We start from the raw sequence: 72089 nt of genomic DNA on the forward strand, positions 1-72089 counted from the left end.
ATATGGATGTGATCACGGTGTAAGCTTGACCATTGGAGGGCAGGGGCAGTCACGTCGCCAATGCCCTTTCATTTCGCTTTGATGACAATCTCGATACAATCAACCAAAAAGAGTCCACTACGATGTACTTGTGGTGACTGAATGGATATGTGTTTGTATACCACAAGAAGATTTAGAAATTTTCTCATGTAGGAAAACGGAGTCTTTCTCATTGTTTTTCATACAATGCGCAACATCATGAGCTTCTGCCCGAGAGGCACCGCATACCTAGCTAGGTACGATTGGGGGTAGGGGACCGCCGGCCCCCCCACCGGGCCAGTAGTCCCCTACCCCCAATCATACCTAGCTAGGTATGCGGCGCCTCCCTCATAGAAGCTCATGATGTTGAGGTAAGTCACAATGTGGGAAATATTGTGAGAATTTGTCCAAAACTTCTTGTGATATACAATTGTGAGTCATTGTGAGGTCAAGAAATAACTGTGTGTGTTGGTATACATGGCATGAAAGTAGTGTGGGTGGGCTGCATGATGGATGGATCGCTACTCACTAAGGGGGGCTCAAAGCATAACTATATGCTTGGGATAGTACAGCATCATAAAAACGCAAGGCACTATTAACTCCATCCTGACATCTTTTGGAGATGTTCATGTTTGGCTCTGATGTCTTTAAAAGCTTTACTCACGAGTGTCACTACAACCTGGAGCTCTCAGTCGTAAACCCACTCCAATCCCCACCACTCTTATCAAGGGTGACTCCCTGTTGTGTCATAGCACCCTGGAGCGATATCATGAGAGAAAATGAAATGAATTGTTACATTAACGTCTTCAAAAGGCCAAAATGACCTATGAGACCAAAAAGTTACAATTGGTGAATATGATATCATGTCTGAGTACGAAAATTACAAAGTTACAAGGAACTAACACCAAAACTAAAACACTAAGGAGGAAGGAAATAAATCTGAAGTTGATTCGGGATTGAGACGAGATACAGAGCGGGTTTCAGATGAAATCTCTCATCGGTCGCTGTCGGATCTCATCAACCTTCTCCATGGTCAGTACTCTGGTTGGGCGTCTTGCATGTCGAGCTAGAGTGATCTGTATCTTCTGTTGCAGCCTTCGTCGATGGTAGGAGACCCCCCGAGGTCATGGGTGTCTTGGTCTGCCTAGCTCAGTGGCTTGGTCAAGCAGCGTACCTCTAGTATGGGTGGGCTTTGAGATCTGCTGTAATGACTGCTCCTTTGGCTCTCCCCTGGCTGGTATAAAGAAATATGTGATTCTTCTCTGAGACTGTCTTTCCCTTGGTGTCCTCAACAAACTCTCCTAAAGTCTGTGCAGCTCTACCAGGAACAATCCGAGACATCTCTGATCCTTGTATCTCATGACTCTAGAAAAAGGTCCAAAACCTTCTCTGAACAAGCAGTGGCAGCGGCCGCGTATCTCATAATACGCCGGGCAATGACATGTGTAGTGTAGCTTTGTCTCTGGCTCTGCTGTCTCTGGCTCTAAGTAACATAGGTGACATATCCTGGCCGTGCCGACACCCCTCGAAAACGGCCAGTCTCGATCTGGAGTTGATGTGAGGATGTGCGTATCTGCCCAATTGTGCATCTTATCCCATGAAATAAGTGTGTATCCATGTATGCAAGCCTAGTCACAAAGCCGTCCTCCGTGAATTGGAGAAGATGCTCTCTGTAGAAGGCCATCTTCATGTCCAACTCATGTGTCGGCTGTATCCATGTGCTGCTGGTATCTAGTTAAATCAGATCTTGACGTATGAGTCTGGTTATCTCTGTCCGTGTGAGAGATGTCCGTGTGAGAGACAAAGAGGGTGCATCTAGGGAGTATTGAAACAGAGAGAGAGAGAGAGAGAGAGAGAGAGAGAGAGAGAGCAATGTCTGCAAAGCACGTCATGGATAAGTTCATATTTCCACATCCATACGTATCTACACACAAAAGACCTATGCTCTCCTTGATTCTTTCTCCTCATACTTTTCAACCTCTTATCTCTCTTCTTGACACAACTAGAGGACGCAGTAGAGACAACATCCCCTAATATCTGGTGTTACTTGTTCTTGACCCACATTTTATTTCACCAAAAAATCTCACTAATAGATTACCTCACCCTAAGCACATAAATCCATGAGACCACAAGATATCGAGGTGAAACTTCTTTTCTTAACACTAGTTTGGTACCAGAACAAGACACTTAGGACACTTAAGTGTCCTTCTTTCACAAATTTAAATTAAATGCTACTTGCATTAGATTGTTTATTTAAGAAAAAAGTCTTGATATGCTTAAATATGCTAGTCAGAGGGTTTTTTAAAAATATAACCTTGCATTTTAGAATCTACCATGATCAAAAACTATACTCATCAAGTTGACCCTCCTAAGACTGCGATTGATGGTTTGAAGAAATCGACTTTATAAGTTCAAGAAAAAATGGAACGACCTTGTACAAAAATTAGGTGTCTTTTCCATAATTTTGCTATAGATGATTGAAAGTTGTGTATAAAAAAATTGAGAGTATAAAATAATGGAAAGTTCTGTGTGTTTGATTTAGCCATTTCAAGTCTATCATTGTATACAAAGAAAAATATGTTTTTGATGTATTTGTGAGTTTTAGAAAGTGATACATTGGTCAACCTTTCCATTGAAGACTCAGAGTGACAAATAGAAGGACTTTGGTATGAAACAATTATTGAATTATTTTAAATATTCAAAATTGCATAAGAGAGAACTTTAAAATTTTCATTCTTGAAACATAAGCATTCAAAACCTCATATAATATCAAACTTTTTATGTATATCAACTAAATGTATCAAAGTACGTGGTACATACACAATTGGGGTGCTCAAAACCTTGGTTTTAATGTTATTATGAGGAATTCAAAATTTTCAAGAGTTTTGGCACAATAAAAAATTCAAGAGAGTTCGAGCAACGAGATTCAATTGAGCTAGAAAATTCAAAAAATACGTAGTTTCTTGGTTTCAATATATAAAGTCATTTGTAGTTGTCAAATTGCACTGGAATAGCCCCAATTCCACGAGGAGACTTTGGAAGACCAAAAATATGCTCTTATTCAGCACGTGCTGAAGTATGAAACCATGTGTATAACTTGCGTGTGACTTGGAAACTTATTTTTAAAGTGAATTCCATTATTTTGTAACACTTGGCTTTTATAAACATAAAAAAGGCCATCTCTACAACAATAGATATAAGAATTTTATGATTTTTTTGGCAAAACACCTTGAAATTTTACTAAAATTTATGACTTAAAAGTTACCAAAATTTGCATTATATTTTTGACATGGAGAAAAATCCAATGTTTTCTTTCCCTCATAAACAACCTATGGTAGAAGCAAGGTAAAAAAAACTTCTTTTTAGCTTGACAAACAAATTTCCATAAATTGAAAGGAAAACAGGACACTTTAAGTGTCCAATTACAGAACTAGTGTTGAGGACACCCTCAGTGATTACACCCTTTGCCAAAGTGACAATTCGGGAAGCAAATGTAGTACGCAATATGCACTAACTGCTGGAATCGTAATATTGCATACAGATGAACATGAATTTTTCCTGCAACATTGGCATGACTTAGAACTAAAAAGGCTACAGTGTATGTCACACCTTTCAGAAAAACAATCTTCATCAAAGACCAAAAAAACAATTCTTTGTGACAGCGTCTAATCATAAAGTTCAACCTTCTTTCTTATGAACAAGATTTGCATAAAAGCTGCTCTGGGGAAAAACTAAAAATGAAGGCTGCCACCCAAGTACTAGAGTTCTATTACACGCAACATATAACTTTATGTGGTAGCCCACAACTCTGACCATGTATTGTTTTTTTTTTTTTTTTTTGGGGGGGGGGGGGGGGGAGCCAATACAGATATGACTGCGGAATCAGAAATATATATGATGTTGAACACTGTTTGCATTGCACAATCAACATAGGGCCTTCTGCAAAAACAATATACTTGAGAGGTACAACCAGCAATGGACCCGATAGTGTATGCGAATCATGAATTCAACAAATGTGAGTTCTAGTGAAAATTCGTTGTATCAATGCATCGGTGACTTCTCACTCACTTGATGCATATGCAAATGCACTCCCCATCTTTTAGAAAGACAAACACATGCAGTCAAGGCAATGTTTCCTCCACCCAAAGATAACTTAGTGTTTCTTCCAATATGATAAAAAGCTATGCTTCCATGTTATATTTAGAGGGGCTGTTGTAATTACATATTATCTCGATGATAATGTGACAAGGGAGTTGATTAGTCCCCCAATTACACAATAAGAAAGTGTTAAAATGCTTCTGCTACGACCATGATGTGTGGATCATTATCGGACGGGAGTCGCAGGGGAAGAAAATATCAGTATACATACTGCAATTAGTGTAGTGTCTCTGTGCTTTTCTTGTGAGTTTATAGAAGAGAAACTTGGTTAGTATATTGGTTGTAAGCGTATACCTTGTTCCTCGAGATATGAGATGCCTAGAAAAGTTCGGTTCTGGCCTCCTTCAAAAGGCGGCCCATCACGACGATCCCCCCAGACTGCATCCTTATCCATGTTGCGTACAAAGTTTACAAATAGTCTCCAATGTTCAGCATAGAACAGAGACTCTCCCATGCGTAAAAATGTGAAGACAGCCAAGCGTGGAATAAAAGGGTAGTCGAACCGATGGATGCTGTTCTTGATCCTTGAATACGCCACATCATCAAACCGCGGTAACGAATTCTGTCCAGAGACCGGAACGCCATGCCTAGAGCAAGCCTTACGAATCTGAAGCAGTAACATCTCTGGGCTACAACTTGCTTCTGACGACTGCTCTTTGTCCGACATCTCCATACAAGGTAAGATCATCATTGCCGAGTTATCTCTGAACATCCTGGCAATTTTGTCATACCCATCTTGCCCCTCGATGTTATAATAGCCTGCTGTGACTTCCGCTGCATGAGACTTGCTTTTGTACCACCAATGCACACCAGGAACCTTGCCTACTACTACCACACGATCCTTTCGAAAGACCGAGGATACCACATTCAGCATCTTATTCCCATGTGCTAACAGTTCTCCAGAATACCAAGATAAGAAAAGCTCACCAGAGGGAGTTCTCCAAGACCCATGTGGGTCTTGAAAGAAGCCACAATCATTTGGAAGCTGGTTATATGATGGTGCATCCTCCGGGAAGACCTGTCCCCACTCTGGCTTACCATGTACTTCTGCATAACTCTTCAGACTTTCTAACATGTACTTGTCATAGCACTGAAATTCTCCTACCCCTGGAAACTTCCAAAGCCCATTTCCTTCTCGATAAGCTGGGTAGCGCAGCTCTCCTTCAGGACCCAGACCCATTATGACTTCCTTTTAGAAGAAAAAACACACAAGCAACATTGCCGGGTCAGTAATTCGCCCACACAAATAAAAGTCCAGATTTCGCTAAGCAAAATGCCACATTACAACACGCATTCAGACTCACCACAATAGTTTCTCCAAAATAAGGACCAAATGACTCTCTGAAGCTTTCTAGAAAGTCTTGATACACCTGGACAGGGGAGCGCCCGCCTATCAAAGGTAATGAGTCAACAGACAGTGAAAGACACTCTAGGAAACGGTTCCCAGATCTGTCAGTAAAGAATATGTCTGGATTGATTTTGCCTATAGACATGATCCATGGAGGAAGAGATATGTTGCAATTTTCTGATGCCTTACTGAAACCATGAAAGCACATGGATGCTTGCACCTTCAACCCGGCAGATTTGATCAGATTCACAAGTGCAAGATATGCAGACCAATCATAGCTCTTTGGGCCCTCACCTTCCACAACACCCCACCAAACATGCATCATAACGCCATCCACCCCAATGAGTTTTAGTGCTCTAAGCCCTGCTTTGAGAGCCTTCATGCGCCTCAAAGTATTCAACATCGTCACTGTATCCATCGGCAGCATCACAAAAAAGGGAATGTGCTGTACAATAGAGGAGCATTTACCATCAGTGCAAGAAATTTGATCTAAAAACTAAATGCTAAGAATAGAAAAAGGTTTATGGACCGAATGAAGTACAAGCATTGGACAATACATTATCACATATGTAAACCCCAGCTACATGTACATAACAAATCCCAACCATGTATCCTTTATGTGATTCAACTCTGGTAGACACCAAGGATGGGCGTGTATTATCTTGGTCAGCCAACTAAGAATTGGCAGCAACATTATTAAGTCCTATAAATAGCACTCACGGACTCGTTTGTAAGCTATGTTTATTATATCCACATTTCCAACCATAGAAACACGGTACAAGGAACGGGAACGGGAACGGGAACGGAGAACAGGGTGGTTGGGGTTGGGATGGCAAAAGTTAGGGAATGGGGTCGGTGCCAGAACAGCAAAAATAAAAATCTTTTTTTCTTTCATTTTTTTTGAGCTACACATATGTCCCATTAGAGCTTGAAGCCTTGAACAATGAAGGTTGAGGTGTAACAGACTTGGACACTCCAAGTCAAGAATCAATCGCGACAGCACCAAATAACCACTTCAAACAATTCACAGATCACAATAGATTTGCATTGGCCCGGCGGAGTTCCGTGCCTAGAGATATTGGCCCCAAAGACTGGCACCCCTTTCGGTATTTCTTTTGTATTAATCAGTTCAAAGTACAAGAGAGTGGTTCGGGTTTCACTCTCAGACTCTGCGTCTAGATGCTCTGAGACGTGAGGCCCTCACCACTAATTTAAAGGTTACAAGGGATGCCCAAAAGCAGAGCCCCAAAAGCAAATTCTCTCTCTCTCTCTCTCAATGAGAGTTAAAATAAAGCAATTCAACTCTCTTTCTCTCATTCAAATCCTTGCGTAGCAAAAAGCCAGCAGATTTGCGTCGCTAGATGCTTTTTCCCCAACTTCCATAATTTCCGAAAAAAGCCATACACTACTGCCACGTGGCACTGGCGCCAGATTTAGGGTTTTTCAGCCACTTAGGGTTTCAGCCAGCAGTTAGGGTTTCTGCAAAATTAATGTTTCCAGAAATTAGGGTTTCTGAAAATTAGGGTTTCTGGCAGAATTTAGGGTTTGCAGGAAATCAGGGTTTCTGCTGCCAGTAGCCACGTCATCACTTTGTGACATACCCCCCTCTTGAAAGCATTGTAATCGACCGCAATTACGCCTGCAAAACCGACAAAAGCCATAAACCGTCTTAGCAGACACTGACTGTTAGTACCTACATACTAGGAACACACATCTAGCACATGTACCAAATCGACAATCACTTCACGCGCAATCACACGACATCACATGACATTCAACATTCATTCGGATCTTAGAGCATGATTTATCGGCAATGTAGCTAGCCATCGCATCTAGGTCCAATCGGGACCTCATCGATGTCCGATTGACTAACCCCTATTGCAACCATGTCTATTCGAGATCAATCACGCCAAAATGTTGCAATCATTTCGTCTATCAGTTCCTGCACTCAAAAGAAGTCGAGAACAAATCAGTATCATTATCAGGAATTCCATTTCATAAAGTCATCCAGCAGAATACTGTCAGCTCTCAGTATCCCTGAAGCTCAAAAAGACATCAGTGACTTTAGTATCAAAATCAAGGCATCTGTTGACAAAGGAGCGGAGCGACTGCCCTCTTTGTGCATCCCAATGCACCAGATCTCCGGCCAAGCTGAATTATGGATTCCGTTTGGAATAGACTATGCTAAACCAAAAGCATCGAGGTAAAGTTTCACGATCTGAGGAGTATCTGCTAGGTCCTTCTCCTCCATCCACTTCGCATCCAATGCAGGATAGTTCTTGAACTTAACCAAGAACCGCCTTCAGACTTTACCTTTCTTCGTATCCCTATGTGCCAAAATCTGTTCAGGAACAAGGGTCTCCTCGTTTTCTTCCACTTCGGGTTGCTCATCAGGCTCCCCATCATCAGGCACATCACCCTTAACAGGGTTCAAGAGACTCACATGCAATGCATTGTGAATCCTCCAAGTATCTGGCAGTTTCAATCGGAAGGAGACATAATTTATCTTTTCAGTGATCTGGAAAGGTCCGTAGTATCACATACTAGGCTTTGGAAAAAGCCTCTCCTTTCCCTTTTTCTTTCTTAGGCGTGCCTTCTCAAAACGTAAGAGCACGCAATCATCCTCCTTCAATTTCAAGTCGCGACGATGGCGATCCGCTGCCTTTTTCTGTCGTTCTTGAGACTCTTGCAAAGTCTCGCAAACCTTGGCAAAAGCGCCGTATCCAAATCTCGCGAATATTCATCCGCTTCAAATATCTAATCTTTCGTGGTCAGGAAGGATAGAACCTTTGCAACACTTTCAACAATCTCAAATGGCGTTTGAGATTTCAAGAGGGGGGTATGTCACCAGCGTGTGACTACTATCTATCCTTTTTGTTGATTTCTTTCTTATTATCTATTTACTTTCACTTTTTGGAAACACCCCTCGGGAAATCTAACTGCCCTGCATTGCATAGCTAGTGTGGAACTGTCCAGAGGGAGTCCAGGCCTGAGGGCAAGAGAGCACTAAGGTTGGACAAGGACTATGGTTAGCCAAGTGGGGTCATTGACTAGCCAAAGTGGAATCCTTTGCTACAGAGGCTACATTTCAGTTTTGGATGTGGCCACAGTGTACAAAGAGGGTCGGATGACCTAGAAAGATATAATGGCAGCATCTCCTAAAATTTAGGGAACTGCTATTTTGGGACCTGAAAATGTCTTCGCGTCATTACGTGCAGTTTGACATGGGGATCATTTTGTTACTCTGTGGCCAAGTCAACAGAGGCTGCAGGTGAGATATTTTTAGACCCGAGGGTCTAAAGCGGGAAAATGCACAAATGAGTGACACTTGGCACTCTGAGGCCAGTTTACTACTTATAGAGAAGGCAAAAACGTGATTTATAGTTGGGAGGCTCATTTTGCAAGTCTCTGTCACAGGTTAAGAGCTATGGAGTGCTTGCTTTCCCTCTTATGCACAGTGCGGTGCCAGGAGTGATGCCCTGCACGCTACGCACTGCCCTCTCTCTCCCCTTTGGCAGTATGTTATGCCCCTCTAGTGGGCTTTTCATTTGACCAATGTACAGTTGTGTGGGTTCATGCGCGATTGCCGAGGCAAGAGCCTCTTGCACAGGTACTGGATTAGCTAGCGGCTAATCCCCCCGCAGGTACAGGTGAATTCGGAGAGGTTTCACGCCAGAAATCTCGTCCGATTCAAAGGGCAAGTAGCCCTACAGGTGCGGGAGCTCGAGGACTTGCTAGGGATGCGACCGGCACGCGAAACGGAGCCCGAAACAGTGAATTACAGCCTGCTGTGTATTTTTGCAGGTTTAGGGTTTTGGCCCTAAACGGACCCTAATACCCCCAGGAGGTTCGGGGACGCAAGGGGACCGCTGTACAGGCGATCTGGCGCATTTTCAGGGCTGAAAACAGAGAATTCAGCGTGCTGCAGATTCTCGCCAGGTTTTGCAAAGTGCCCGTATGCGTCGGGAAAGTCGGTCAATGCGTGGGAATACTGACCGTGAAGGGTTCTAGTACAGTTATGCTGCCGAAATCAGGCTGGAACAGTGGAAATTCAGCCGAGTTTGTGCGGGGCAGCTTGTAGGAACCACAGCATTTATTCCCTCTTTTGAACAATAAAGAAATACCGAAAGGGGCGCCTAAGTTAGGGGCCAATCTGGTGTCTGTCCACTCATACAGGTGCAATCTAGCAGCCTGTATCCCTCTCCCCTTTGATGTGTCTTGAAAGTACAGGTAAAATAGACGACTAATAATGGGTGAAAGCTAAATCAAGGTTTAAAGTAAAGTCTACCGCCCTTTTTGGATTGAACAGGCCGGTTTCATCTTCCCCGTCGAAGAGTGTATCTTGTTATTGTAGGCAAATTCCACCAAAGGTAAGTTCTTTTCCCATTGAGTCTTCTGATCCGAGATACAAGACTTCAATAAATCTCAAACCACTGAATTGGCAATCTCAGATTGCCCGTCAGTCTGCAAGTGGAACGATGACGAGAACTGCAACCGCGTGCCAATGTTCTCCCAAATTGCCTTCCAAAACAAACTCATAAATATGGGGTCTCTGTCGGAGACAATCGTCTCAGACGTGCCATGTAATCGGAAAATCATCGTGATCATTCTGTGTTCTCGGGAGATCAAAAATGAAATCCATTTCAATACTTTCCCAGGGGTGGGTGGGTATGGGTAAAGGCTGTAACAATCCCTGTGTCTTATGCATGTCAAACTTGACCTTCTTGCATATTGCGCACAAACTCTTCCACATCCTTTTTGAGTCTCGGCTAAAAGAAGTATCTCTCTACCCCTTTCATGGTGGTAGCAATGCTGCGGTGACCCGTAAAAGGTGGACAGTGGCATTCAGTCATAACCTTTTCCCTCAACGGTTGTGTAACGCACAACATGGTTTTGCTCATCATGTAGCCTTCTCGAAGGAAGTATCTTGCTACTGTCTCCCCATCTCGTATCCGTGTGAAAATATCTGCAAAATCTGTATCTGTGGCATACTGATAGACCATATCGTCGAAGCTCCTATAATGTATCGCGGAAATAGCCAGAACCAACGGCTTCCGAGACAAAGCATCTGCCACCACATTCTTTTGTCCCTGCACATGGACAATTTGGAAGTGAAACTGTGACAAGATGTTCGCCCACCGCATCTGCTCTTCCGAAAGCTGCTTCTGTGACAAGAAGTAGCGCAAACTCTGATGGTCTGTAAAGACAGTAAATCCGCTCCGAGTAGGTAATGCCGCCACTGAGTAAGAGCGTGGATAACCGCCAAAAGCTCTCTCTCATATATCTGTGCTGTCATCTCCGGCCTAGAGAACAATCGGCTCTCGTAAGCAATGACATGGCCTTCTTGCATCAAGACCGCACCCACACTACGACCACAAGCATCACAATATACTTCAAATGACTTCTGCAAGTCCGACAAAGTCAAATCTGGTCCTGTAGTCAAATTCTTGTTCAATGTCTGAAAGGCAGTCACCTTTGTGGATCCCCACGAGAAAGGGACTCCTTTTTGTATCAAGATATGCAAAGGGGAAGCAACCTCTGCAAACTTTCGTATGAACCGCCTGTAGTACGAACAGATTCTTCAAATCGGGCCAATCACGTATTGTCTCTATCTTGGCCGAATCCACTTGCACTCCTACTGCTGAGAAAAGTGTCCCAAAAAGTCTCTGAAGCAGATGATCTCTGTGTTCTGCCTCATTCTTGGAGAAACAATGATATCATCAAAGAAAGTGCCAACAAATAGCCTGTACTCTCGAAAAATCCCGTCCATCATCCGGTTAAATGTCACAGGAGCAAGGTAGAATCCGTACGGTACCGTACGTCCGTACAGTACGGTACGGTACCGTACGGATCCGTACTGTACCCACAAAAAAAAAATCCCCTTCGCATTTTCGGATTTAATTTTGCCTCTTTTGGGCCTGTCGTCGTCGTTATCATTTTGTTCTTTCTGTGCCTTTTTAGGGCACTTCGCGGAGATATGTCCATGTTCCCCGCATCCAAAGCACTTCCCCTCTCTGATGAAGCTAGCTCTCTCCTCAGGAGTAAGCTCAGGTCGTGCATCCTTTTTCTCTTGGTTGCTCTTTCTCTTTCTACTTTCATTCCCAGAAGTCTGTTCGGCTCGTTGTGTCATGGCCTCATCTGTGGGTAGGTCAAACTGCCAGAGTGAATGGCAAAGCCCCGCTTCGTGCGACTCATCAACTCCTGAATAGAAGCTGACTTCTGTTCCAAGCAGTGATCTCGGATCTCTGTAGGTAGACCCAAGGTGAACCGCTCAATCTGTTCTCTGAACGAGATCTTCTTGAATGAAGAGGCGGGTAGAAAAGAGCTCCAGAATCTTTCACAGTAAGCATTGATTGTATCTTTCTTGGTCATCCGAAGATGGTTCCAAGCAGCTCGTATATCTCGTTCATATTCTTGCGTCAACCAAGAAGAAATAAAAAGCTTTTTAAATTTCAACCATTTAACTGGCGCAGTCTTGTTTAAAAGAAGCGTGGACCACCAAGTACGACATTCCCTTTAAGGTAAGAGGTAGCTCTATGAATCTTGGAGTGCTATGAATAGCGTCCTCCCGCGCAAGCAATGTCAAACTGCTATATAAAAGACAAAGCCTTCGAAGCATCTGAGTATCCTGAAAAAGTATCAAACTTGATCGAGTGGTCACCCTCCTGAAACTCTCGAACTTTCTTTCTTTTATCTTCGAGAAAGTCATACTGGTTGGCTTTGTAAAAATTCTTCTTGTTCGCATAGAAGTTTCCATCATCAGAATCTGAGCTGTCTGTAGACGAGTCTTCAGTAGAACTGTCATGCTCTGGGCGAGATTTGGCCTCCTTTGCCTTTTTCTTGCCCTTTCCGAAGCTTTGTTTCTTGCTTCGCTTTTTACCTTTTCTGTCTTCTTCGCTCAAATCAGAAGAGCTAGAAGAACTGTCAGAAGAAGAAGAAGAAGAACTGGGTACTCCTTCCAATCGAACACGCTTCTTCTATTTCTTTGCCTTGTCAAATGTCAACTGACGACCCAAATATCCCGGGAAGTCAGTGCTTTTCTTTTGCTTTTTGCCGTGCTTTTTGGCTTTCTTTTGCGCGTCAAAAAGCTGAGCAATCCGTGCATCAACCACCTCTTGTAATTCCTTCTCTGAGTACTATTTGTGATCAGAAGGTTTCTTGAGAGCGGGTTTCAGGGGTGTAGTGGTTTTCTGCCACTGTGCATGCACTTCTTGAAAAGAAGTCTCGCTCATATATTTTGCCAATTTCGGATCCTTCGCAAAACTGAGCATCATCTTTGTTGCATCGCCGATCAATTGATGACACTTCATCTCTCCTTGCTCCACCTGAGTAGGCCGAGGCGGGCCATACTCTGTCAGAATCTTTGTTGTGATCCTTGCCCGCATCTGCAGATGCAGAGGGAGTCGACTGATCCTTGCGTGAAGCCATAGGTGCCGTGGAAACAAAAATTGGGGATCGGATTTCCCGTAGAAGAGAAATCGGCCGTGCTCTAATACCACTGTGACAGACTTGGACACTCCAAGTCAAGAATCAATCGTGATAGCACCAAATAACCACTTCAAACAATTCACAGATCACAATAGATTTGCATTGGCCCGGCGGAGTTCCGTGCCTAGAGATATTGGCCCCAAAGACTAGCGCCCCTTTCGGTATTTCTAATCAGTTCAAAGTACAAGAGAGTGGTTCGAGTTTCACTCTCAGACTCTGCGTCCAGATGCTCTAAGAAGTGAGGCCCTCACCACTAATTTAAAGGTTACAAGGGATGCCCAAAAGCAGAGCCCCAAAAGCTTGAAAGCAAAAGCAAATTCTCTCTCTCTCTCTCTCTCTCTCTCTCTCTCTCTCTCTCTCTCTCTCTCTCTCTCTCTCTCGCTCTCTCTCTCTCTCTCTCTCTCTCTCTCTCTCTCTCTCTCTCTCTCTCTCTCTCTCTCTCTCTCTCTCTCTCTCTCTCTCTCTCTCTCTCTCTCTCTCTCTCGGCCACCAAAGAAGGATGGGTTGAAGTGGTCAAAAAGAACATCAAGAAGGTAGCAAGAGAGGAAGCCCAAAAAGATGAGGTACTCTTCGTACACACAACCATCGAAGAGGAGAAGATGAGACAAGCTCGCCGTCTCAATGTGCGAGTGACCGGCATCAAAGAAGAAGAAGGGTCTACACCCGAAAGCGATGGGAAAGCCTTATGCAAGAAAGTGGGATACAAGGAAGAAGAGATCCCTTTCTCCAAAGTTTGGAGAGCCGGCAAAGATCCAAAGAAAAGAGCTCTCATCCTCCAATTCGCCTCCGAGGAGTCTCGAACTTCCTTCCTCCGAAAGAGGGTCATCTTGAGAGGGATAGACGGCCCCCCGATTTATCTTGATGATGACCTCACAAAGATGCAACAAGATCACCGTCGCGCGTGCATGCCTCGAGTCCACCAAGCCCGCAAAGAAGGGAAGAAGGCAGTATATCGAGATGGCAGGGTTATCATCGATGGCAAGAACATCGCATAGGGACTCGCGGCCTGTGGGACACACGAGGAGATTCATGTCACGGTTTGGAATTGCAATGGAGACCTATGGACGCACCCAGAGAGACTTGAGGAGGTGATGAGAGGTCGAGACATCATTCTACTTACAGAGACACACGAGAGCCCAGAGAGAGGGTTACCACGGATACATGGATTCCAGTGGGAGTCTCTACATCGAGGATGTATGCGCCAGCACACCACTCGCGGCTCAGGAGGAGTGGCCATACTCTTTAGACAGGGGCTTCACAGCAGACTACAGATTGTGGCCCGGGACCCACAGGCCCGCTACATGTGGATTCGCCTCGAGCTCTCACGAGACAAGATCGTCTACATTGCCCTTTGCTACTTTGCTCCCACAGGCTCCAGATTCGCCCCTACTGAGCAGGAGTCACCGTACGCATGCCTCACGGAGGAGATTATGGAGTACTCCACATTGGGTGAAGTCTTCCTTATGGGAGACTTCAATGCTCGTACACGCAGTGAGCAATGTGAGACATATGACCATGAGGACCCAGAGACACTACACACTCTAGATGAGGAGGCCACTATGAGAGACACAGCAGACAGAGCTCCAGTCACAGCTTACGGACGACATCTACTTCGACTTGGCTCCCAGCACCGTCTCGTTATTTATAACGGGATGGCCCAGTGGCCCACCTCAGGGGGCCTGACTTGTATGCCACATGGAGTTGCAGAAGGAGGGGGGAGTACAGTCGACTATATTCTGGGACCCAGGGAGGCTACACACCTTATCACATCCTTCACCATTCCACCCATACCCATCGGAACCGACCACACATACCTCTCTTTCTCCATCACCGGAGATACCATCACACACAGCTCCACCACACACACTCCACACACCACCATCCATTTCACACATGAGCTAGCCTCTATTTACTCGGCCAAGGTCGAACATGGCCTATGTCTCCTCCACCCATCCACACCACTCTCAGTTCTCACATCACATATCTCTTCCGTTCTCCACACTTCAGCTATTAGCTCTTTTCCACACACCACTCACACAGGACGCACTCCCCCCCCCGGGGCTATGCCTCAGAACCGCTGGTATGATGATGAGTGCAGAGAGCTATACCGACGCCTCCACGCACGACGAGCCTTAGGAGAGATCACAGAGAGAGAGGCCAGACGACATATGAAGACGCTGACACGCCAAAAGCGGCGAGCATTCGAAGAGGCACAGGAGCTTGAGCTATACCGCCCATTCATGAGCATGGATAGCGCGACGGCTTGGCGCACCCTGCGCGAGCCACGTCCGACTACAGCTATTGAGGATCCACAGATATGGCATGATTATGCAGAGCGACTTTATGAAGTGCCAGGGCAGCCTCCTATTCCACAACCACACGAGCCTCGCCCCACGTGCTCCTCCTTCTTTACAGCAGAGATGGTAGAGAGGGCCATACGCCGCATGCAGCACAGACGATCAGCTGACCATACTGGATTACAGAGTGAACACATCATTTATGCGGCCTCCACTATAGCCCCGTTGATTGCACATGTCTTCAACCGGGCTATAGGGGAGGGCTTCCCAGAGGAGTGGACACAGCACACCATAGTACCTATCCACAAATCTGGCGACACCCTGGACCCAGGGAACTACAGGACTATCATGATTGGCCACACGATGGCCAAGCTATATGGAGCAGTACTTGAGGCACAGCTCAGCTGCTACGCAGAGATCGAGGGTTTACGAGCTCCAGGTCAGGCAGGTTTCAGACGAGCTTTCTCCACCATTGACCACATCTTCGTTCTGCGCTGCCTCATTGATGGGGCAAAGGCGCGGAAGAAGAGGCTTTACTGCTGCTTTGTGGACTTCCGCAAGGCCTTTGACACAGTCCCACGCGAGAGACTCTTCCAGCGCCTTCACAGCATTGGGGTACCAACAGAGATGATTTGGGCCATATATGCTCTCTATGAGAGGGTGACGGGTCGGGTTCGTTGCCCAGGCGGTTTTTCAGAGACCATTGCTAGCACCATTGGTGTTAAGCAAGGATGCCCACTCTCTCCGACACTCTTTGGGCTATACATCGACGAGATCTCCGACTACATACTGCGAGCAGGGGGAGAGGGGAGCGACTTGGCAGGTACTCCGGTCCACATCATGTTATATGCTGATGATATTGTGTTGATTTCAGAGTCACCCGAGGGCTTGCAACGCCATCTCGAGGCCTTGGACGAATTCAGCACACACAGGGGGTTGACTGTGAACCTTGGCAAAACCAAGGTTATGATCTTTCACACATCCAGTGCAGTGAGGAGCGCCGCCACCTTCACAGCAGCAAGAGGACAGGTTGATGTAGTCACCTCCTATGTCTACCTTGGCATCACATTCACCAGCCTACCAGGACCCTTCACTATGAGGCAGGCTACTGTTGACAGGCTCACCCGAGGATATGTAGCTCTGGCCATGCTAGAGCGGAGGTGCCACCAGGCACACTTTCAGGAGCCCCGCACGAAGGGGTGGCTTTTCGACACCTTAGTCACCCCGGCCTTGATGTACTCGGCGGCAGTATGGGCACCAAGATTGACAGCTGACCAGTGGACACAACTTGAGAGACCACAGGTATATATGATCTCACGCTTGCTCCGCAGCAAGAAGACAGTGCCACATGACATTATTAGAGCCGAGCTCGCCACACCACCTATGGTTGTAGAGGCACTATTCCAGACAGTTTGCTTCATCCAGAGGATGAGAGAGCTACCTCCTGACAGACTTACCCGTAGAGCATTTGAGGCAGCTATACAGCTATCAGAGAGTGGGCATGAGAGAGCATGGTACTCACAGGTCAGAGCATGGTTTGAGGAACACGGTCTTGACATGGAGAGCCTACCACCATTCCAGTACGACCCCCACTCACCATATGTTCACCTCTCTCGCAGTGAGAGGAACTTGGTATTGAGACAGGATCTGTGGCAGCTATACACTAGGAGAGTCTGGGAGGCACCTAGCTTGGGGACGAGGATGTCAGATTACAGAGACCAGTTTCTCACCATACTGTCTGGGGGGTTCATACAGAGACCACGCTACATGGACACATATATGCCACATAGCTCACGAGTGGCGATTGGTCAGCTGAGAGTGGCTTCACACAGGTTAGAGATTGAGATCGGGAGACATACTGGTGTTCCCAGGGGGGAGCGGATCTGCAGAGCCTGCACAGAGGAGGTAGAGAGTGAGGAGCACTTTGTATGTAGATGCAGAGCATACACTGAGATCAGAGGCAGGTATGAGGCCCTATTTAGAGGACAGCCCACTCTCCGAGAGATCATGGAATCTCGAGATCAGAGACAGCTCGGACGTTTCTTACTAGAGATACAGAGCCATCGGGACACACTACTACAGCCACACAGCTACACAGACAGAGGGGAGACAGTCGCAGCTCACAGACTTCTTTCAGAGGACTGCCCCCCCCTCACCAGACACTCAGAGGGGAGTGACACTCCCACAGGCGGAGGTGAACCGAGCTAGACGACGACCACGAGTCACAAGCTACAGGGGCGCGAGCTCCCACCACCGACAGATCGAGGAGATCCGAGCCCGGGAGCGCCGTGCCACTGAGGAGCGAGTGGCTCAGATGAGGGCTGACCCGACAGCTTTCATCCGGGTAGCCTTGGCACCAGACCCACCCATGTACCACATCTTACATCCCCCCATTAGTACAGGATGGAGCTAGATAGCTTGATGCATTCTCATGATTGTACTACCTTGAGCATACAGACATGCATATACCCCCAGAGATAGAGCTCCATCCCTCCTCAGATACTCCACTACCTACTTTCAGTTCAGTTTTGTATCAATTTTGTTTCATTTGTCTTTCCGATAGACGGATGACATACACACAATGTACATTTGATTTGTCTCATAGGCCGATTTCGGCCTGACATAGACGTTAAAAATCTTTCTTTCTTTCTTTCTTTCTCAATGAGAGTTAAAATAAAGCAATTCAACTCTCTTTCTCTCATCCAAATCCTTGCGTAGCAAAAAGCCAGCAGATTTGCGTCGCTAGATGCTTTTTCCCCAGCTTTCGTAATTTCCGAAAAAAGCCGTACACTGCTGCCACGTGGCACTGGCGCCAGATTTAGGGTTTTTCAGCCACTTACAGTTTCAGCCAGCAGTTAGGGTTTCTGCAAAATTAGTGTTTCCAGAAATTAGGGTTTCTGGCAGATTTTAGGGTTTGCAGGAAATCAGGGTTTCTGCTGCCGGTAGCCACGTCATAACTTTGTGACATGAGGCTTGAGCAATGTGGAGTTTGAAGCCTTGAACAATGAAGGTTGAAATTTGAGCAATAAGGAGGCCTCCTTTTGTAGGCTATGGGAGCCTCCAAAAGTGGCCCTAAATGAGCCCCAAAGCTAGGGTAAGAATGGCCCTAAAAGGCCGCTAGGACATACCCTAAAATTCTGCCCTACCGTTGGCCATTCCCTGTGCCATTCTGGACAGCCGTCCCGTTCCAAACTCCAGAAAGGCATCCCTTGTGACGCTGTCAGTCAGGCTTCCGTCCATCCATCCCTTCTGTTCTGACCCATCCCTGTTATGGAAATGCGGTTCCTCAGCCATAAGCCCCCGTTCCCCATTCCCCCGTTTCTATGCTTTAAACCCTAGGCTGCTCTGGAGTCTGCACAACCCTAAGACCACAATCAGATTGGTTTCTTGTTAAGGATAATGCAATCATAAAGGGGGGAGAGTTGCCTCGCAAGACATTATATGGATAGACACCAGCAGTATTGGTCAGTATTCAGTTCCACAAATAGAATTATGCATCTCCTCACAAAATCGTAGTCCAACAATTTTGTAGACATGCCAAGCGATGAACCGCATTCAAAAATCCATGATGAGTCCTTTGAGAATTTCAAAGATACTAGTATCCTTCATCAACTTTTTTATCATTTAAGTCGGCTACATGATACATGCCTTACCCTTAAGCAAGGCAACTCAAGGAAGGAAAGAGGGAAGACTTCAAAGCCAACAGCGAAGGAAGCCAAGGACCAAGAGGTACACAGCTTTTGCCGTTGTTCCACCAAAGGTGCAATATGTCGAAGAAGCTTGGAGGAAGAATGACTTGGCCATCTTGCAAGGTCAGAAAAATCTACACTCACGAATTATAAGAGGACAAGACACAGGAGACAACAGATAAGAAGAAAAAATAAATCACTAAATACCTTATTTTTGACAAAAGAAAAACCCAGAAAAGAGCTAGGCAAAATAACTGAGAGAAACTTACCTGACTATAACTTTGAAACAACTCCTCAACTTTAAGGACAATCACAACAAGAATAATACAGCACAAAGACTTAAATTCTACACTTCAAACTCATTAGAACAACACAAACTAAAGACAAATTTCTGAAATCCTGATGTAAGCTAAAGATCAATGAGTATCTAGTGAGACCCCACTCAGAAGGAGCAAGACATAATTAGTGCAATGGTCAAAACTTAACATGCAACCTTAAACTTCACTGATTGTCTAGACAGAAAGATTAAGATCATCACTTTTATCATGCATAGCCTATCCCATATCCCACTCGTCATCAGTGCCCAAGAGTAGCTGCAGGTTAGTACAGAGTTGATTTATGATTAGAACTGGCTATAATCAATGACTATATTTGCATGCCTTGTCTCCCTCTTTTGTAAGGAGAGGAAGAGGGTAGGGAGACAAGCTCGAACAGAGACACACAGAGAGAACATGGATGGCACCAGCATAGCCCTTGCCCACCACAATGGCCTACTACAAAGATCAGTTTCTTGTGCTAGCACAAGATAGGTTTATTCAGCGCTCAACCTACATGGATCTATTCCTACCACATCGCTTACATGTGATATTAATTATTAGCTAGCTCAGAGCGACTTCTCACCTCTTAATAATAAGGCAGGTCAGCAATCGGCATCACAAGAGAGGCCAAACTTTGCAGGCTATACATAGAGGAAGTGGAGACTGAGGCACAATTTGTATGCAATTGTGCTTGTTATTGTTACAAGCTTGGACACTCCAAGCAAGAAATCGATAGCATCACACAAAGAGAAACTACAAATAACTGAACTGAACTTGAAGAGAGAGAGAGAGAGAGAGAGAGAGAGAGAGAGAGAGAGAGAGAGAGAGAGCTAGATGAATCCAAGATAAGCCCAGATTCACCCTTGAAGGAAAATGCAAGGTATAGACCCATGGTAGTCACCCACAAGACAATATAACCATCAGCTCCATCATGCATAGTATTGACTAAATACCACAACATCCCTACTAACGTCGTCAGTGCCCAATAGTGGGTGTAGAACTACTACTAACATATGCTTCCCAGCACAACACACAACACACGCACATACACACATGAGCATACATCAACAGAAAGTTCAGCGTACTAAGTTTCTATCATGACTGCGGAGATCAAGGGCAGACTCAGCCATAATGAAGACTAGCACTAAAAGAAGCATTAAATGAGGTCGTTGATAGGGCATACGCACCACAAAAGATAGAAAGAAATAGCACAATATCAACTAGCCGTAACTCGGACGAAAACTTTACAATGTGAAGTCTGCACGTCCGCTATACGACTAAAAAACATACCTAGATGAATCCAGGATAAGCCCAAATTCACCCTTGAAGGAAAGTGCAAGGTATAGACCCATGGTAGTCACCCACAAGACAATATAACCATCAGCTCCATCATGCATAGTATTGACTAAATACCACGACATCCCCACTAACGTCGTCAGTGCCCAATAGTGGGTGTCGAACTAGGTACTAACGTATGCTCCCCCAACACAACACCCACACCACACGCACACACACACATGAGCAGCAACACAAAGTTCAGCGTACTGAGTTTCTGTCATGACTCCAGAGATCAAGACAGACTCGGCCATAATGAAGCCTAGCACTAAAAGAAGCATTAAATCGGAAAAATTAGCACAAAAATGAGGTCGTTGATAGGGCATACGCACCACAAAAGATAGAAAGAAATAGCACAATATCAACTGGCCGTAACTGGGACGAAAACTTCACAATGTGAAGTCTGGCTATCCGCTATACGACTAAAAAATATACCTAGATGAATCCAGAGGACCAGATTCACCCTTGAAGGAAAGTGCAAGGTATAGACCCATGGTAGTCACCCACAAGACAATATTACCATCAGCTCCATCATGCATAGTATTGACTAAAAACCACGACATCCCCACTAACATCGTCAGTGCCCAATAGTAGGTGTAGAACTAGGTACTAACATATGCTCCCCAACACGACACACCACACACGCACGCACACACATGAGCATACATCAACACAAAGTTCTGTTAGAGCTCATATTCCTGTCCCGTGGTAGCTCTGGTATCTCCCAGGAGCAGATTAGAGAGTGAGGGTTGTTTTGTGGCTGTGCCCGGCCAGTGTGAGGTTGTTCTCTCATGTCAAGTCATGTCTAGCCATGTTTAGCTCAGGTTTTGGCTCTGTTCCATGGTCACATAGGCTCCTGGAGGCCTGGGATATTTTATCCCAGGCTCACCCTATTTTTCCCATGCATCTGGTACCCATCCCATATTTTTTCCTTCTTTTCCAAGTCGTGGGGCTGAGTATTTGGGTCGGGCAGCCAGCTTTATGGCCTATATAGGCAGGGGAGGAGGGGCAGCCTATGAGCACATGCAGTTCAGCCCCAGTTAGGGGCGCCCTCTCAAGGGCACCTCAGGGGGCAGCTTGGCGTTTTTACCTCCTAGAAGCTTGGCGTTTTTACCTCCTAGCAGCCTGGCATTTTCACCTCCTAGCAGCCCCAACGTTTTTCTCTTGGGCAGCACATCACGGGCAGTAGGTTGGTTCCCTAGCGTTTTCCCCCTCAGAGCATCTACACGGAGATGATGTGATCGCCATGTTGCAGAGCACCACAGCAGAGGTGCAGGCACATGAGAGGAGGTTCCATGCTCTCTACATGAGACATGCTCACCTCTTCTCTCCATATCAGATCTCTCTTCTCGACAGGTGTGCCTTGTTCATGTGTTTGGCATTGCAGGTGTTCTAGATTGCAGTCGAGGTACCCACCGGATCACGAGCCAGGTCTTGTCCTCGTTGCATCTTCCGCTGCCACCTTTGACATGGTATCAAAGCTCTATGGTGTTACGGCCACCTAAGTGCTCGGATATGGCTGAACCGGTGCGGTCTTGGACATGATTGAGAAAGAAGAAGCTTGCTGTTTTTTTTTTGTTTTCTCCAAGTTTGTAAGGTGCAGCGGAAGTGAATGTTGAACTTTGCTCAAGATGAGTGCTCCGAACTGTGCTCAAGGGTTCCTTTTACTTACGGAAGGGAAAGCCTTCAATTTCTTTAATGAGAGAGTGCAAATGATCACAAACAAAGTGAATAAACACTATGAATGAAGGTGCTGAGATTGAGAGATAGAGAGAGAAGAATACGACACCAGAAAAGTTGTCAAACCCTCCTCCAAGGGCCCCTCTCTCGATGGCCAGAGAAGTCTTTGCTACTGATTGCACAAATCTCTACAATGGCGTAAATGCAATGGTCTTGCCGACGATGTCGACGATGATGATGACGATGACGAAACAGCTGAAAACTGAAAACGCTAGGGACAGAATTCTGCAAATTTGCTATCTGTTGAATTTTGACTCTATGTCGATGACGACGGCGATGATGACGACGCGACGACGGTGCGCCGAAAACGCAGATGCTGAAATCTGCTGAATCTGCAAACGCTGGCTGAATTGACCGTGCGGTGAGGATCTGTTGCGGGAAGCTAACATCTGCGAGGTTTGGGGGCTGCAGTGCGGAGTCTGATCGTTGAAAACTGAAAACGCTGATGCAGTAGATGGTCTGTCGCAGGGAATCTGCAAAACGCTTATGGTAATCTGCAATTGCAAAAACGCTGGGATCATATGCTGGAAACTGCTAACGCTAGGCTGATCTGCAATCTGCAAAACGCTAGGGCTGATCTTGATGAAAAACGCTAGCTAAGTTGCTGCTGAAAACGCTAGGGCCATCTGCTGCAAAAACACTAGGTAGTCTTGTCGGGGTCTTGCTGAGAAGGTGCACTGTCAGACACTATGTCTCTGTTGGCTCTTTTGCCAGAAAGTGCTAGTGCTAGCTTTTCTTATATATCTGCTTAGCCAATTTGCCCTACCCAATTTCCCAACAAAGTCACTTAATAATAATAAGTGAAAAATGGCTAAAATAGGGAAAATGGGTTCTATGCACTGTAAAATGCTCCTGATGGGTACTGACTGTAATCTAATGATCATGTTCTGTGCAGCCAGAGGAAATGCAACTACTCTAAGTGCCTGGACATACACGGCTTGCGAACAGACTCACAAAGGTGCCAGAACACTTCCTAAGCTGAATTGAACCCTAGTCATGAAGTAGCGTGCATGTGGTACCGAACTGTATGGCGTCGAGGGAGATCGCCAATGGCGTCCGGAATCCGGGGAAGGACTCTTCGTCGGCGCACTCTGATGCGTGGAATGTGCGATACTTGAACTTCATAAAGGTCTGCAACGCTTTTTCTTTGGGCCGCGCCGAAAGCGACACAAAGTCATATGAGGCTGCTTCAATGGTCCAACTGCGTCTATGGACGTAGGTCCATCATCAAGAATCTCCGAGAAGAAAAATTCCTGAAACCACTTCCAACACAAAAACATGAACATACCCATTCCATGTAGAGTGACTGGAAAAAGACTATGCTTTCGGAAAAAACTGTGTATGCAATGCAAATGAACAAAGTGACGGAGTGTCAAACCGTTCATCAAACACACGCAAAAATTGGAATCAAAACTTGCCTTTCTGATCTAAATCTATCAACTGTGGTGAATCACAATGGAAATGCCGATGCTCAATGCTCAATCCTTCTTGTGCTCTTTCTGATAATGTGTCATGCCAAGGAAGAGACATGGAATGTGAAATCCTTGAATGCAAAAATTTCATCTTTCATGAGTAATCCGCATACATCCGTACTCATTCATGAGTGAATCGTGTTCATCGTATAATATGGCATGCCTATGAAAAGGGAACACATAAAGACGGTGACTAAAATACAGGAAACCGTCACGAATGAAACACTAACAATGCATATTGACTAATCATGCGCATACACAATACTTCTTGCAAGGGTTCCTTAGATCTTGACTCGAGAGCCAAGATCAATTCTTCGTGATTGATCGAACCTGCCATGAGGTTAGCTTCACTAGAAAAAGCATCAACTAAACCATCGTCCTTGTGAACAATCACATCTTTATCCTGCAAATCATCATGCTTGTGAATTATCACATCTATATCATGCAAATCATGTAATGTCGTGCTTTGGAGAAGACAAGACTGAGAGAGTCTCCTTCTCCTGATTCTTTTCAAGCTTCGCTTGCACATCAGAAATGAGAGATGAAGAATGAACAACTTCCTCCCCACGAATGACAATAAGAGAGTCACTTTTGGCATTGAAAGTGAAAGTCTTGGCTGCCCAATCAATGAGAGGGTTGTGCTCACGAAACCATCGAATGCCTAAAAGCATATCACATTTTGAAAGAGGAGATACTACAAATTTTCTGCGGAAGGACGCTTGTTGAACAGTGAATAACACATCAAGGCACTCTTGTGTAATGAGAGAGTCCATACCGGGAGCGAAGCCCGACACCTCAAAAGGAGATGTCTTGCTAATCTCCAAGCGGGCTCTTTCGACAAGAGAGTCAGTTATCACATCATGCATACTGCCTAGATCAAATAATATGACAAAACGCATGAGAAACTTGAGTCACACTCTGTTCTCATATATGGCATTAATAGAGGATGTGGGTTCTGTGGGTTCTTTAGATTCATTAGATTCAATCTTAGGACATGTTTTCTTTATATGACCCTTGATGTGACAATGATAACATCGACCTTCCTTAGAATAAATGCTTTGTTCTTCTGACGTGATGTATCCTCCTAAAATTCCTTGTGCTGCTTTTTCAACTACGGTGAGCTTAGGTTTAGTAATTGTGTTAGCTTTATCCTTGAATTCATTTTGTGAGTTCTTTTATGAGAGACTAGAGAAGAGTTACCATTCTTACCGTTCTTACCGTTTTGCGAGTTTTGAGGGGTACTTTGAGAAGACTTGTTCTCCTTAGGCTTTCCCTTATTGTGCTTCCATCTCCTGTGCGAGAGCAATCCCGCTACCGCCTTGTTGAGGACTACGGGATCGAAGACTTCCATATCAAATGTCACGTGACACATCCCAACCCTATGTGTCCGAGGACAAGCTATACCACAGCAGGGTTCAGTCAATCCAATCAGTTTAGATTAGCAGTGATCTGGCACTTTTGTGAGTCTATTTGTAGACCATGCATGCCCAGTCACTGAGTGTAGATGCATATCCTCCAATTGCGACACAACATGATCATCGGAATTCCCATCATAATCCATTAGCATCAGTAAGGGGAATTTTCCAGTGCATTTAGCCTATTTTCCTATTTATTGGTTATTTTCACTTATTATTTTTAAGTGACTTTCCAACAAAAGTAGGTAGGGCAATTTTGCTAAGTTAATATATAAGCAAACCCAAGTTAGCAGTAATTGGCAGAAGAGGCAGCAAGAGCTTCCCGCTCAACAGGCAGCTTCTCAGCAGTACCCCCCCTCAGAACCCCAGCAGATACCATCGCCTAACCTCTTGCAGACCTTGGAGTTTTCCCCCCCCCCCCCCCCCCCCCCCCCCCCCCCCCCCCCCCCAGTTTCCTGGTTTCCTTATCCAACCACCATCGCCAAAAAGCATCTAAGTCTAGCGTTTTTCTCTTGACCACCATCAGCGTTTTCAGCCATTGACTAACGCTAGCATCAGAAGCAGGTTCAGAGTTTTTCTTCATTAATTCAGTAGAGCAACCACAGCCGCCACAGGGATTTACTAACGCTAGAATGCTGTCAATTTTAGTAAAGAAAGACCTGCTGTCCCAGCGTTTTTCAGCCAAGGAAATCTCTCTAAAAACGCAGCCAGAAGTGCAGTGAATTCAGCGTTTTTCCTCTCCACAGGAACCCCGACAACTCCACCATTTTCAGCCCTTAAGATAGCGGTAAAACAGTCAAGTTCAGCCCCGAAACAGTCCACGAAATTCAGCCAATAGAAGATCACAGATTTCAGCCTAAGTCGTCATCGTCATCACCGTCGTCGTCATCAGCATAGTCCCATTGCATCAATCCATCGCATATGCATTGTACACCTTTGTGCAATCAAAGTACACCACTCTCGCCGACGAGAGTGGGGCCTTCGGAGGAGGGTTTTACAACCTCTCGGGTGTCGTATATCTTTCTCTCCTTCTCTGAGTCTCATTCACTTGCACGCACAATATCCACTCACTTTGTTCGTGATCATAGCACTCTCCATAAAGACGGAAGGCTCTCTCCTTCCCTAAGAATTAAAAGGAACCTTGAGCAATAAAGATCACTAATCTTGAGAAAATACAACATTCATTCCGCTACACCTAACATTGGTATCAGAGCTTTGGAAGTGTTCTGCATTACTCAAGGAAAGAACCACAAGAACCACAAGAATTTTTTTTGCTTGTTGAGGTCGCACGAACTCAAGTTTACTTGGGCGTGGCGATTCCTAATCGTGTTTTGTTGAAGAGTGACAGGAATCCCAAGAAAGAAGGGCTTGTCCAGCCTCCCCTTATGTCTCTTTTCACTCATTGAGAGCGGACCGTGCACTTAGCGGCCGGCCAATCGACGTGAGGTGGGAAAAAGAAACCTTGGTGTGAGCGCAAGGCCGCCAAGGGGTGCGCCTGCAAAAAAGGGTAGAACTCGGGTGAAGAGAAGATCCTTCTTCAACGCGATTTGCAAGCGAAAGAAAACCTCAAGACCCTCAAGAACTCAAGAACCCCAAGAACCCAAGACCCTCAAGACTCAAGAACCTCAAGAACCCAAGATTCTCACAAATCAAGGACCTCAAGAACCAAGACCCTCAAGAACCCAAGTTCCTCGCGAGCTTCAGACCCCAAGATCATAGTGCATGGTCGTCACCCGAAGCGGAATGGATACTTCGCATACAGGTGATGAGCATGAGAGAGGCGACGAAGACTCGTCCCCACCTGGAGATGATTTCTTCAACCCTCCCCCTTCGCCATCTACGCCACCAAGTGCACCAAACCCTATGGAGGAAATGGTCAAGCAGATGATGTCCATGATGGATAGACAAGAAGCAAATCGCCTTGCTCAGGAACGTGAGCGCTTTGCTCAGGACCGTGAGCGCGACGACAGAATTGCAAGAATGGCCGCAGACCACGCAGCCAAGGTCGCACAACAAGAAGAAAATCGCATTGCTTTAGAACGCGAACGCGACGCAAGAAAAGAAAGAAAAGAACTATGAAAGGAGGAAGCGGCAGCAAGAGCCGCAGCCTTGGAAGCCGAGCGTGAAGCTCGACGAGAGCTACGCACTCAAGAATTGCTTACCCAAGTCCTAGCCTCGAAGACCGAACCACCCAAAGATCGTGGGAGTTTATCAAGTGGCGCAAGCCACGATGCGGATTCCAACCATCTAGTCACAGAGAAGTTGACTTTCAGTAAGTATGACGGTAAGATGGATGCTACAGTTATTCATTCTTGGTTGCATCAATTTAATGCTTATTTTGCGACAACTAAGAAGACAGGAAATAGCAAAGTTTTGACGACAGCTATGTACCTTGCCAGTGATGCCACCAATTGGTACCACGCATGGCAAGAGGCACAGCTAGCCGTGCACCTAGAGGCAGCAGACGATTTCACACCCCCCTCTTTTAGTTGGGCTGATTTCCAAGACAAGCTCAAGGCGCGGTTTATGCCACCTCAGTACCTCGCACGATTGAAGGACGATTGGCGCGCTCTCAAGCAAAATGGTATGCCGGTTATGTCTTTTTCTAATCGTGTTTTGCAGCTAGGTACTCAATTACGCAAGTCGGATGATGAGCGCAAAGAGGCTTTTCTCTTTGGGTTAGACGAATACATCAAGTTAGACTTCCAGAAGTACCTCGCAGACTTCTCAAAACCCTCAGAACGATAAGAACGGTAAGAATGGTAAGAATGATAACTCTTCTAACCAATCTTCCAACAGTCTCTCATCAAAGAATCCTTCCAATGAATCTAAGGGTAAGACTAACACAACTACTAAACCTAAACTTACTCCAGATGAAAAGGTAGCACAAGGAATTGTAGGAGGATACATCATGTCGGAAGAACAAAGCACTTATTCTAAGGAAGGTCGTTGTTTTCATTGTCACATTAAGGGTCACATAAAACGAACATGTCCTAAGCTTGAATCGAATGAATCTAAAGAACCCACAGCACCCACTACATCTGTCAATGCAATGAATGATAACACGAGTGTGCCCCAAGTTTCTCAAGACCCTCCCATTGATGATTTTCTCATTAAATGTTATGGTCGTACGTCGGGGCACCGTTTTGTCATAGTGTTTGATCCAGGTAGTATGCATGATGTGATCAGTTCCTCTCTTGTTGAGAGAGCCCGCCTCGAAGTTAGTCTGAGATCTCCTATCGAAGTCTCTGGCTTTCGTCCTGGTATGGACGCTCTCATCACAGAGGAGTGCCTTGATGTGTTGTTTGTAATTCAAAAAGCTGCCTTCACTAGAAGATTTGTTGTTTCTCCTCTCTCAGGATGTGATATGATTTTGGGCATTCGATGGTTTCGTGATAATAACCCTCTCATTGATTGGGAGACTAACACCTTCACTCTCAATGCCAAAAGCGGTTCTCCCATTGTCATTCATGGAGAGGACATTGTTCCTTCTCCATCTCTTATTGCTAATATGCAGGACAAGATTGAAAGGATTCAGGAGAAGGAGACTCTCTCAGTCTTTTTTTCTCCAAAGCATGACACACAGGATTTGCATGATTATGAGAAGCATGATGATCTGAATGATAATGATTTGCATGATGATTTGGATGAAAAAGACAAGCATGATGAATTGCATGAAGATGATGTGATTGTTCACAAGGATGATGTGTTAGTGGATGCTTTTCCTAGCGAAACTAAACTCGTTGTAGATTCGATCAATCACGAAGATCCGATCTTGGCTTTCGAATCGAGGTCCAAAGAACCCCCACAAGACGATTCGATCATTCAGGAAGAACCGATCTTAGCTCTCGAGCCTAGGTCCACAGAACCCTCACAAGAAGTATTATGTGTTCGCATGATTGATACGCACGCATTGTTCGAGTGTTTCATTCATGAAGGTTTCCTGTATTTTAGTCAACATCGTTACGTGATTCCTTTTCCTAGGCATGACATATTGTATATTGAGCACGTTTCTCTCATGGATGAGCACAAATGTATGCGGATTTTTCATCAAAAGCTAAAAAGTTTGTATGTAAGGAAGTCACATTCCATGTCTCTTCCTTGGCATGACACAATTTCCGAAAGAGCACATGATAGTATGAGCACCACGCATGGGCATTTCTATTATGATTTGCCACAGTTGATTGATTTCGATCAAACAAAAAAGATTCGATCTCATTGTTTGCATGTGTTCGATGAACGGGTTGTCACTCAGTCTCTATGTTTATCTACATTGCATACACAGTCTTTAGAGAAGACAAGATTTTTTTCCTTCACTTTACATGGAATGGGTATGTTCATGGTTTTGTGTTGGAGATGGTTTCAGGAATTTTCAGCCATGGAGATTCTTGAAGACAAAAGAAGCAGGACTCTAGACGAAGTTGAAGCATCAAAGGAGCCACAGAAGACTTTGAGTCCCTTTCGGCGCGGCCCAAAGAAGCAAGCATTGCAGACCTTTATGAAGTTCAAGTATCGTACGATCCACACATAAGAGTGGGCCGGCGAAGAGTCCCTTCCAGGATTCCGGATGCTATTGGCGATCTCCCTCGACGCCATACAGTTTGGTATCAGTACCTCACTTTGTAAAGGAGGGGATGTCACATGACACATCCCAACCCTATGTGTCCGTGGACAAGCTATACGACAGCAGGGTTCAGTCAGTCTAGTCAGTTTAGATTAGCAGTGATCTGGCACTTTTGTGAGTCTATTCGTAGACCGTGCATGCCCAGTCACTGAGTGTAGATGCATATCCTCCGGTTGCACACAGCATGATCATCGGAATTCGCATCATAATCCATTAGCATCAGTTAGGGGAATTTTCCAGTGCATTTAGCCTATTTTCCTATTTATTGGTTATTTTCACTTATTATTTTTAAGTGACTTTCCAACAAAAGTAGGTAGGGCAATTTTGCTAAGTTAATATATAAGCAAACCCAAGTTAGCAGTAATTGGCAGAAGAGGCAGCAAGAGCTTCCCGCTCAATAGGCAACTTCTCAGCAATACACCCCAGCAGATACCATCGCCTAGCCTCTTGCAGACCTTGGCGTTTTCTTCACAGCAAGCCGCCGCCATCCCCCCCCCGTTCCCTGGCGTTTCCTTATCCAACCACCATCACCAGAAAGCATCTACGTCTAGCGTTTTTCTCCTAACCACCATCAGCGTTTTCAGCCATTGACTAACCCTAGCATCAACAGCAGGTTCAGAATTTTTCTTCATTAATTCAACAGAGCAACCACAACCGCCAAAGGGATTTACTAATACTAGAAGGCTGTCAATTTCAGCAAAGAAAGACCTGCTGTCCCAGCGTTTTTCAGCCAAGGAAATCTCTCTAAAAACGCAGCCAGAAGTGCAGTGAATTCAGCGTTTTTCCTCTCCACAGGAACCCCGACAACTCCACCATTTTCAGCCCTTAAGATAGCAGTAAAACAGTCAAGTTCAGCCCCGAAACAGTCCACGAAATTCAGCCAATAGAAGATCACAGATTTCAGCCTAAGTCGTCATCGTCATCGGCATAGTCCCATTGCATCAGTCCATCGCATACGCATTGTACACCTTTGTGCAATCAAAGTAGACCACTCTCACCGACGAGAGTGGGGCCTTCGGAGGAGGGTTTTACAACCTCTCGGGTGTCGTATATCTTTCTCTCCTTCTCTCAGTCTCATTCACTTGCACACACAATATCCACTCACTTTGTTCGTGATCATAGCACTCTCCATAAAGACGGAAGGCTCTCTCCTTCCATAAGAACTAAAAGGAACCTTGAGCAATAAAGATCACTAATCTTGAGAAAATACAACATTCATTCCGCTGCACCTAACATCAAACCTGATATAGTCGTCCAAACCCGAAAATGAAAGCCTCTTTGCGCTTCGCATCCGATTTGCGTAATTGGGTGCCAAGCTGTAAAACACAGTTAGAAAAAGACATGACTGGAGTACCATTCTGCTTAAGATTGCGCCAATCTTCTTTTAATCGCACTAGATACTGAGGCGGCAAGAACCGCACCTTGAGCTTGTCTTGAAAGTCGGCCCAACTGAAAGAAAGGGGCACGTCTACCTCGGCTTCCTCTAGGTGCGCAGCCAATTGCTCCTCTTGCCACAAAGTTACCGGGGAACGCCCCTACCAAGGCCTGGAACGCCGGAACGGCGTTCCGGCCGGCTGCAGGTGCCCGGAACGGCCAGGCGTTCCGACAGACCAGGGAATACCGGAACGGCAAGGGGAAACGGGGCCGAAACGTCTCGGAACGGCCCGGAACGCCGGAACGGCAGCAATGGTAAGAAAGCATAAAGGGGCAGATTTTGGGTGTGTGTTTTTCCTTATAAATTGCTCCCCCCTCAACCCTTTCCTTCCCAAATGCAACAAACCTCAAGGCTCTCTCTCTCTTCCTCTACCCTCGCGCTCGGGCCTCAAGCTCTCAAGCTCTCTCTCTTGGGCTTGCCCTCAATTTTCAAGGCTTCAAGCTCTCTCTCCCTTCGTCTCAAGAAGTGAAGCCTCTCTCAAGCTCTCTATCTCAAGCATGCATTGTGTCGGTTGTGAACGTACTATGACCGCGCATCACCACACGATGCAATCAAGCCATAATAAGGTGGAATGGTATGTTTTTTGTGAGTATTAGAGTCAAAGGACTCTAACACTACTTGTATCCAAAGTTTAAACACAACGCTAAAAATTGCATTATTTGGGTGTTTTTAATGCCTCCCGTTCCGTGTCGTTCCCGTTCTAGACCCCTTGTTGTTCCCCCGTTTCCGCAGGGAGGCCCGTCGCTGTTCCCGTTCCGCGTTCCAGGTAACTATGTCTTGCCATGCTTGATACCAATTAATGGCATCACCGGCAAGATACATGGCTGCTGTCAAAACTTTGCTATTTCCTGTCTTCTTATTGTCGCAAAATAAGCATTAAATTGATGCAACCAAGAATGAATAACATTAGCATCCATCTTACTGCCATACTTACTGAATGTCAACTTCTTCGTGACGGGGTTGTTGGAATCCGCTGCTACCTGATGATTTGCCCACGTCCTTGAGTGGCTTGGACTTCGAGGTGAGAACCTGTAAGACCAACTCTTGCATGCGTTGGTCTCTCTGCACCTCACGTTCTAATTCCAAGGCCCCTCGTCTTTCTTCGGCCGCCATGCGCGCTTGCTCACGCTCACGCTTTAAGGCTACTTTTCTTTCTTCGGCCGCCAAGCGCGCTTGCTCGCGCTCGCGATCAAAGGTGGCGTGTTGCGCCTCTTGTTGTAGCATCATGTCCATCATTGACTTGACCAAAGCCTCCATAGGATTTGGTGCAAACCGTGGCGTAGATGGGGAAGGGGGAGGGTCGGAAAAACCTCCTGGTGAGAAAAATTCTTCTTCACCACCTCCATGCTCATCACCTTCATCCAAAGTATCCATTCCACTTCGGGTGATGACTATACACTGAGATCTTCGTTTTTGAAGTTCACGAGGAACTTGGGTTCTTGTGGTTCTTGAGTTCTTGAGTTCTTGAGGCTCTCGAGTCCTTGAGGTTCTTCAGCTCTTGAGTTCTTGAGGTTCTCGAGGTTCTTTTTTAGCTTGCAATCTGTGTTAGAGAAGGATCTTCTCTTACCCAAGCTCTTCTCTTTCTCGTGGGTGCATCCCTTGGCGGCCTTGCGCTCACACCAAGGTTGCTTTTTCCCACCTCACGTCGATTGCTCGGCCGCTAAGTGCACGGTCCGCTCTCAATGACTGAAAAGAGAAACAAGGGGAGGCTTGTCACGTGAGACATCCAACCCTATGTGTCCGTGGACAAGCTACAACATGATCAGGGTTCAGTTCATTCAAGTCAATCTAGAATAGGAAGTGATCTGACACTTTTGTGAGTCTGTTCGCAGACCGTGCATGTCCAGGCACTTAGTGAAGATGCATATCCTCTGGTTGCAGAGACAGAATGATCATAAGCATTCCCATCAAAATCCATCAGAATCCTTCAGGGGAATTTTCCAGTGCAGTTAGTCTATTTTACCTATTTTTGACATTTTTTACTTATTATTTTTAAGTGACTTTTGTTGGAAAGTAGGTAGGGCAATTTTGCTAAGTTTGTATATAAGCAAACCAGAGCTAGCACTTTCTGGCAGAAGAGGCAACAAGAGCATCTTGCTCAACAGGCAACTTCTCAGCAAGACCGACCCCTGCAACTACTCTGGCGTTTTCTCCACAGAAGACCTAGCGTTTTTGCATCAAATTAGCCTTGGCAATTTGTGCACAGCAGATCAGCCCCGGCGTCGTCAAGACACAGCAGATCAACCTAGAGTTTTGCATTTGCAGAACATCCGGCGACAGCAGAACCATTTTCAGCCCTAGTGTTTTTGATTTGCAGAGCCGCCCCAACGTTTTGCAAATTCACTGCGACGGAACACCAAGAAGCCTCAGCGTTTTCAGTTTTCAGCCCTTAGACACCACAGATCAAGTTCCGAACCTCGTAGATCTCACCTTCCCACAGCAGTTCCTCGCCGCACGGTCAGATTCCGCAAGGTTTATAGATTCAGGCAGGAAAACGCAGATTTCAACATCTGCGTTTTCAGCGCGTCGTCGTCACATCGTCGTCATCGACATCGTCACCGACATAGAGTCAGACTTCAATAGATAAAGATTTGCAGATTTCAACCCTTAAAGTTTTCAGATTTCAGCCCGTCTCGTCGTCGTCCTCATCGTCGTCGACATCGTCGGCAAGTCCAAGCATTGTAGAGATTTGTGCAATCATAAGTAGACCGCTCTCGCCATAGAGAGTGGGGCCTTTGGAGGAGGGTTTTACGTCGTCTCTGGTGTCGTATTCTCTTCTCTCTCTATCTCTCAGTCTCATACACTTGCACGCACAGTGTCCAGTCACTTTGTTTGTGATCAGCACTCATCTTGAGCAAAGTGCAAACATTCATTCCACTGCACCTAACATTGGTATCAGAGCTTTGGCAGTGTTCTGTATCACTCAAGGAAAGAACCACAATAATTTTTTTTTGCTTGTTGCGGTCGCACGAACCCAAGTTCGCTTGGGCGTGTCGATTCCTAATCGTGTTTTTGAAGAGTGACAGGAATCCCAAGAAAGAAGGGCTTGTCCAGCCTCCCCTTGTGTCTCTTTTCACTCATTGAGAGCGGACCGTGCACTTAGCGGCAGGCCACTCGACGTGAGGTGGAAAAAGCAACCTTGGTGTGAGCGCAAGGCCGCCAAGGGGTGCGCCCGCGGAAAAGAGTAGAACTCGGGTGAAGAGAAGATCCTTCTCTAGCACAGATTGCAATCGAAAGAAGAACCTTAAGAACCTCAAGAACCAAGACCCTCAAGAACTCAAGTTCCTCGTGAACTTAAGAACCCAAGACCACAAGAACCCACGACTTCAGAATGGTCATCACTCGAAGCAGAATGGATACTTCGCTTGGAGGTGATGAGCATGAGAGAGGCGAAGAAGAATTTTCCCCACCAAAAGGTTTTCCGACCCTCTCCCTTCCCCATCTACGCCAAGGATTTCACTAACTCCTATGGAGGAGTTGGAGCAGATGTTTATGAAAGGAAGTTAGGACGCGAAGCAAGACACGCAGAAAGAAAAGTAGAAATAGAGCGTGAACACGAAGAAAGAGTGGCAGCCATACATCGCGAAGCCAAAGCAAGACAAGAATAGAGCGACCGACACATGAAAGAGTTCTTGCGACTCTTTTCTCAAGTTCAAGCACAGATGCAAGAGAATCAGGAAAAGGAGACTCTCTCAATCTCTTCTTCTCAAAAGCATGACACACATGATTGGCATGATGATTTGAAGATAATGATAAGCATGATAATCTGGATGAGACTCACAAGCATGATGATTTGCATGATCAAGATGTGATTTCTCACGAGCATGATGATTTGCATGATCAAGATGTGATTTCTCACAACCATGATGATTTGCATGAAGATGGCGTGATTGTTCACAAGGATGGTGAGCTACTTGATGCTTTTTCTAGCGAAGCTAACCTCGTTGCAGATTCGATCAATCACGAAGAATCGATCTTGGCTCTCGAGTCGAGGTCCACAGAACCCCCACAGGAAGATTCGATCAAACAGGAAGAACCGATCTTGGCTCTCGAGCCTAGGTCCAAAGAACCCTCACAGGAAGTATTATGTGTTCGCATGATTAGTACGCATGCATTGTTCGAGTGTTTCATTCGTGATCGTTTCCTGTATTTTAATCAGTTTCTTTATGTGATCCCTTTTCCTAGGCATGACATATTGAACGTTGAGCACGTTTCACTCATGAATGAGCACGGATGTATACGGATTGTTCATGAAAAGCTGAGAAGTATGCATTCAAGGAAGTCACATTCCATGTCTCTTCCTTGGCACGACACAATGGTAGAAAGAGCACATGAAAGTATGAGCACCAAGCATGGGCATTTCCGTTGTAAATTGCCACAGGTGATTGCTTTAGATCATAAGAGAAAGATTCGATCTCATTGTTTGCGTGTGTGCGGTGAACAGTTTGGCACTCCATCTCTTTGTTCATCTACATTGCATGCACAGTCTTTGAGGAAGACTGGATTTTTAACACTCACTTTACATGGAATAGGTATGTTCATGGTTTTGTGTTGAAAATGGTTTCAGGAATTTTCAGCCATGGAGATTCTTGAAGAAGGTAGAAGCATGACTCTCGACGAAGTTGAAGCATCAAAGGAGCCACAGAAGACTTTGTGTCGCTTTCGGCGCGGCCCAAAGAAGCAAGCGTTGCAGACCTTTATGAAGTTCAAGTACTAGACGACCCACACATCAGAGTGGGACGGCGAAGAATCCCTTCCAGGATTCCGGATGCTATTGGCGATCCCCCTCGACACCATACAGCTCGGTAGTTGGTACCAGTACCTCACTTTGAAAAGGAGGGGATGTCACGTGACACATCCAACCCTATGTGTCGTGGACAAGCTACAACATGATCAGGGTTCAGTTCAGTCAAGTCAATCTAGAATAGGAAGTGATCTAACACTTTTGTGAGTCTGTTCGCAGACCGTGCATGTCCAAGCACTTAGTGTAGATGCATATCCTCTGGTTGCACACAGCATGATCATAAGCATTCCCATCAGAATCCTTCAGGGGATGCATTTAGCCTATTTTACCTATTTTTGATCCGTCATGCAAAAACGCTAGGCTTTTCAGATGGGCTAAAAACGCTAGGTCTGTTGCGGGAAGGTGGTCTTGGTGAGAAGATGCCTATTGAACGCGAAGTTCCTATTGCCTCTTCTGCCAGAAATGCTAGCGCTAGGTTTGCTTATATACTTGGCTACTGAATTTGCCCTACCTAGTTCCCAACAAAAGTCACTTAAAAATAATAAGTGAAAAATGTCAAAAATAGGGAAAATAGGTCTATGCACTGTAAAAATGCTCCTGATGGGTTCTGATGGGAATCTAATGTTCATGTTGTGTGCAACCAGAGAATATGCATCTACTCTAAGTGTCTGGACATGCACAGTCTACGAACAGACTCACAAAAGTGCCAGAATACTCTTTAAGCTAGCTAAACTCAATTGAATTGAACCCATGTCATGAAGTAGCTTGTCCACGTACACATAGGGTTAGATGTGTCAAGTGACACATAAAGACGGTGACGAAAATACACGAAACCGTCACGAATGAAACACTCGAACAATGCGTGTTGACAATACTTCCGGAGTGGGTTCTTTGGACCTTGACTTGAGAGCCAAGATCGGTTCTACGTGATTGATCTTATCTGCAATGAGGTTAGCTTCACTGGAAAAACCATCATCTAAACCATCATTCTGGTGAACAATCACATATTTATCATGCAAATCATCATCCTTGTGAATAATCACATCTGTATCATGCAAAACATGTGTGTCGTGCTTTGGAGAAGAAAAGACTGTTACTTTTCAAGCTTCGCCTACACATTAGAAATGAGAGGTGAAGAATTAATAACTTCCTCCCCACAAATGACAATGGGAGAGTCACTTTTCGCATTGAAAGTGAGAGTATTGTCTGCCTAATCAAAAAGAGGGTTATGCTCACGAAACCATCGAATGCCGAGAATCATATCACATCCTGAAAGAGGAGACACTACAAATTTTCTGCGGAAGGACGCTTGTTGAACACTAAATGACACATCAAGGCACTCTCGTGTAATGAGAGAGCCATACCGGGAGCGAAGCCCGACACCTCGAGAGGAGATGTCTTGCGAACCTCAAGCGGGCTCTTTTGACAAGAGAGTCACCTTTGACATCATGCATACTACCAGAATCAAACAAGACCACCATGTGTTGACCATTCACATGATCATAACACTTCATGAGAGACTCATCAATGAGAGGATCATGAGAAACTTGGGACACACGAGTGTTCTCATTTATGGCATTAACAGAGGATGTGGGTTCTGTGGGTAGTTTAGATTCATTAGATTCAATCTCAGGACATGTTTTCTTTATATGACCCTTGACGTGACAGTGATAACATCGACCTTCCTTAGAATAAATAACTTGTTCGTCTGCCGTTATGTATCCTCCTTGTGCAACTTTTTCATCTGGGGTGAGCTTAGGTTTAGCAGGTATGTTAGCTTTACCCTTAGATTCATTTTGAGAGTTCTTTTCTGAAGGACTAGAGGAAGATTGGCTAGAAGAGTTACCATTCTTACCATTCTTACTGTTCTTACTGTGTTGTGGGTTCTGAGGAGTCTGAAGGTACTGTGAGAAAAGTTGTTCTCCTTAGGCTTTCCCTTATTGTGCTTCATCTCCTGTGCGAGAGCAATCGCGACTGCCTTGTTGAGATCGATTGGATCGAGTACTTCGACATCAAACTTGATATACTCGTCCAATCCATAAAGGAATGCCTCTTTGCGCTCATCATCCAATTTGCATAATTGGGTGCCGAACTGCAAAACACAATTAGAGAAAAACATAACTGACATATAATTTTGCTTGAGACCGCGCCAATCGTCTTTCAACCGTGCTAGGTACTGAGGTGGCATAAACCGTGCCTTGAGCTTGTCTTGGAAGTAGGCCCAATTGAAGAAAAGGGGCGCGCCTTCTTCGCATCCTCTAGGTGCGCAGTCAACTGTGACTTGTCATGCGTGGTACCAATTAATGGCATCACTGGCAAGGTACATGGCTGCCGTGAAAACCTTGCTATTTCCTGTCTTCTTAGTTGTCGCAAAGTAAGCATTAAATTGATGCCGCCAAGAATGAATAATAGTAGCATCCATCTTACCGTCATCCTTACTGAACGTCAACTTCTCAGTGACGGGGTTGTTGGAGTCCGAATCTCCGCTTGAGCTACTTAATAAACTAACAACATCTTTGACCGGCTCGGGTTTCAAGGTAAGTACCTATAGGACCAACTCTTGCATGCGTTGGTCTCTCTGTGCAAGGTGCAACGGAATGAATGTTTGAACTTTCCTCAAGATGAGTGCTCCGAACTGTGCTCAAGGTTCCTTTTGTTCTTATGGAAGGGAGAGCCTTCCGTTCTTAATGAGAGAGTGCAATGATCATAAACAAAGTGAATGGACACTGTGCGTGAAAGTGTGTGAGACTGAGAGATAGAGAGAAAAGAGAATACGACACCGGAGACGACATAAAACCCTCCTCCAAAGGCCCCACTCTCGTCGGTGAGAGTGGTCTACTATTGATTGCACAAACTGGTACAAACTGAATGCATGTGACTGATGCAAGTCTAAGCTAGATCGATGACGACGACGGGGATGGCGAGACCAATCTAAGGGCTGAAAACTGACGCTTCCTATCTGCTGTCCAAAAAACGCTGATGGCTGAATTTTGTCGCTAATTCGCTGCTGTCCCAAAATCGCTGATGGCTGAAATGTTCTGGCACCAAAAACGCTGAAATGGGCTGGTTCTTAAGGGCTGAAAACTGCTGGTCTTTAGGGCTGAAATCTGCCGGTCTTTAAGGCTGAAATCTGTCGGTGCTTCATCTGCTGAAAATCGCCATGCAAGGGGGCGACAAAGGCCTGCTGAAAGCACCCAAGGGCTAAGATCTGTTGCGGCAAATGCTGGGATCAAAAACGCTAGGGTTGGGACTGTCTGTCGATGGGTACTGAGGCGTTTTACTGAGGCTAAAAACGCCAAGTGCTGGGACTTTTGGCGATGGTTCTTGCTGATGAAAACGCTAACTGCTGAGGTTGTCTTGCAGTGATGCCTTGATGAAAAACGCTAGGGCTAGGGGAGTCTGCTTGGAGGAGAAAACGCCACCAAGGGAGGTTCTTGTTGAGAAGTTGTCTGTTGAGCACTGGTGCTCCTGCTGCCTCTTCTGCCAATTAGTGCTAGTCTAGATTTGCTTATATACAAACTTACTCAATTTGCCCTTCCTACTTTCCAACAAAAGTCACTTAAAAATAATAAGTGAAAAATGTCAAAAATAGGAAAAAATTTTGCTAAAATCACTGGAAATTTCCCTTGAAGGATTCTGATGGATTCTGATGGGAATGCTTATGATCATGCTGTGTGCAACCAGAGTGAAACGAACGAGGAGATAGGATCTCCCGGCCACACGGACCGCCTACAGATACACGCCGGACAAACCACCCGACCATAGCCACCATCCGACAGCTCCCCCGTGCTGGGGCCAGTGTCCGAGGACGTAGGCGTGCACCTGTAAGACCGGGCGTCCCATACCACCCGGCCTCACCTCCTCGAGGTGACCTCGCGCACTCCTAGCCTCGCGGGCTAACCACTGGCACTTTGTCAGTGGGGTCGATAACTGTAAATGAGGCCTTGGTCTCCCTTTTATAATAATGGCCGGCCACACTGGCCGTGTTCACACTACGTCCGGCCGGACACTGGACGCCCATCCCGACGGCATCTGGGCTAGATCCCCTCTCCTGTGAGCGGGACATAACATACTTCCCCCCTTAAGAACCACTGATGTCCTCATCAATGAAGTGGGAATACTGAGCCTTCAAAGCTCTATCAGGTTCCCAAGTAGCAAACCTTTCAGATTGACCCTTCCATTTAATTAAGTACTCGTCATAAGCCTTTTGGCGAGAATGATGGGTACGATGATCCAAAACTGCTTCTGGTTCTTGAGGAATATACTCAGTTTGCATATCTTGCCATACATTTTCCTCGATAGGCACCACAACATCAGCTTCGCCCAATTTCATTTTAAGGCGGCTAACATGAAACACTGGATGTACACTAACATCCGAAGGAAGAGCCAGTTTGTAGGCAACTTGGCCAATTTTCTTTGTGATCAAGAACGAACCACAATATCTAGCTGAAAGCTTATAATGCTTTTGTAAGGTGCAACGGAATGAATGTTGTATTTTCTCAAGATTAGTGATCTTTATTGCTCAAGGTTCCTTTTAGTTCTTAGGGAAGGAGAGAGCCTTCCGTCTTATGGAGAGTGCTATGATCACGAACAAAGTGAGTGGATATTGTGCGTGCAAGTGAATGAGACTGAGAGAAGGAGAGAGAAGAGATACGACACCCGAGAGGTTGTAAAACCCTCCTCCGAAGGCCCCACTCTTTTTTTTTTTTTTTAATGCAATGGACGATGCAAGTTGGACTGTGCCGATGACGACGGTGATGAAGACGATGACTTGATGGCTGAAATCTGTGATCTTCTAATCGCTGAAATTCGGGACTGTTCGGTGGCTGAATATGAAGGTCCTTCTACAACCAACTTGGGGCTGATCTGTTGCGGTACCATAGGCTGAAAACGCTATGTCTCTGCTGCAGATTGGGGCTGAATCTCAAAAACGCTGATGTGGTTGAGGTTTGCTGGCGTTTTTGCAAGGAAAAACGCTGGCTGATGGTGTAGCGTTTTTGCAAAGAAAACGCTTGGCTGAATGGTGCTGTGGGAAAAACGCCAGGCAATGCAACTTGATGGCAATGCTTTTGCTATGGGAGGAAACGCCCAAGGGAGGGAAAGGATGGCGATGGAAATCTGTTGGAAATGCCCGCGAAGGTGGAGGTCCAAAAACGCTGGGGGGGGGGGGGGGGGGAGGTTTACTGCTGAGAAGTTGCCTGTTGAGCGGGAAGCTCCTGCTGCCTCTTCTGCCAATTACTGCTAACTTGGGTTTGCTTATATATTAACTTAGCAAAATTGCCCTACCTACTTTTGTTGGAAAGTCACTTAAAAATAATAAGTGAAAATAACCAAAAATAGAAAAATAGGCTAAATGCACTGGAAAATTCCCCTGATTGAATCTGATGGATTCTGAAGGGAATATTGATGATCATGCTGTGTGCAACCGGAGGATATGCATCTATGCTAAGTGACTGGGCATGCACGGTCTACGAATAGACTCACAAAAGTGCCAGATCACTGCTAATCTAGACTTGACTGGACTAACTGAACCCTGCTGTGGTGTAGCTTGTCCACGGACACGTAGGGTTGGGATGTGTCACGTGACAGCTTTCCTGTTCGCATAGTCTTGGAATCCTTGGATATTTTCATATAAACCCATTGTCCCACATCTAGAGTCCTTGGAGACCTCTTTTGATTAGCATAAGTAGTGACTCGATCACAAGCCGTTCTTGTACTATCATTAGCCAATTCAAGCATTTCCTGCATGTCATATAGGAAATCACGAGCTTGGCGTTCCTTGACTAGAAGCTTGAGCGAGATTTGACAAAAACCCACCTGCGAAGAAGCTTGGAGAGAGCATATGTTGCAAAATTATTTTCTACAATGCATTCCTTTTCTCTATGATGCGCATGCATGGGGAGAGAAATTTCACAATTTTATCTTGTTTCAATAAGCGGCTATTGTCCCAATGACATATACCTTGCCACCTAGTCCAACTTGATGCAAAACAATAACTTCCAACAATAGTTAGAAGAGCACCGAGCACCTCAACATAGCAGTAGTAAATTGCTAGTGGGTAGTCAATGTCATCAACTTGGAGCAGCCAAAAGTACATATCATGTTACCATAAGCGGAGCAGCAACTTTAGAGTAATCCTTGATAAACTTGCGAAAGAATCCAGTAAAGCCCAAAAAGGACTTTACTGGGCGCACATTGTTCAGAATGGGCCAATTTCGCACTTTATCCAATTTTTCAGGGTCGACGCGAATTCCATCGCGAGTAATGATGTGACCCAAGTACAGAAGCTCTTCCTTAAAGAATTCACACTTAGAAGCTTTAGCGTAAAGCTTCTCAGTTCTCAGTACTTCGAGAACAGTGCGTATATGCACTAGATGCTCAGACAAACTTCGGCTGTAGATCAAGATATCATTAAGAAATACAACAACGAAGTTGCCTAAAAATGGTCTCAACAGATCATTCATCATCTGCTGAAACGTAGCCGGAGCATTGGTCAAACCAAAAGGCAAGACCAAAAACTCGTAGTGACCATAGCGCGTATGGAAGCCTGTCTTAGGAATATCTTCCAGTTTGATCCGTATTTGATGATAGCCTGATCGCAGGCCTATCTTCGTAAAATACAACGCTCCATGGAGCCGATCTATCAGATCGTCCATGCGCGGGAGCGGATACTTATTCTTAACAGTGAGCTTCTTCAACCCCTTGTAATCCACGCAGAAGCGCATAGTGTTATCCTTCTTTCGAGAAAGTAGCACTGGCGCTCCCCACGGGGATTTGCTAGGCCGAACAAAACCCCTGTCGAGATAATCCTTCAGCTGTCGCTGAATCTCGTCCTCCTCAGTTTTACTAAACCGATAGGGTTGCTTTGAGAAGGGCTGACTACCAACCACCAACTCAATGCCATGATCGACTCCTCTCGAAGGCGGCAAGCCAGGAGGTAGATTATCAGGAAAAACATCCTTGAAATCAGTCATGATTTCTCGGATAAGGTTGGATTCGTCGGAATCCCCAAGTTCACCAGAAGAACATGAAACATTTTTACGAAATTCAGTGACAGAAGTACCAAGCACTAATGAATCAAACCAAGCAAATGGTACACATTGATAAAAGTCAACATCAGAAGACTTTATTTCTTTATACATTTCCAAAGCAGTAACAACTAGTATTGCAAAACCATTATTTACGGACTTCTGATTACAAAGCGACGCAGATACATGAGGCATGTTCTGCTTAACAAAAACCAAGAGAGTGATGTACATAGTCTATATACAATGAGTCTTGTTTATCGTAAAACCATGGAATTCCTAAAATAACATCTGCTCAGTCCAGGCGCATGATGTGGAAGTCCAGGTTCTCTTTGTAATCAGCCAGCTCGAGCGACAAATCTGGAACCATCCGATTCCATACATCCGTATCCACGCCACGAGCCATCTTCACTCGATACTCATGGTCACTATCCTGCGTCCGCAGGTTCAGTTTCTGCACCAATTTTGTATCCACAAATTTGTGTGAGCTTCCATTATCAAGGAGTACGGTCACGTCGTGACCATTGATCTTCCCGGGAAAACGGAGAAGATCGTGCTTACGAAACACTTTGGTGCTAAAAGTACAATTAGTGCATGAACTGTGCGCTAAATGATGGATTTCAACTTGAACAACATCAGAGTTACTTGAGATCTCGTGAATCTGAACCGAAGGACGGCCTTGCGGTTTCTGCGTCTTCTTCTTCTTAGGGTGGTGACCCGTCTGGCCACATCCGAAGCAAGCCCCCTTCTTCACTGCATCAGCAACTGAAGCATTCCTGGCTTTTTTCTTCTCCTGAGAAGATCTCGGCGGTGATTTGGACTTATGCTAGAATCAGGGTCGCTTCCTTGAAGCACCCTCACCGGATTGATGGTCTGCAGTTCGTTTCTTCTCATAATTCGCTCCATTTATTAAATGGAACGTCCTGGCCTTTGCCACTACATCCTCGACATCAGTCGGGGCTTTGTCCTTGATCAAGGCCCAACGGTAATCTTTATGTAACCCCAACAAGTACATGTGCACGGCATGCGTGGAATCCACCTTGCAGAAGGTGAGCACCTCTTTGAAAGCCGTCGTATACTTATCAAAAGACAGAGTTTTCATCGAAAGACTCTGCAGTTTGGCATAGGCTTTTAAAGGGTCCATTTTAGCGCAATCCCTCTTGAATTTCACACAAAAATCAGCCCACGTCGTAGACTTTTCTGTCATGTCACGCCACCAGGTAAGCGCCTTGCTGCGCAGATAGAGAGGAATCGTATGAATCCTCCGTTCATCATGCTCCCCATGGAGATCAAAGCATGTGGTCCACTGGTGCAACCAATTATTTACGGCCAATTCCTACACTCCTTCTCTTCACCTGAGAAATTTGTAGTTTTGTACGGAATTGTGGCAGTCGGACCACCCTGCGAACGCCCAAAAGCAGCAATCTGTATCCGCAATTGCTGGAGATAGGTTTCCCCCTCGGAAATACGCGCAGTCGTCGACTGAGCCATATTTTCGAGAGTAGAAAGTCGGGAACTGAGCCCCTGTACGACCCCTTCGAGAGAGGCCAAGCGAAGGTTCGTCTGAACATTCGCGTTTTCCAGAGCGGTAACACGCTGGTCGAAACTCTGGAAAGTGCTTGTAATCCATGTGTAGAGAGCATGCGTGAATGGAATTTGGATGTTACCTGGCGCGTCGTCACGCTGCACATCAAAGCTGGAGGAATCCATGGCAAAGTGCGTGAAAAATTCACGCAAAACCGAGCCTTTTCTTCACTTTTCGGTCGCGAAAAGTCGAAGTTTGAAGAGCTCTACGCGTCGGCGTGAGCGTCTGAATGCGAGCAAGTGATGGCGCGAGCGCGAGAGCGCGAGCAAGTGTGAGAGAGGAAGCGCGAGAAAGAAGCAGGAGACTGAAGAAATAAGGTCTCTGTAAGTTTCTGCAACTCTGTAAGGGAGTTTTTTAATAACTTACAATTTCAAACTTTGGCCTTTAAAAAAAAGGTCCTAGCCATTTAAAATAAAAGGCCACTTAAATAAACTCTTAAGTGACAGCGTTTCAACTCTTAAGTAACAGCGTTTTCAACTCTTAAGTGCCAACGTTAAAAAATAAAACCATCAGCGTGGGTTTTTCTTCGAAGGCAGCGCTGGCAGATAAACGACACGTGGAGAAAGAGGGAGGCAGTGGGACTTGTGTCCGCTTGTGGTTCACACACGAAAGAAGACTGCCCGCTTGTGCAACCCACGCGAGAGAGGCCACGCTGGCTCTCTCTCTCTCCTTGCGCAAACTGTCTCTCTCTCTCTCTCTCTCTCTCTCTCTCTCTCTCTCTCTCTCTCTCTCTCTCTTCGCACAGAGAGACTTACAGAGAGAGGAATTTAGAGAGAGATATAAAAGTATATCATATGCTGAATTTTAATCCAAAACAGCAAATTAATGATAAAATACATTAGTTTCGATTGAGAACTAGTAAATTCGATAAGAATCCTCTGATTTTCAACACTCCCACCTATTGAATTGCTGAATTTCATCAAAAAATCAGCAATCGAACTTTATTGTTTACCTGCAAACATGCTTTCGAGAAGAAAAGTAGGTAATTTAAGCAATTTAACCACTAAAAATTATGCAAAATTGAGGTTTTCCGACCCGAACCGTTCCGTAGGTGTGCACACGGTCCTTCGTGCAACCAAGCCGGCTCTGATACCATGAAACAAACAAGGAGATAGGATCTCCCGGCCACACAGACCACCTACAGATACACGCCGGACAAACCACCCGACCGTAGCCACCATCCGGCAACTTCCCCGTGCTGGGGCTAGCGTCCGAGGACGTAGGCGTGCACCTGTAAGACCGGGCGTCCCATACCACCCGGCCTCACCTCCTCGAGGTGACCTCGCGCACTCCTAGCCTCGCGGGCTAACCACTAGCACTCTGCCAGTGGGGTCGATAATTGTAAATGAGGCCTTGGCCTCCCTTTTATAATAATGGCCGGCCACACTGGCCGTGTTCACACTACGTCTGCCCGGACACTGGGCGCCCATCCCGACGACATCAGGGCTAGATCCCCTCTCCTGTGAGCGGGACATAACACAGAGGATATGCATCTACACTAAGTAATTGGGCATGCACGGTCTGCGAACAAACTCACAAAAGTGCCAGATCACTTCCTATTCTAGACTGACTTGACTGACTGAACCGTGGTCATGCTATAGCTTGTCCACAGACACATATGGTTGGATATGTCACGTAACATCCCCTCCTTTTCAAAGTGAGGTACTGGTACCGAACTATATGGCGTCGAGGGAGATCGCCAACAACATCCGAAATCCTGGAAGGGACTCTTCGCCGGCCCACTCTGATGTGTGGGTTGTGCGGTACTTGAACTTCAAAAAGGTCTGCAACGCTTGCTTCTCTGGGCCGCGCCGAAAGCGACACAAAGTCTTCTGTGGCTCCTTCGATGCTTCAACTTCGTCGAGTGTCATGCTTCTTTCTTCTTCAAGAATCTCCATGGCTGAAAATTCCTGAAATCACTTCCAACACAAAACCATGAACATACCGATTCCATGTAAAGTGAGTGGAAAAAATCTCTTCTTCTTAAAAGATTGTGCATGCAATGTAGATGAACAAGGAGACGGAGTACCAAACCGTTCACCACACACACACAAACAATGAGATCGAACCTTTCTCTTATGATCTAAAGCAATCAATTGTGGCAATTCACAACGGAAATGCGCCTGCTTGGTGCTCATACTTTCATGTGCTCTTTCGGGTACTGTGTCATGCCAAGGAAGAGACATGGAATGTGACTTCCTTGAATGCATACTTTTCAGCTTTTCATGAACAATCCGCATACATTCGTGCTCATTCATGAGTGAAACGTGCTCAACGTACAATATGTCATGCCTAGGAAAAGGGATCACATAAAGATGCTTACGAAAATACAGGAAACGATCACAAATGAAACACTCGATCAATGCGTGCGTACTAATCATGCGAACACATAGTACTTCCTGTAAGGGTTCTTTGAACCTAGGCCCGAGAGTCAAGATCGGTTCTTCCCGAGGGGGTTCTTTGGACCTAGGCTCAAGAGACAAGATCGGTTTTTCGTGATTGACCGAATCTGCAACAAGGTTAGCTTCACTAGAAAAAGCATCAACTAACACATCATCCTTGTGAACAATCACATCATCTTCATGCAAATCGTCATGCTTGTGAGAAATCACATCTTGATCATCATGCTTGTCATTGTCATTCAAATCATCGTGCTTATCATTATCATTCAAATCATCATTACGCAAATCATGTGTATCATGCTTTCGAGAAGAAGAGATTGAGAGTCTCCTTTTCCCGAATCTCTTGCATCTGTGCCTGAACTTGAGAAAAGAGTCGCAAGAATTCTTTCATGTATTGATCGCTCTTCTCTTGTCGTGCTTTTGTCTCGCGGTCATATTCTGCTTGTCTTGCTTTGTTCTCGCGATCCAATTTGGCTTGTCTTTCTTTGTTCTCACGATGTATGGCTGCCACTTTTTCTGTGTATTGACGCTCTATGGCTGCCATCTCTTCTTCGTGTTCACGCTCTATTTCTGTTTTTCGGTCTAACTTCTTGTCCATAAACAATTGCGGCAACTCCTTCATAGGAGTTAGTGCAATCCTTGACGTAGATGGGGAAGGGGGAGGGTCGGAAAAACCTCCTGGTGGGGAAAATTCTTCTTCGCCTCTCTCATGCTCATCACCTCCAAACGAAGTATCCATTCCGCTTCGAGTGATGACCATCCACTGAAGTCTTGGGTTCTTGTGGGTTCTTGTGGTCTTGGGTTCTTAGGTTCACAAGGAACTTGGGTTCTTGCGGGTCTTGAGGTTCTTGGGTTCTTAAGTTCACGAGGAAATTGGGTTCTTGAGGGTCTCGGGTTCTTGGGTTCTTGAGGATCTTGAGGTTTTCTTTTGCTTGCAATCTGTGTTTGAGAAGGATCTTCTCTTCACCCGAGTTCTGCTCTTTTTTGCGGGCGCACCCCTTGGCGGCCTTGCGCTCACACCAAGGTTGCTTTTTCCCACCTCACGTCGATTGGCCGGCCGCTAAGTGCACGGTCCGCTCTCAATGAGTGAAAAGAGGCACAAGGGGAGGCTGGACAAGCCTTTCTTTCTTGGGATTCCTATCACTCTTCAAAAACACGATTAGGAATCGACACGCCCAAGCGAACTTGGGTTCGTGCGACCACAACAAGCAAAAAAAATTCTTGTGGTTCTTTCCTTGAGTGATACAAAACACTGCCAAAGCTTTGATACCAACGTAAGGTGCAACGGAATGAATGTTTGAACTTTGCTCAAGATGAGTGCTCCAAACTGTGTTCAAGGTTCCTTTTGTTCTTATGGAAGGGAGAGCCTTCCGTTCTTAATGAGAGAGTGCAATGATCATAAACAAAGTGAATGGACACTGTGCGTGAAAGTGTATGAGACTGAGAGATAGAGAGAGAAGAGAATACGACACTAGAGACGTTGTAAAACCCTCCTCCAAAGGCCCCACTCTCGTCGGCGAGAGTGGTCTACTATTGATTGCACAAACCGGTACAAACTGAATGCATGTAACTGATGCAAGTCTAGGCTAGATCGATGACGACGACGGGGATGGCGAGACCGATCTAAGGGCTGAAAACTGACGCTTCCTATCTGCTGTCCAAAAACCCTAATAGCTGAATTCTGTCGCTGATTCGCTGCTGTCCCAAAAACGCTGATGGCTGATATGTTCTGGCACCAAAAACGCTGAAATGGGCTGGTTCTTAATGGCTGAAAACTGCTGGTCTTTAGGGCTGAAATCTGTTGGTCTTTAAGGCTGAAATCTGTTGGTGCTTCATCTGCTGAAAATCGCCATGCAAGGGGGCGACAAAAGGCCTGCTGAAAGCGCCCAAGGGCTGAGATCTGTTGCGGCAAATGCTGGGATCAAAAACGCTAGGGTTGGGACTGTCTGTCGATGGGTACTGAGGCTGAAAACGCCAAGTGCTGGGACTGTTGGCGATGATTCTTGCTGATAAAAACGCTAACTGCTGAGGTTGTCTTGCGGTGATGAAGGGAGGTTCTTGCTGAGAAGTTGCCTTTGAGCATTGGTGCTCCTGCTGCCTCTTTTGCCAATTAGTGCAAGTCTAGGTTTGCTTATATACAAACTTACTCAATTTGCCCTACCTACTTTCCAACAAAAGTCACTTAAAAATAATAAGTGAAAAATGTCAAAAGTAGGGAAAATAGGCTAAAATCACTGGAAAATTCCCTTGAAGGATTCTGATGGATTCTGATGGGAATGCTTATGATCATGCTGTGTGCAACCAGAGGATATGCATCTACACTAAGTGACTGGGCATGCACGATCTGCGAACAGACTCACAAAAGTGCCAGATCACTTCCTATTCTAGACTGACTTGACTGACTGAACCCTGGTCATGCTGTAGCTTGTCCATGGACACATAAGGTTGGATGTGTCACGTGACACTCTGCGCCTCACGCTCTAACTCCAAAGTCGCTGGTTTGGCTTCGGCGGCCAAGCGCGCTTGCTTGCACTCACGCTCCAAGGCTAACCGTCTTTCTTTGCACTTGCAATTCAATTATGCCTTTCTTTCTTCGCGCTCGCGATCCAAGATTGCCTTTATTTCCTCGGCCGCCAAGCGCGCTTGCTCACGCTCGCGATCCAAGGTTGTCTTTCTTTCCTCGGCCGCAAAGCGCGCTTGCTCACGCTCGCAATCCAAGGCTGCCTTTCTTTCTTCGCGCTCGCGATCCAAGGCGGCGCGTTGCGCTTCTTGTTGTAACATCATGTCCACATCGTCTTGACCATAGCCTCCATAGGATTTGGTGCAACCCTTGGCGTAGATGGGGAAGGGGGAGGGTCGGAAAAACCTCCTGGTGGGGAAAATTCTTCTTTGCCACCTCCATGCTCATCACCTTCATGCAAAGTATCCATTCCGCTTTGGGTGATGACCATACACTGAGATCTTGGGTACTTAAGTTCACGAGGAACTTTGAGTCTTGTAGTTCTTGGGTTCTTGAGGTTCTTGAGTCCTTGAGGTTCGCGTTCTTCAGGTTCTTCCTTTAGCTTGCAATCTGTGTTAGAGAAGGCTTTTCTCTTACCCAAGCTCGACTCTTCCCTGTAGGCGCACCCCTTGGCGGCCTTCCGCTCACACCAAGGTTGCTTTTTCCCACCTCACATCGATTGGCCGGCCGCTAAGTGCACGCTCCGCTCTCAATGAGTGAAAAGAGGAACGAGGGGAGGCCGAACAAGCCCTTCTTTCTTGGTTTACCTGTCACTCTTCAAAAACACGATTAAGAATCGACACGCCCAAGTGAACTTGGGTTACGTGTGACCGCAACAAGCAAAAAATTTCTTGTGGTTCTTTTCTTGAGTGCAAAACACTGCAAAAGCTCTGATACCAATGTAAGGTGCAACGGAAGTGAATGTTGAACTTTGCTCAAGATTAGTGCTCCAAATTGTACTCAAGGGTTTCTTTTACTTACGGAAAGGAGAGCCTCCCATTCCTTTAGTGAGAGAGTGCAAATGATCACAAACAAAGTGAATAACACTGTGAATGAAGGTGCTGAGACTGAGAGAGAGAGAGAGAGAGAGAGAGAGAGAGAGAGAATACGACACCAGACGGTTGTCAAACCCTCCTCCAACGGCCCCCCTCTCTCTATGGCGAGAGGTTTATGCTATTGATTGCACAATTCTGGTACAATGGTCTAAATGCAATGGACTTGCTGACGATGTCGACGACAATGATGACGACGACGAGACGGGGGCTGAAATCTGAAAACGCTAAGGGCTGAATTCTACAAATCTACTAACTGCTGAATTCTGACACTGTGTCGGCGAGGGAATTCTGACACTTGTGTCGGCGAGGACGGCGAGGGCGACGATGCGTTGAAAACGCAAATGCTGAAATCTGCGGACAGCGGGCTGAAACTGAAAACGTTGGCTGATCTGACTGTGCGGTGAGAATCTGCTGCGGGTAGGTGAGATCTGCGAGGTTTGGGGCTGATCTTGCGGAGTCTAAGTGCTGAAAACTGAAACACTAATGATTGGGGGCTGATCTCTCGCCAGGAATCTGCAAACGCTGATGCGATCTGCAAGAATGCAAAAACGCCATGTTGAATCTGGGATATGCAAAAACGCCAGGCTGATCTGGTCATCTGCAAAACGCAAGGGCTGAAACTGCTCTAGAAAAACGCTAGGCCTGATCTCCTGCCAAAACGCTAGTCTTGATCTGCTGTTGGCTGGAAACGCTAGGTCACCTGCCAGTCTTACTGAGAAGGTGCATTGTAAGTTGGTGAACTCCTGTTGCCTCTTCTACCAGAAAGTGCTAGCTCTAGGTTTCTATTATAGGACTTAGTAAATTTGCCCTACCCAATTTCCCAACAAAGTCACTTATTAATAAAATGGATAAAATAGGAAAAATGGGTTTTGTGCACTGTAAAATGCTCATGATGGGTACTGAATGTCATGCTGATGGTCTTGCTATGTGCAACCGGAGGATATGCAACTACTCTAAGTACCTGGACATGCACGGCCTGCGCACAAGCTCACAAAGGTGCCATAACACTTCCTAAGCTGACCTGAACCCTGGACCTGAAGTAGCTTGTCCACATGCACATAGGGTTAGATGTGCACGTGACACAGATGCAACGGAATTGAAATGGTGATAAAATCTAGACTTTACACTTCCACAAATCTTTATTTCTTTCCTTGCTTTGATGTGCGCTCACGCCGTTGCCGATGTGGTATTTGCTTTTGATTGACTATATGAAATGTACACAATGCAATATCTCAAATGCAGACTCTACTGACTCAAATGAGAATGGTGCTTCAGTAACTCTTCCGAATGAAGCATGTTCCCAGCCAGTAGCAAAATTTGGAGCTACCTTTAGATCCATCTCAATGCGGGGTTGTTGATGGCCACCAAGGGGTAGATCGGGTGCTAATTTGCATTCCCGATGTGAGAAGAATGAAGGGCTGAAAGCTGGCTGCAAAAAACGCAGCCGATCCGACGCACAAAGCAGGGCTGAAAACGCAGATGATGATGGAGCTGACGATGGGTAACAATGGGAGCACTCGATGTCACAAATTGATGACGTTGCAGAACAGTAAGGACAATAGACTGTACGGACAAGCCCGGAAATAGCGTTGACATGCTGACGTGAACTGCCGTACGGATTTCCGTAAAAAGCGCTGGCAAGTGCTGACACAAGCTGTACGGATTTTCGCGATTTACGCTGACTAATTTTTGGGATCCAGTGCTTTTGAGTTTGAATCTTTTCATGTAATTGCTTTTCAATGGCCAAGGACCTTTAAATAAGAACCCAAGGCCACTCTTTCTGCTACTGTAGTCTGTTACAAGACTTGGACACCCCAAGTCAAAATATGGCATCACACGAGAGAATCACTTAAAATACTTCACAGCTTTATCACACTTTTAAAATAGAGTCGACACGGCCCGGCATGGTTCCGTGCCCAGAGGTATTGGCCCCAAAATCTGGCACCCCTTTTGGTATTTATTTTTATATTAATGCTTGAGCAAAGTTACAACTCCCACATGCCCTCTCTGCTCCGTAGCTCGTCAGCTAACTGAGAGAGAGAGTGGCCTTGGGTTCTTATTTAAAGGCCCTTGGCCATTGAAAAGCAGTTACATGAAAAGCTTCAAACTCAAAAGCATTGGGTCCCAAAAAGCAGTCAACGTGAATCTCGAAAATCCGTACAGCCTGCCACTCAACACCTGCCAGCACGTTCTACAGAAATCCGTACGACAGTCCATATCAACATGTCAACGCCATTTCCAAGCTCGTCTGTACAACCTGTTATTCATACGGTTCTGCCACCCCTTTAGTATGTGGCATACTCCCCTCTTGAAAGAATTGTAATCACCCTCGATTACGCCTGCAAAATCAGACATAAGCCATAAACCAGTTCAATAGATGTTGATTCTAAGTACCGAGGCACTAGATGACACAAATCCAGCACTTGTACAAAGACGACAATCACTGAACATTCACATCACATTCAAGTCATATCACATAGATTCCATCCAGATCTAGGACCATGATTCCTAGCAACATTTTTAGCAATCGCATCTAGATCCACATCGGACCTCACTGATGTCGGATTAATTAATTCTTATTGCGATCGTGTCCATAGATTTCTCAAGACCAAAATGCTGCAATCATTTCGTCAATCATTCCATCTCAATCCTGCACTCAAACACAATCACGTGAGTGCGTATTCAAAAATCAGATTCATTTTCGGGAATTACAATTCATCAATCACACACTGAGTTCATACTAAACAAAGTGTTTCAATCATTCAGTCTAGTCATCTTATTGTTGTGTAGCCATCTCATCCCTCGGGAACTCTTGATGCGCTCACCACAGTATCCTGTCATATCATTCATCGTCAATTATCATTATCATTTAAAATTCATGATTCTTATCTCGAATCGTGATGGAGTTCATTCTGGAGTTGTCGTTGCTCCCAATTGCATTCATATGCAAAATAGTCATCATATCATTCTAGATTTCATCCATTATCTGTCCACAAATGAGAAGATCTTCCAAAAAAAAACCTTCATACATAAATTAGAGTCATCTTCAGGAATTTCTATTTCAAAGTTATTCATTCATAAAGTCATTAACAAAATACTATCAGCACATCAATATCTTTTTCTATCTTCTATCCAGTATCTCCTCACCCAATTCTATTTCATTCTATCAGTCGTCCCCATTCTTGTGCCTTTCCGAGGCAGTGGACACCGTGCCAATATATGTCCTTATTCCCCACGGTCAAAACACTTCCCCGTTTTGAGGTATTCGTCTTTCTGTTCCTCTATCAGTCAGGGACGTGCATCTTTCGTTTCTCTTTTTTTGTCATCATTCGTCGAAAGTTGTTCTGTTGAATAAGTCAAGTTACCTCAATGCATAGCAAACCCTTGCTTAGCATGTCTTATCAGTTGCTGTATGGACTCAAATTTCTGTAATAAGCAATAATCTTGTATCTCTTTGAGAAGTTCACGGCAAAATTGCTCGATTTGCTGCTTAAAACTGATCTTTTTAAAAGATGAGGCAGGTAGAAAAACATCCCAAAATCTCTCACAAAAAGTATCCAAAGTATCTGCCTTGGCCATCCGAAGATGATTCCAGGCGGTAATCAAGCCACATTCGTACTCTTGAGTGAGCCACGAGGAAATAAAAAGTCTCTTGAACTTTAGCCACTTTGTCGGTGCTTCTTTACGTAACAGAAGAGTGGACCATCATGTCCGTGCATTTCTTTTCAAGTAGGATGTTGCCCTTCTAATCTTGGAGTGCTCTAAGTAGTGCCCTCCAGAAAAAGCTAAACCGTCGAATAAAAGCGAAAGCCTTGTGCGCATCTCGAAAACCTGAAAAGGTATCAAATTTTATTGCTCGTCCACCTTCTTTCAATTCTTTGGTCTTCTTGCTCTTATCTTTGAGAAAGTCATATTGGTTGGCTCTATAAAAGTGCTTCCTCTTTGGATAAATCATATGGTCATCGGAGTTCGAGCTCTCAGAAGAGGATGAATCCTCCTCTAAACTGTTACCAAATTTCCGAGATCTTTGGTGGGATTTGCTTTTCTTAGCCTTCTTCTTGTTCTTTCCATATCTCTGGTTCTTCCATCGTTTTTTGCCCTTTCTTTCCTCATCACTAGATTCAGAAGAAGAAGAGTTGTCGGAATTGTCAGAAGATGAATTGGACACACCCTGCGGTAGAATGCAGAGAGAGACTCATGTTTACAAAAATTGAAGGCCCTTGGCCAAAGGCAATACATGAAAAGCATCAAGTCCAAAAGCGTGTGGTATCAAAAGCAAGCACCCATAGGGTTGTCCGTACAGTAGTGCCACGTCACAAGGCACTACACCAGAGGGCGCAAAACGCAAACATCCGTACAGCAACGAGATGCAGAAGAGGAAGAGTTGTCGGAATTGTGAGAAGATGAACTGGACACACCCTGCGGTAGAATGCAGAGAGAGACTCATGTTTACAAATTTGAAGGCCCTTGGCCAAAGGCAGTACATGAAAAGCATCAAGTCCAAAAGCGTGTGGTCCCAAAAGCAAGCACCCATAGGGTTGTCCGTACACTAGTGCCACGTCACCAGGCACTACACCAGAGGGCGCAAAACGCAAACATCCGTACAGCAACTGCCATGTCATCATCCAACTTTTCTTCAATTCCTTCATCTTGTTCTAGAGTTTAGGCGCCTCGACCGTAACCTTCAAAAATCAAGGGTTAGACCAAGACCCGAAGGTCGCTCGGATGTTCCTAATGCCACGCATAGATGCAAAATACCACAGAGAAATAGTCATGACACAAAGGATTCTGATTTTGACATAGAGACTAGCATGGACCACATTTTTAGGGAGAATGAATATGTGATTGGTCAGACGGACGCATGGACCGCCTTTCTAAGGAGAATGAATCTGTGACTCGCCAGACGAACGCATTGATCAAATGTATTTATGACCTCGACGCGAATACCGTCCCTGAAACCCGTAACATTGTCCCTCTACGCCATCTCTCTTTGATTGGTTCCCCATCCCGAGCAGAGGGAGAGTTTCATCTTGAGTCCGATGGTGGCTCCAAAATTAAAGAGAGAGCTATTGTGGCTACGCTCAACAGTATTTGAGATAGATGTACCTTTTCCATCAATGCGAGACATGTACGTGCCCACCTAGTAGGTTGGCATGAGGCACACCCCCTGTTCCTCAGGTTTCTCGGGGTTCATCACTATTTTTTTAGTGATGTGGCATTTTTTGATGGCTGCCCCTCATTTATGGGGCTTTATTATGGGTTGGGTAACTACATAGGGCCCCTATATAAAAACCTTGCCCGCCTTGTACATTCATTCAATCAGTGAGATGCAAGTTCCCAAGTGTTTTGGGATCTACTCTCCCTAGCGTTTTTCACTTCACTCTCTTTCTAGCGTTTTTCTAGATCGAACCCTCACTAGCATTTAGCTGATTTTTGGCAGCATTTCCACTCTCTCTCTAACGATCTCATTCACCTCTCTCTAGCCTCTCTGCTCCTCCTGTGTGCAGGCAGGCTGCCCAGGGGCTTCCCTAGTTTGAACACTCATTCGGTGGAGATTGACCACGGTAGATTCAAAATCCGGTGGCTGCTCGTGTTTGCGAGGAGGTTTGCTTGCAGTTGCAACTATAGACTTGATCATCATCCCATTCACTTTTTCCGCAACACCTTTGACAACTAGACCTCTCCCACATCATCTAGAATTTGGAAGTGTGATTTTATTCCATTCTATGCAAGTCTTTAAGTACATTTTTGGTGTTCAAGTGGAAAATCTGGCCCACGGGTAATTACAATTGAGCTTACTCAATGTTCCCACTCTTCTAGACAATGTGGCCCGCAAGTTCCAACCACCATCACCAATCCCAAAATGAAATAGAGTTTTTTACCCAGAAATATTTCAGCTTCACAAGACATTAATACATGTTAATGTAAAACATAATAACTTTTTTAGCACATGCATGTGTGTGTGTGTGTGTGAATAGGTTATTTTTTCAGTTATTCTGGTTGTTTCGCAATCCGTGTAACATGTTTTGAGAAAACCATGGGTCCACACGTGCTACGTACAGTCAGCAGCTGCCTCCTTCTATTTCGTGAGATAGTCTTCCGTAAGGATATCTGCAATCCCTTGCGCTTGCGCGATAAAGTTGTAACTCATAACTAATAAAATCTTCCCTTTACAGACAACTTAACAGAAAAATCGACAAGCATGACATTACCCTATCAAAAAGAACAGAAGCAGGATTCACAAGCATGTTGCTTTCTTCCTCAAATTCCTTCAGGCATATCCAAGTATAAGCTATTATAAATTATAAATTAAAGCATGTCCAGCACGACTGGTTATTTACTTGCAAATCTAATAAAACTTCAAAGTATGCTCAAAGTAACTGATTGTTCAATTGCCATTACTCTCCGACCAAGTTGTATATAGCAGCCACTCAATCTCCACATACCGTGTGACACGTGACTTTCAAAGCAAATTGAAATTAATAAGGAATCAACCGGCACTGGACAGCAGTCAGCAATGAAACTAGTTAATTACGTTGCTTTGTAACATCATCTCCCGCAAAGCAGCAAAGTCACAAGAAAATTGAAATTAATAAGGAATCAACCGGCACTGGACAGCAGTCAGCAATGAAACTAGTTACTTACGTTGCTTTGTAACATCATCTCCCGCAAAGCAGCTTCGGAGGAAAACTGAACGTCATTGTTGCCCAGGGCGTCTCCTTGAGGAGCTGAAGCCGATGCAGTTATCAAAGTCCGAGAGAATTGCTGAAGGAGATTACACTTGCGCTTAGTCCTGCTTGCTGAGTAAATGGAATTGAGGGCATTAGAAGCTGTCATCGAAGAATCAAAAAGGGTGAAATGTGGAGATGTGTCCTTGCTGGACATGATGCTACATGTGGTGGAAGAGGTGGGTGGCAGTAATGGCAGGTTAACTCTAGCAGGGGCCATTGATCCAAATGCGGGGCTACATGGGACAGCCTTGCTCTGCAATAGAGGCACCTGAAGCGCCCTCATAACTTGATGTGCTTCAGGATTCCTGCTGCAGGGCGCCCCCCGCCCTCTCCCTCTCTGTACAGCCTTGCTTTCTATCTCCTGCACACTGCAGAGCACTAGGCTTGTCGACGCAGCCTTCTGTTTCCTAGTACCAAAAGAACCCTCATCACTTGATGACGTGGACACCTCAAATATCAAAGCATGCACAGTCAGCGGCCAGCCAACTTTCCTTAGATCTCTCTCTCACTCTCACTCTCACTCTCTCCTCTACTACTATCTCCAATGATCAATCCAAACACGAATGATAAGCATTCCACGTGATAAATAACTAGGCCCCTGGGGGTGGGCACATGTCACAAACATATGTCATAGACTAGCCTCGGAACTATTTGACACCCCCCTTCTTAGGTGGGATCGACGGTCCACGATCTTGGGAAAATGTGGACCGTCCATTTATTCTCAAGAATAAAAAGACTCCGGCGCGACTTGAACCCACCACCCACCATACCAGAGATGGTGGCTCTCCCATTAAACGATAGCGCGTCACTTGAAATGGAGGTGAGAACATAACATGATATAGCAAAAATGACGGGGTTGTGTTGATGGCTACCCTCCATTGGATTCAAACATTCCACTTGATATGTACAAATAACTATGCTCTTGTTTCTGCCTAACACCTTAGAACACACATTGAGATCCCTTGTGGTAAGCATCAATTGACTTCCTTTGGGCAACTTAATTTCCTCCATTAAAGTTGGAAGGAAATCTTCTAAATTTTTCATCTCAAGGATGTTGTCTATGTTGATGAAGACACACTGATCAAGGCTTGACAAAACTTGCCAAAGCTCACTAGAACAATTTTCTTCAAAATCCTCACCAATCTTAAGATCCTTGATCATTTTCTTTTGCAATTCTACCAAGATAAAGCCTTGCCTTAACCTGATGCATGAACAAGTCATGTCACCAATCCATGTAACCTCATGGTCATATACACTATATGCAAGTGTGGACTTTCTAACTCCTCCCATTCCATGCAATACAACTACCTGTATGGTGTCTCTCTCCTCCAACTTCAACAAGCTCATAACTTTTTTCATTTGTTGGTCAAGTCCAACTGCAACAAAACTTCACTCTCACCTACCGCCTACTGCCACCCCAAGACACTAATCGACATTGCGTCCCCTATAGCGTCTTCTCTGTTTGCTCCTAGACTTGCCCCAACCATGCCCCATCTACATTACTCTCTCTCTCTCTCTCTGCCTCCCACCATCGTAGAGGTAGTCACGAGCATGTTGGCGGGTATTGGGGAGATTTAGGGCCTATGGGGTGACACAAACAGCATCCGATGTGGGTGGGTGGTGATGGATGCCAGGGAAAAAAGTAGCTGCAAGGGCATGAAGGCAAGGAGGGCGCGATCAAAGATAGAAGAGGGATGGGTATTTGCATTACTAAGTATTTTAAGTTGGCCAATAGATACTTGGCGATTAGGACATAGACTAGTTTTCATCACTTCTTACAACGGGGGCGAGCTTGTAAGAAGGTGCCAACATGCATTCTTCTCCTCTCTCTCTCTCTCTCTCTCTCTCTCTCTCTCTCTCTCTCTCTCTCTCTCTCTCTGCTCTAGCAAGTGGCCATGGTAGCTTCGCCAACCAAGATGTTGCTATAATCATTCGTTCTCTATCGACATGGAATGGCGATTAGATTGCAAAGGGGAATTGTGGTAGCATCTAGTGCAAGGAAGAGATTCCATGGCTGAGAAGGATTTGTTAGGGTTCAGGCCAAAGTGGCCGGACACCTATCACACTGACCATACTAACTTTATCTATTCTTTTGATCATGTAAAACAATAAGGGAGTAGTGAGGCAATTCGAATCCTCATGAAGAGCTCCACCAACACCCTGTGTCTGCTCTTCTTATCTCTCACACGCATCGTGCACTCTTCAAGTGGTATCAGAGCCGAAGGTTGCAGTGCTACTTCTCTCTCGACGTTTCCCACCCTCACATGAGCAATGGATTAAAGCTCAAAGCTTCCATAGCTATGGAAGCATTGTGAGCTCGGCACATCGAGCTCGCGCATCAAGGCGGCAAGGGGCTAAACTCCCCAATCCATAAGGAGTGAGAGATTGAGCTTTCTGTGTGCTCAAAGAAAGAGAGAAGCAGGTTGCTCAATGTAGGGTAGATTGATAGCTAGTCACTATTTTGCTCATAACTTGAGCTACAAAACTCCGATTGAAAAACTTTTTTATTCAAAATCGAGGTCGCTTTGAGCTCTACGACTTTGTAGAATAAGTCATTAGCTTTTTTAGAGTGAAGCTATGTCTAAAATTGATACAGAAGGTTGTGCATTTGAGTTGAGAGAGAGAGAGAGAGAGAGAGAGAGAGAGAGATAGCTTCACCTCAACTTCAACATTGAAGGCCTCAAATACACACACTCTCAATGAAAAAGATAAAGGGGATTTGACCCAAAAAAAAGAGATTGTGTGCATAGTACGACACACACACACTCCAATTCTCGAGATTGACAACACATTTTCCTAGCTTGTGGCATCGACGACTTCTCCTTCGACATCCAGATGCATGGGTGAGGTGCCTCTTCCATAGAGGAGTGACACCCGGCATTGGCATCGACTTCGATGACATCGAGTATAGATTTTCACATGCTCTTTGGCATTGTAGAGAGCGAGATAGAGAGACAGTTTGTCGTTCGTGAGAGGGAGGCTACAAATTGCTATTAACATCATTTCTATGCATTTTTTGAGAGAATTTTTGGATTTCCATATGCATATCTGGCCATGATGTATGTTCTATGTGGTATTGCTTATGTATAGCTTTTGACGGCTTCTTAGAGGTAGCTCTCAAATAAAAATTTTTACACACACACAAGGACATTCACAGATTCTCTCGACATAGCAGATCTACGAGCATCTTTAGCAGTGACAACCATTATAGTTCCAGTGGGAGTTTGGATGCATATGGTTTATGTGTCATTAGCACTTGAGAGTGCTTGTGTTTTCTTGAGAGCATTTTACTCACCGTAGGGAGCTGGTTCTATGCTTTTTCTTGCATACTCATTGGTGCCTGTTTAAGCCAGTGTCTTGCGGTTTTTAGTGACAGTTTCACATTTCAAATGTACATTGTATTGCAAATACTGCCATTGTACATCGTTGCAGAGCCGATTATAGCTTGTTTTGACAGTCTCAACCATTTTTGAGACTCGATTTAGAAAAGCTCTTTCTAAGATTGTGGCTAATCGTGTTTGCATAGCATTTTGTGAGGGTTGTTGTGTGAGGTTTTTTGAATCTGAGCACTGGGAGCCGGGTTACCCAGTGTGAGGTGGATTAGGTTGTTGGAGGTTCCCATTTGTGGCCTCGCCATAGGATATGTATAGACAGATATAGTTGCTTTGACGTCAAGTTGGAAATCATTCAACAATTTCTTTGAGTAGCGTATGTCAGTTTATGCCCATTCAACACTCTTTGTTGACTTATGTATTGTTTTTGGCTCAGTTTTTCTTGAGATTTTGATCTTTGTATGCAGAGGAGACTCTACTGGATTTCTCCCACACTGATTTCTCCCTCAAGTCCTCGAGTTTTCTTATATCACTCTTTTGCATTTACCTTACAGTGATTTTGTTGAGTTTCTTGTTGAGATTTTGATCTTTGTGCAAAAGATACTCTGCCAAAATTTTCACAAATTTCGCCATAAATTCCTAGTCTCACTCTCTTGCATTTTCTCTTGTTACTCACGGTTGGAAATTCTGAGACAGAAGAGTATTATATCAAGAACTTTGATGGCACAAACTTCACAATTTGCAAGTAGCGTATACTTGATGTCTTAGTCAATAAAGGCCTTGCAACGCCATTGAAATGGTGTTTACACTAATTATGAGTGGGAGGAGATTGATGCTCTTGTTATGACGACCATTCTCCTATGCCTTGGTGAGTCCATTTTCTTTACGATTATGGACAAGACTATTGCAAAAGAATTATGGGAATCATGATGCTCAGCTTGGGATGGTAAGAGTTCATCAAACAAAGTGTTTTTAATGAAGAAGCTTATGTGGTTGAATATGAAAGGGGGTAGTAGTGTCAGTTCGCATTTTGAACGAGTTCAATAGTGTTTTCACACATTTGACTTGTAAAGGACTGAATTTCAATCATGAAACGAAAGCCATTTTCTTGTTATACTCTTTGCATGTATCATGAGATACGTTTAACTCTACCCCTCAAGAAAAGCTTGTTTTGAGTGATGCTACTAGTACTTTGCTCACAGAAGAGATTCAACGTCAATCTCTTGACACTAGTGGGCATGGTGATACATATATGGCTAGTGGAAGTAGCCATAAAAATCATCAATGGCAAAGAGGTTGTAGTCGCAATCACGATCATTCTCAGGATTACAAGAATGCACGTAGTAAGAGCACAAGGAGTGGCTCTCCAGTTATGCTTCTACACATGGTTCAGTTAAGCTAGGTGATTTTCATCAACTTGAGATATATGGCATTGGAGATGTTAAGTTGTGTATGCATAATGGTACTGAGTTCATGCTTCAAGGTGTTAGATATGCGCCAAAGCTATCTAAGATCTTGGTTTCAGTAGGATAGCTTGATGATCTTGGATACATTACATTGTTTGGTAATGGTTCCTAGATTATCAGAAAAGGTAACTTGGTCATGCTCAAAGGCCAAAAGTTTAGCTCATTATACTCCTTGTATGTCTCTTATGTGAAAAAGAACTCTATCTATGCAGCCAAGCTACCTTCTACTGAGTTGTGGCATAGTTGGCTTGGTCATATGAGTTCGAAGGGAATGAATCATTTATATCGTGCTGGCTATGTCCTTGTGTTAAGATATTTTGATTTTAGCTTGTCTAGGCATTGCATATACGAGAAACGGACTAGGCTTACTACTTCGTCATTAGATCAATAGTTAGGGAATACTCTAGATTTGGTCCATAGCAATCTATGTGGGTCTATGCCGCATAAATCTCTAGGGGGGGCATTATATTTCTTGACTTTCATAGATGACTCTACTCGAAAGGTGTGGGTCTACCTCTTGAAGAGGAAAAACAAAGTTCTTGCCACGTTCCAGAAGTTCTTAACTATGTTTGAGAACCATCCAGGCAAGAAGTTGAAGGCTTTGCACACTGACAATGGGGGAGAGTATGTCTTCAGTGAGTTCAAGAGTTTTTGTAGCAAACCAGGCATTAGGAGATAATTTACACCGTACTGTTACCAGATACATGTGGTAGTGATGTCTGTGAACACACTAGGACCGCCGGGGCATTTTTTCCCTCTTTAGGAGGTTTTTTTCCCCCGTGCATTGTATATACGCCCATCACTCTAGGGCTATCTATCTTTCCATTGCATACTAAGAAACACTCTCCATTGTGTGCCTTGAGCTTCCTTCGTCTTCTCCAAGCTGTGTGCGTTTCTCTGCAACCCTAATTCCAACAATTGGTATCAAAGCAGGTTGCGTCCTCTCGGGCTTAGTCGCCAGCTGCTCCAGCACATGCGTGCTCATTTTCTCTGATTTTAGTGAGCTTTGGCAAGCGTTCGCAAGTCGACAAAAATTTCGAGAGAACTCGTAGAGCTCAGTTTGCTCAGATTTCTGATTCGGGCTCATTTCGGCCTCCGTTTCCACTACAGGCAGTACTGCACAAGCTATTTCGTCATTTTGTGCAGAGTTTCTGTCAGTGCCATTTTGCATAACAGGTGCCTTACAGTCTTCTACGGTTTGTGCTATATAGCACGTGTTGTTCCCGCTCCGTTTCTCCTATTTTCGGGCAGTTTTCACATCAGGTGTAGCATTTACCATGGCTGACAACAACACACATGTGTTCAAGATGTTTGCTGCTGAGGACAGGTTGGATGGGGATAACTACCCTATCTGGGCTTATATGATGCAACATGTTCTTGTGTCAAAGGGCGTCTAGAACATTGTGCAGGGCATTGATGTACGTCCTGGTTCTGAGGATGCAGTCGATGTTGAGGATGTTGCAGGTCTTGCTGCAAGGATTGCAGCTATTAGAGTTGTTTTGCCTACAACAGAACAAGCTCGTTGGGATGTAAAGGATGCGCAGGCTCATGCATTGATTGCGTTGTCTGTGAAGCGCACCATTGTTCCTCACATCCGTTCAACAAAATTTGCAAAACAAGCTTGGGATATTTTGGCTGGTCTTTATGCAAGTCGTAATGAGGCTAAAATTTCTTTGCAGCGTAAAGAGTTGGAGTCGAAGATTATGCATGAGGAAGATGATATGGACACTTTCCTTGCTAGTGTCAAGGATATCAATGAGCAACTTATTTCTACAGGTGAAGTCATCTCAAACAGTTCCCTTGTGCAGACTGTTCTTGATGCCTTACCAGATTCTTACCAGACTTTTGCTAGTACTTGGAGACTTATGACCCAAGGAAATCCAGAAGTTGTCAAGTTTGATGCATTATGCACATTGCTGTTGCAAGAGTCACTTTCCAAAAAAAAAAAAGGACTAGACAGCGTGCAGTTGAACAGGCTTTTATTGCTTCTCAAAGAAAGGGTGGTAATAGCAATGCAGCCACTTCTTATGGTTCTGTTGCGAGTGGCAAAGCTTCTGTTCCTAATGCTTCTGCTGGTAGCACTTCTTCTGGCAATTCTAGTGATAAGGGCAAAAAGAAGATGCGTTGCCATTATTGTAAAGCTAATGATCACTTGATCAAGCAGTGTCCTAAGTTGAAGGCCAAAGAGGCTAAGAAGAAAGAGGGTGGTTCCACTGCAAATGCTGGTTCCACTACAAATGCAACCATTGTTGAGTCTTCTGTGAAAGGAGACTATGTTGTTGATGTTGATGCAGAATGGGCTTTTAGCACAGAGTGCACTTACAATCCTGCTGTCCATGATGCATGCTTGTCAGTTGCTGCAGATTCACATGTGTGGTATTTCGACAGTGGTGCTACAAAGCATATTACCTCACATCGTGAATTATTTACCTCTCTTGAGTTTGTCCCTCATGGGAATTCAGTCACTTGTGCCAACAATGCCTCTTATCCGGTTCAGGGAGTTGGAAGGATTGTGCTTATTGCTGCAAATGGCAGTTCCTTCACACTTGTTGATACACTTTATGTACCTGGGATCAAAAAGAATCTTTTGTCTGTATCTACCCTTGCTAGACTTGGACTTGTAGTCAAATTTGTGGATGACGGGTGTACAGTTCATGATCTCAGTTTTGATGATGAAATTGTTGCATCTAGCCTTTTGTGCCGTGGGTTGTATAAGCTCACTTTGTATGACAAGTGTGGACAAAATTTTGCAAATGCTGTTGCAGATTCAAGGGCTATTTTAGATGCAAAACTTTGGCATGCACATTTTGGTCATCTGAATTTTGCTAGTTTGCTACGTTTGCAGAAATCTGATATGGTTGCTTCTTTGCCCCCTCTTGAAGCACCTACCAAACATGTTTGTGAAGGCTGTATTTTGGGTAAGATGCAGCGTTCTAAGTTTCCAAAGGATGGTTCAGTTCGGGCCACATGCAGGTTGCAGCTTGTGTATAGTGGTGTTTGTGGGCCCATGCAAACTCCGTCCTTGGGCAATTACCTTTACTTCATGACTTTCATTGATAATTACTCTAGGAATGCATGGGTATTTCTGCTTAAAGCGAAGTCCGAAGTTTTTATGTGCTTCAAACAATTTTTGGCTATGGTTGAAAACGTCTCAAAATGTACTATGGGCACCCTCCGTTCCGATCGAGGGGGGGAGTGTATGTCTCATGAATTCAATGCATTTCTGGCTAGTCGTGGGATAAAACACCAATGTACAGTGCCTTATACACCTCATCAAAATGGTGTTGCTAAGAGGAAAAACAGGTCACTTACGGAAATGGCATGATGTATGGTCAAAAGTCAAGCTTTGCCGCATTCTTTTTGGCCATCATGTTGCCACTTATGTACTTAACAGGTGTCCTACAAAAGCTTTGCAGTCTATCACTCCATATGAAGCATGGCATGATAGAAAGCCTTCTATTGAGCACATGAGTGATTTTGGTTGTTTGGCATATGCTTTGGTGCCACAAGTGCTGCGCAAAAAATTGGATGATAAGGCTGTCAAATGTATTTTTGTTGGTTATAGTGCTGAAATCAAAGGTTACAGGTTGTATCATCTGCAAACAAAACGTATTCTGGTTTCTCGGGATGTAGTGTTTGTGGAAGATTCTGTTCAGCCCTTGCTATCATGTACTAGAGACAGTAATGTAAGCTCACAGGACATTTATGACACTTTTTTGCCTCTTTTCAGTGGTGGAAATACGAATGTAAGTTCCAATGAGGCAAATGTACAGCCTATGGGGGTTTATGAAAATGTTACAGATCAGCCTATTACTGATGCAGATGTACATGATGTACTTGATGAGAAAAGGGTTGAAAATGAGGAGGCTAGAGGTATGCCAAAATGGCTAGAGCACACTTTGCATGACAGTAAATTGGATGCACCTTTGTCTAGTCGTACTCGTTTAGGCTCTCACCATGCATCTTATGCATCAGATTGTTATGCTTTGGCTGTGTCTAGCTTGCATGATGTTGAGGAACCTCTGTCTTTTGATGAAGCACAGAATTCAGAAAATTGGATGGCTGCCATGCAATCAGAATATGATGCACTTATAGAAAATGACACATGGACTTTATGTGATTTGCCTCCTGGAAAAAAGTCCATTGGTATGAAGTGGGTTTACAAGTGGTGAGATCGATCACCCTAAGGCTCGACTTGTTTCAAAGGGTTATGCACAACAAAAAGGCATAGATTATGAAGAGACTTTTGCTCCCACTTGTCGTATGACTAATGTGCATTTTCTATGTGCATTGTCAGCTTATTTTGGTTGGGATGCACATCAATCAGACATTGTTACTGCTTTCTTGAATGGTGACATATTTGAGGAAGTTTAGTAACGCAGCCTCGCGGTTTTGTCATAAAGGGACAAGAGGACAAAGTGTGCAGATGTAAGAAAGCTTTGTATGGGTTGAAGCAATCTCCTCGTGCTTGGTATGAGAAAGTTGACACTCATTTGGTCAAACGAGGCTTTCGTAATAGTCCAACAGAAAGCACATTGTATGTAAAGCGTGAGGGTGATTGTTAACCCTCATGGCACACGGACACCCTATCACCTACGACGGACGTGTATTATGTATTCGATAGAGTCAGGTACTGGGCTTGTCGGTCCAATAGGGAAAGGTAGAGTGATCACCGATGAGAGGCGCACTTTAACTTGGACATTCAAGGGATTAGTTGGTTAAGCATGGGCGCCCAAGTGTGAATGGGGTGAGCTCCTATAAAAGCCAACTAAACCTAATTTTTACTCATTCTCTCATTTGTGCAATTGAAGAGTGCTCTTGCTCCATCTCCATCTTCTTCTTCTTCTTCACCTCCTTGTGTGTGTGTGTGTGAGAGAGAGAGAGAGAGAGGGAGAGTGTGTGTGCGATCGAGCATTACGAAGGCACGACGGCGGCGAAGCGGTTGAGCGCAGCACGACTGCAGCTTCTTCTTCATCGCGGCGAGGAATCCACCACGAAGGCGAGCGTAGAGCGGTGAGTGACACACCCTTTGTTTTCTTGAGCTTGCTAGTTTAGGCTTGTTGTGTGCTTGGAGCCGTTTGTGGCTCGCATACGGTGTATTGGCAAGTCCCTTGCTTCGACAGTGCGGCAAGGAGCGCACAGTGATGTACTTCTCATTGTGGTTCTTTATGTCGATGATTTGCTGATCACTGGACCAAATGAGAGACATATTGCTGAATTTAAGGCTGATTTGAATGCTACTTTCAAGATAAAAGATTTGGGGCTGTTGCATCATTACTTGGGTATACAGTTTAAGCAGTGTGATGGTGGTATTGCCTTGTGTCAGAAAAGTTACATAGAGACATTGCTATGTAAGTTTGGACTTGAGGATTGCAAACCTATTGCCACTCCCATGGAAATAGGTTTGAAGTTGAGTCTACATGATGCTGGTGATCCTACTGATGTCACTCTTTACCAAACTGCTGTTGGCTGCCTCATTTATGTATGCAACACGAGGCTAGATATTCAGTTTGCAGTCTCACAGGTCAGCAGATTTATGCATAGCCCAGGGTCTAAGCATTGGCAGGCTGTCAAGAGGATTTTCCGCTACCTTAGTGGCACTTTACATCTTGGCTTGTTTTATCCCAAGGGGGGATCATTGTTGCCAAACTTACATGCTTTTTCGCACTAAGATTGGGCTGGTTGTTTTGACTGCGAGTTTCCACAAGTGGTTTTTGTTTCATGCTTGGCAGTTCATGTATATCATGGTTGAGCAAGAAGCAACCTACTGTGGCCACTTCGAGTTGTGAGGCTGAGTACAGGGTAGTCTTCACAGCTACGGTTGAGTGTGTATGGCTCAGACGCTGACGGGAGAAAAGCGAACCCCGAACCTCGACGGCCTCTAAAACGCCGGGGGCCGAATGGCGCGCCTCGAGCCTGTCACGGTAAAGCGAACAAGGGGCACCACCTAGCTTTGAGCGGCTAGGACACAAACAACACACCACCATAACAAAGTTTTCATCCAAGAGAGATGGATGCTTGGAGTAATGGTGAAGAGGAAGGGGAATGAGATCAAATTAGAGAGAGAGAGAGAGAGAGAGAGAGAGAGAGAGAGAGAGAGAGAGAGAGAGAGAGAGAGAGAGAGAGAGAGAGAGAGAGAGAGAGAGTATAGCGGCTTAGTACTTAGGCACCACAAAAGGATGGCGAATCCGCATACCCTTCATAGATACACAAGCTCACTCCAAACACAAGACTAGGTGGCGATTCCGCACACCTCACATGGGAAAAACATTGCAAGAAACATACTCACAAAACCTCAAGCGTTATTTAGAGAATAAGGTGATGAAATGGGGAGCATAGGGTAGGGGAAAGAGAAGGGATAGAGTGGTAGAGCACATGGCGGATAGGTGGGAGCTGATGGCGAAGACTCGCATGAGGGTTATGGCCATCATCCTTCATTTAGCTGCCCTTCATCTTCCATAGCCCAAGGGTGTAGAGGTCATGCTCAAGTCGAGCATGGTGACTGCGGTGATGGTGATGGTGTGTGTGTGCTAGGCACACACAGTGCATAGTGTACTCTCTGGTGATGTTGTGTGTGTCCTTAGTGTGATGGTGACCCCTCTTTATATAGGGAAGGAGGGGGGAGAAATTCTAGAATTTAGAAATGAAGAAATCATTATCTACACAGGCCATGTGACTGTGGGCCCCACTTGTCTGGCTGTGTGTATATGCGCCAGAACAGCAGTCTCATGAGAGAGAGACTAAGAGAGAGAGATGGGTTGATGAAAAAAATGGGAGGTGACATGGAGAATAAAGTAATTACAAGAGGGGAGTGTTTTCAGAGGTGAATCTGTGTGCAGATGTGTGTGAACACAAGAAAAATCAGGTAACCATTGGGTGGGGATGGGTCTGTGGGCACCTTTTTCAGTGAAACTGAGTGTGTGTGTGAGTGTGGGGGAGGTTATCTGGCTACAGGATAGGAGACATGGCTCTCTTTAGAGAGAGAGGGGGATATTTGGGTCATGGGATATGATAGGAGAGAGAAAGGGGGGGTGGGGTATACTGTTTTGGAAGATAGGAGAGGTGGGTGAGGGTGCATTATTGGTAAGGACAGGGGGTGGGGTAGCTTGAGGGGAGAGAGAAAGGAGAAAGGACAAGGGGAAGAGAGAGGGGGTTGACCTTTTGAGTGGAGGAGAGGAAAAGGGACACACGGTGGGCCAACAGTGAAGAAAAAGGAGGCAGGGTGGGGATGGGCTGCCCCGCAGGCACAAGGTGGCCTATTTTACCTTTCTCACTTATTTACATACTCATAATTTATTTATTTTCTTACTTTTCCAATGCCTTTTATCACTCCCTCCCTAAGAGGGGGTTTCCATGGGGTGGGGAAGAGAGAAGAGGGGTATGGGAGCCTGGCTTGTGAAAAGCCCCCATCAACGCCTTATGGCTTATTTGGGTGTTGGACAGGACACTACCAACACTATCTACACTGACAGTCAGAGCGCATTGGCAGTTGCGAGGAACCCAGTTTTTCAAGCTCGCACAAAGCACATTGAGGTGCATTACCACTATGTCAGGGAGAGGCTCTCAGTAGGAGAGATCAGCTTGGCTTATGTGCCAACACAGGACAACCTTGCAGATCTTTTCACAAAGGCATTGTCTCGTGAGAAGCTTGAAGCTTTCCTCAAAGCTTTGGGCTTACTCCCCTTTGTGGACTGATCATATCCTTAGGGCATGGCACTTCCCTTTACTCATGTGCCAGCTCTCGTTCACCGCATCACTCCACGGGGGATTTGTTACCATATACACGTGGTAGTGATGTGTGTGAACACACTAGGACCGCCGGGGGCATTTTTTCCCTCTTTAGGAGGTTTTTTTCCCCCCGTGCATTATATATACGCCCATCACTCTAGGGCTATCTATCTTTCCATTGGATACTAAGAAACACTCTCCATTGTGTGCCTTGAGCTTCCTTCTCCAAGCTGTGTGCGTTTCTCTGCAACCCTAATTCCAACACGTACACACCTGCTTAGAATGAATCTGTTGAGTGTATGAATAGAACTATTTAGGAGAGGGTCACTTCCATGCTATCTATGAAAACTTTATCTCAAGATTTTTGGGGAGAGGTTGTTATGGCAGCGGTGCATATAATCAATAAGTCGCCTAGCATACCGTTCGACTATAAAATTCCACAACAGATGTGGATAGATAGATTACACTTGTTTGGGTGTGAGGCATTCTCACATGTGCTTAAAGCGCTTAGAAAGAAGCGGAACCCAAAGTCACACAAATGCATCTTCATTGGCTATGGTGTAGATGAAGAGATGGATTATTGTCTTTGGTACTTGGAATATCGAAGATTTGTTCGTAGCTCACAAGTAATATTTAATGAATCAAAGATGCATAGATAGCCTGTAAAAGAGGTTGAGTATCGCAAAGTGAGATTTGAGGACATAGCCTCAAGTCCAATTATGAAAATAGCTCAGTCTACTAACGATGTACCTACCACTAGTTTCTCTAGAGAGAGCTAATGAGAGCAGATTCTAGCAGTCACGCAGTGAGGATATCTACAAATGTCTCTCGTTCCCTTGAGCGTTTTTAGCCAGGATTAGACTATTTTTGGTCACCGAGACTGCGGAGAGTCTACCTGCTACCAAGAGGCTATTGCGATGGAAGATAGCATGAAGTGGGAGCAAAAATACAGTCCGACTATAACTCGATTATGGCAAACAAAACTTGGGAATAACAGAGTTTCCAGAAGGCAAACAAGACTTTCCATGCAAATGGGTGTATAAGAAGAAGTACACGGCAGAAGATCTTGATCTTAAGTATAAGGCTAGATTGGTTGTTAAGGGTTTCAAGCAAAAGAAAGGCATGGAATTTGATGAGATTTTTTCTCCACTAGTCAAGATGACTACATTGCTTCTTGTACTTGGACTAGTAGCCACTAAGGACATGTGTTAACCCTCACGGTTCACGGACACCCCATCACCTACGACGGACGTGTATTATGTATTTGGTAGAGTCAGGTACCGGGCTTGTCGGACCAATAGGAAAAGGGTAAGAGTGATCGCCGATGAGAGGCGCACTCTAACTGGGACATTCAAGGGATTAGTTGGCTAAGCATGGGCGCCCAAGTGTGAATGGGGTGAGCTCATATAAAAGCCAACAGAAGAGTGCTCTTGCTCCATCTCCATCTCCATCTTCTTCTTCTTCACCTCCTTGTGTGTGTGTGTATGTGAGAGAGAGAGAGAGAGGGAGAGTGTGTGTGCGATCGAGCATTACGAAGGCACGACGGCGGCGAAGCGGTTGAGCGCGGCACGACTGCAGCTTCTTCTTCATCGCGGCGAGGAATCCACCACGAAGGCGAGCGTAGAGTGGTGAGTGACACACCCTTTGCTTTCTTGAGCTTGCTAGTTTAGGCTTGTTGTGTGCTTGGAGCCATTTGTGGCTCGCACACGGTGTATCGGCAAGTCCCTTGCTTCGACAGTGCGGCAAGGAGCGCACATTTTTGGCGCCGCTGCCGGGGAATCGCCCTGCACTAAGCCCAAGAGGCACTTTGTGCTTCTCCTATGAGTTGTTTGTAGTAGGAAAGAAGAGGAAGAGGAAGAGGAATGAGTTGTTTTTCTGTAAGTTGTTAATTTCTGTGTTGTCTGCAAGTTTTGTGATTTCTGCATAATGTTGTGTTTTCTGTTTGCACACAGTCTTTGCACAATTAGTAGTCGTTAGCTTGTTTGCAGTGAATGAATAAGTAGGAAGGCAGTTAGCCATTTCTGTTTGCACACAGTCTGTACACAGTTTTCTGTCAAAGTTTAGCTACACACAGTCTTTGCACAGTAAGGTAGTGAGAGAGGAAGTAGGTGGACAGTTAGCTCACTGTCAGTAAGCAGTTAGCAGGTTAGTCAGTGGTTAGCAGCACTGTTAGTAAGTAGATAAG

At 45.1% G+C, this 72089-nt stretch overlaps 2 protein-coding genes across 3 annotated transcripts; one reads left to right on the plus strand and one right to left on the minus strand.

Annotated features, from left to right (window-relative positions):
- Nucleotides 1-4189: 4189 nt before the first annotated feature.
- Nucleotides 4190-57823, minus strand: LOC147456772 (beta-amylase 3, chloroplastic-like). 2 transcript variants are annotated; one of them, XM_086511912.1, is made up of 3 exons: nucleotides 57293-57823; nucleotides 5481-5969; nucleotides 4190-5365 (listed from the first exon to the last, which is right to left on the minus strand). In XM_086511912.1, the coding sequence occupies exons 1-3, from the start codon at nucleotides 57659-57661 to the stop codon at nucleotides 4445-4447; spliced, it is 1779 nt and encodes a 592-aa protein (XP_086368038.1). In that variant the 5' UTR covers nucleotides 57662-57823; the 3' UTR covers nucleotides 4190-4444. The 2 variants fall into 2 exon arrangements, with proteins under 2 accessions (XP_086368038.1, XP_086368037.1); XM_086511911.1 differs by lacking the exon at nucleotides 57293-57823 and adding an exon at nucleotides 57183-57209.
- On the plus strand, nucleotides 13548-18537 carry LOC147456773 (uncharacterized). The gene has a single exon (XM_086513445.1). It carries the CDS (start codon nucleotides 14104-14106, stop codon nucleotides 17515-17517), a length of 3414 nt encoding a protein of 1137 aa, XP_086369571.1. The 5' UTR covers nucleotides 13548-14103; the 3' UTR covers nucleotides 17518-18537.
- Nucleotides 57824-72089: the final 14266 nt, after the last annotated feature.

This window comes from Adiantum capillus-veneris, chromosome 5 (assembly GCF_014529385.1).
Source record: "Adiantum capillus-veneris isolate H3 chromosome 5, ASM1452938v2, whole genome shotgun sequence".
Taxonomy (NCBI): Eukaryota; Viridiplantae; Streptophyta; class Polypodiopsida; order Polypodiales; family Pteridaceae; genus Adiantum; species Adiantum capillus-veneris.

What these genes read in the sequence shown, in the direction of transcription:
- LOC147456772 (XM_086511912.1), bottom strand. Translation starts at nt 57,661, where the DNA reads ATGAGGGCGCTTCAGGTGCCTCTATTGCAGAGCAAGGCTGTCCCATGT. An exon ending in AGATGATGTTACAAAGCAAC is followed by an intron (nt 5,970 to 57,292) that starts GTAAGTAACTAG and finishes TCTATTGTACAG; the next exon opens with CACATTCCCTTTTTTGTGAT. An exon ending in ATTTTGGAGAAACTATTGTG is followed by an intron (nt 5,366 to 5,480) that starts GTGAGTCTGAAT and finishes TTCTTCTAAAAG; the next exon opens with GAAGTCATAATGGGTCTGGG.
- LOC147456773 (XM_086513445.1), top strand. Translation starts at nt 14,104, where the DNA reads ATGAGAGGTCGAGACATCATTCTACTTACAGAGACACACGAGAGCCCA.